The 72089-nt window shown below is 38.3% G+C and overlaps 5 protein-coding genes across 6 annotated transcripts in view; 2 read left to right on the top strand and 3 right to left on the bottom strand.

Annotated features, from left to right (window-relative positions):
- The window catches only part of LOC129778902 (uncharacterized), an 88889-nt gene extending 72300 nt beyond the window's left edge, over positions 1 to 16589 (bottom strand). For both annotated transcript variants that reach the window (XM_055786080.1, XM_055786081.1), the window contains exon 1: positions 15746 to 16589. In XM_055786080.1, the coding sequence (XP_055642055.1) occupies positions 15746 to 15771 (26 nt within the window). In that variant the 5' untranslated portion in view covers positions 15772 to 16589. The remainder of the gene's footprint in view (positions 1 to 15745) is intronic.
- A 19480-nt stretch (positions 16590 to 36069) lies between these two features.
- On the top strand, positions 36070 to 37326 carry LOC129777038 (survival motor neuron protein). The gene is made up of 2 exons (XM_055783087.1): positions 36070 to 36227; positions 36311 to 37326. The coding sequence occupies exons 1-2, from the start codon at positions 36207 to 36209 to the stop codon at positions 37121 to 37123; spliced, it is 834 nt and encodes a 277-aa protein (XP_055639062.1). The 5' UTR covers positions 36070 to 36206; the 3' UTR covers positions 37124 to 37326.
- Positions 37214 to 40334, bottom strand: LOC129774254 (katanin p60 ATPase-containing subunit A-like 2). The gene is made up of 5 exons (XM_055777973.1): positions 40121 to 40334; positions 38940 to 39214; positions 38309 to 38877; positions 37526 to 38253; positions 37214 to 37469 (listed from the first exon to the last, which is right to left on the bottom strand). Exons 1-5 carry the CDS (start codon positions 40332 to 40334, stop codon positions 37330 to 37332), a joined length of 1926 nt encoding a protein of 641 aa, XP_055633948.1. The 3' UTR covers positions 37214 to 37329.
- Positions 40335 to 50537: 10203 nt separating this feature from the next.
- Positions 50538 to 52811, bottom strand: LOC129779313 (thymus-specific serine protease-like). The gene is made up of 4 exons (XM_055786719.1): positions 52762 to 52811; positions 51825 to 52259; positions 51293 to 51763; positions 50538 to 51227 (listed from the first exon to the last, which is right to left on the bottom strand). Exons 2-4 carry the CDS (start codon positions 52247 to 52249, stop codon positions 50594 to 50596), a joined length of 1530 nt encoding a protein of 509 aa, XP_055642694.1. The 5' UTR covers positions 52250 to 52259; positions 52762 to 52811; the 3' UTR covers positions 50538 to 50593.
- Positions 52812 to 63642: 10831 nt separating this feature from the next.
- Positions 63643 to 65327, top strand: LOC129778428 (putative serine protease K12H4.7). Its single transcript, XM_055785315.1, has 2 exons — positions 63643 to 64072; positions 64133 to 65327. Exons 1-2 carry the CDS (start codon positions 63666 to 63668, stop codon positions 65220 to 65222), a joined length of 1497 nt encoding a protein of 498 aa, XP_055641290.1. The 5' UTR covers positions 63643 to 63665; the 3' UTR covers positions 65223 to 65327.
- Positions 65328 to 72089: the final 6762 nt, after the last annotated feature.

The raw sequence follows: 72089 nt of genomic DNA, 5'->3' as shown, positions 1-72089 counted from the left end.
TTCCATTGAAGAACATGCATACTGATGGTGCTCCATTAATGGTTGGTCGTCATCGGGGTTTTACAACTCACTCAAAGTTACAACTGCGTACGGTACTGGCCATTCACTGCGTGATTCACAGACAGCATTTAGTAGCAAAAAATCTGAGCCCTAGATCGCATCAATCTTTACTATATGTTATGAGTGCTATCAAAAACCTTTGAAGCCTTCTTTGAACACTCGATTCGCTGACAGGCTCGCTCAGCTATATGAGAAAAACGACGAAATCTTTACTCGGTTACTTCTACACGCTGGAGTTCGCTGACTACCAAGAGTCTCTTGCATAGCAAGATTATCAGCTTTTTTGAATTTGTGTTTCAGCTGAAACAATATCAATAATGTCGGTCCTTCTGACAAAACCTTCAAAACAAAACTTAAACAGAAGAGAATATTCACAGTTTCAGCATTTGTCAAAATTATCACAAAAGCTTCAAGACCATGTTATATTATCATAAATCCGGATTTTTAGCGTTACGTAATTTGTGCACGACGCCAAAAGTGTAAAGTACTATGGACTCCTTCCTCATGATGATACCATCAATGCTGACAAATATTGCAATCAACTGGATCGATTGGAAGCCACCATAGCAGAAAAACGGCTAGAATTGGCGAACCAACAAGGCGTCATTTCCCATGACGACAACGCAAGACCTCATGTTGCGTTGGTCGTAAGTCAAACATCCTTACAGTTTGATCGGGACGTTCTACCTTATCCACCGTATTCCCTCGGCCTTGCTCTATTCGATTATTATTTGTTCCTCTCCTTGAAAAAATCTCTCCGTGATAAACTTTTAAAATCCATTGTCGAAATAAAAAAGGGCACCTAGATGAATATTTTGCAAATAAGGTTCAAAAATTTTGGAAATTTTTGTAGGCTTCCAGTGAGATGAAAAACAGAATATCATAAAAATAGAGCATAATCAATCCACCTTAAACAACAAATATCGTGTATCCATAGCAAAGCTTCAATCGTACAATCCGGATAAGGTATACGAAGAAAAAATCAAGAGAAGTTCTTTAGACAAGAAACCAGCGTCTTGACTAGATGCTTCTCTTATTTCTGCGCCTTAAGGGGGTAGTACACCATGGAAACTCGAAAAACATTAAAAAAATATTTCTGGCTTAAAATGTTCTCTGGGATATCTTCTTCACTGTGGTTTTTGTCCCAGATTTGCCCGATACAGGTCAATTAGTGGACCTAAGTCTTTGCGTAAGGAGCGCGGATTCAAAATTTAATGCACGTTTTTCTCGAAACTAAGTTTTGCAAACTGTACCAAACCGTACCTCCGGAACGGTCCATCCGATTTTGATGAAAAAGTTTTTCGCAGATTCTCCACTAAATTTTCTGTCATCATACTTAGCATTTTTTCGATATTTTGAAAAATAAAATTTTGGTGAATGTTTTTGTTTTGATTTTTGAGGCAAAAACGCCATTTTTATACAAACAAAACCTCGCTATTTCGTCAAAAATCAATATTTTGAAAAAAAATCTAAGTACAATGACAGGTAATATATTCAACATCACGTAAAAAAAACCTTGGTTGAAATCGGTTCACTAGATAAACTTGTAGAACTCCCACCAGTTTACAAGGTTTTGGCTGCAAGGATTCAACAAACCGGTTGCGGCTATTCAGGGGACAGTCCAATTGACACCAATTTTTTTGTTTGTTAAGTAGTAACAGTTCGGCTGCCAAGTTTATAAAGTAACACAGTAAAACAATTTTTTCTTGCAAGATTCAATTTTACTATACAACGTAACTGCCTTCGAGGGCGACACAGCGATTATAGCGATCTTGCAACTTTTCGGTACCATTTTTATAGCACTCTTTCGGTTTTTCCTCAAAATAGGACTCAGTTTCGGTAATTTCGGTAATATTCCACAGTTGCAATAGCTGGAGCAGAGTCCGAATAACGTTTGTCAAGCCATGCTTTGGTTTGCACTGTATTTTTTCCATCATAAAGCACACGAAATTCGGATTTTTCAATTTTTTTCACAATAACAAAAGTTGCTTCACTCTCAATGCTGTAACTCACGAACCAATAGACCGATTACTGTCAAATTTTGACACGTATCCATTGATAGGTGGTGCTTTGTGATAGTCAAGTAAATTTTTGCAAGAGGCGCCTTATGCACTTTTCAACCGAACTGTTATATACCTAATAAAACTGTGATGTTTTTGTTGAAATATTGAGAATTTATTGCCCAAAAAAATGTATCCTCTTCTTGAAAGTATTGTCCGTCGTTAGCCATTTCCTTTTCTCATCTTTCTGGAAGCATAGGGATTCCGTCTCGTCTCGTCTCTCGTCCGAAAAAAACGCTGATCTTTCGAAACGATCCACGAATCTACCTATTTTGGTCCTTTCGTAGATATCTGTAGTTGTTTTCAGATAATATTTTACGACTTAAACAACATATGGCCGAGCGTTGTGGTGTAGCAAAACAACCTTATCGTGTCTTTATTCATAACCGCGGTAACCTCACGATGCTTATGCTTTGAATTATCGTCAATAGATCAGTATCAACCCGATGCAAGAACCCCTCTCGTTTCAGACGCACAGCTCTTTGCACATCAATTCTTCAATTCGTACGGAACCAAGTTCTAGTGCCTTTGGATCTTACTGCATGGCTTATCGAGTCACTTGAACTCTCATGAAGAAGTGCCTCTAATTCTGCATATTAAACCTTCCCGGGATGTCCTTTATCGTCGAAAGTAACGAAAGACACTTTCTTGGCACGGATGCCTCAATTTTTTCGCCTAAAATACAGCTGACACTGATAAATGCTCTCAATGTAATGATGATGAATTGTTTACAAATACCCAACCTCACATTGTGACGTTTTTGATACGATTGAATCGAAATTACTACTGGAACCATCTAATCAAAAACGGTGGATTTCTATTAGCACACCTGATATTTCATTTTAAAATTCTATTCAGCTTAGAGGACCAACCTGTATATTTATTAATTTTTCAATGATTGATTTTGTTGCACAGGAGGGAATAGTTTCAGAGCCTGTATGTCAATATTTCAAGGACCTGCGTCTGAAAAAAACTGTTGATTTTTTGTTTCAACATCGTCACTTGACAAAAGTTACTCCTGATGAGCCAATTATCCACCCCCTTCATTAAAGCACACACCCAAACAGCCTCGTTAAAATTCAGTCAACAATTGTTTCGCGTCGCTAACCAGCATATACCGCTCTATACGTTGGTAAGCCACAAAAAGAATACCTTGCGGCTAGAACAGTAACCAACTGCCGAAGGTGAAGAAAATTCATTCCAATCGTCCAGCGGCAACAGTGGCTGCGGTTCCGGTGATGAGTCCGACCTTTTCACAATTGCCAGGAGAACGGTGGTTTGTTTGGCTTGAAAGTGTAGTCTTCCGTGGTACATCAATTCTCGGTGGTGTGCATTATCATCGTAAATCTTGTACTCGTTGAAGAAGCCACAAACCTATGGGAGGAACCACGGTCCAAAGCAACTAATCAACAATGCCCATATTGTAGCTTATCTGCAGAAGAGCAAAACCGCAAAATCTTCGGTAATAAACAGGCGAATCTTTTTTTTTGCGGAGCGCCAGAAAACAAACTACCGTTCTGAATCATATTTCGGACACTTTGTTCTAATATCTTGAAATGCTTAATGCACTCATGATATAACTATCAAATTAATATCACGATTGCTTCTTTAGAGTAATCCCTTGGTTTCACTATCATTTCGCATATTAACTACATTTGAATTATAACATAATCGGCAGAAATCTTACAACACTGCTCATTATCGTTTGTGCTTGACGTTTCCTTAGCGTGAGCACGTAGAATTTACCCGTTCATAAATATTTTAAATTCTCCCGTGTTTCATCAGTTCTCATCATCGTTAACAGTTTACTGTGATAGCTTGGTAAGTGTTTCGCAGTTGACTATCAAATATAATCAAGTGTAATGTAATTTTCGTCCAAAAAATTACAAAATAAAGTGTCCGAAATTTGAATTCAATCTGTCCGAAATTTGATTCTAATTCGCTTGATTTCAAAAGCATTTTATTCGATGATTTTTTTATGTTTTCAATCAAATAGGTACCAAAGTAGAAAGCTTAAAAGCATATTGAACAAATTTATTAAAAAAATATCAACCTAATAATACCTGTGCATAAAGTTTAGATCTGTTTTCTGCATCATATGCCTTAAGCGTCCGAAATATGATTCAGAACGGTATACCTGGTTGAAATTACTGCTTAGTGCCTCCTTTATTAGCACCTTGAAAAATGTTAGGTTGCCTCCCGTGGGATGTCAGCAGTCATTAGAATAAACACCTCCGCAAGGTTGAGAGACATTTTGTCGAGAAAATCATGATTACTGATTACCCTACAATCTTGATAAAAGTTGCAATTCGAAACCTTGAACCGAAGAAAAGCGTTCGACCGCTGGCAAGTTTGCGATGGAATATGGCGCGAAGGTTATTGCTTGCTCATATAGGTGAGCACTCATGCGTAACACTTCCACAGGGAATCTCTAGAGCGCAGACGATAGAATCGCTCTAACGGATACAGGTGGCAATAGAACCCGCTACGCCCGGCTCGGTTCTGTACTGAGACTGCATTCGATTGTGCATTATGATGGGAATAATGACACTCGCGCCACGCGGTTAGCCGGTGGGGGAAATGACCCACCTAATGTCTGACTGACAACAAAGGCCTCTGGCGGGCCGATTAATCTGTTAGATATAGAACTAACATGGTTGGCTGCTGCACGCCTGTGTATTCGCAACTATCATTTCCGAGGAATGCTGTTTCGTTCTCCTAGCTCATTCGTTTGGTCTCTCGTAACAGTATAAAATTCAATATAGAACAACACGGCGGCGCTACTTGAACAGCTTGATAACAATGGAGATGAATTTTTCGCCGGTCCGGCACAATATGGGGGGCAATAGTGGCAACATTACATTGTCATGTGTGGAAAACTCGGCCGGGTCAGACGAACAGAGAGAGAGGAAAAGAAACACGGCGTAACAGGAGGATATGTAGCAGAAATTCAAATTTGGTGCAACACATGGAAGAACCGTTTGCATGGTACAGTCCATGGGAAATAGCATTGAATTGACGGGTTGATGATGTCATGCATTTGATGGTAAAACTTGAAAACTGGACCATTCGTTCGATTTGTAGTGTGTGTATATTTCAAATGCAAATTTTGATTGATTCGTAAACTATCCATCGTATATCTGTTGAAATTTTATGTTTCTATAGCTGCGCGCTTTGCAACGGGTCCAATAAAAATTACATTCAAATAAAACTCGGTATAACAATACTTCATTTATTTTGATTCAAATTAATTACTTCATGGGCTGAAAAGTACCGGAATTTTTCAACAGATGACGCCATTAAAAATGAACAAGTTTCATTTCGAGGGGTTCATCTGTCACTAGCTTATGTGTGAAGATTCTTGGCATTTCGTTTATTTGTTCACAAACTAGAGTTGTTTAACACTCCTATACTCGCGCATAGATCTGAGAGACCGAGAAATCAATAATTCGTTCTTTTCTCAGAAAATATCAACACTACGAATTTGTGACTCTCTCTAGCTTTGTTATTTGTCGTTCGTCATCGTTTAGCTTATCGCATATGTTGGTAAGAAGGGGACGTGTGTCACTTTTTTAACACTTTCGGTCTGAGACACCGACGCGAGTATAGGAGTAACTTTTTTAGACAAGTAACTTTTTCATATTCTAGAATATTGTTGAATGAAATGTATAAATTAATGTTAGTGGCGTGGAATATTTATTGAATATAATGCATAAGATCATTACCGGACTATTCTTGTTTGATTTCAGTCCTTTTTGTCAACGGATCGAACGGATTCATATATTAGCTATTCGATATATTCGTCGTTAGATTCATACGTGCAAAAGCAAAATTCAAAGGTTTCACTCTCGTATCGTATCGTTATTCGCAAAATACAATGGTCACGCATATACACACTTGCGAAAGAATTGCATATGTGGAAGAATTGTAAGCAATAAATTAATAACTAATCTGTGGCTTATGGTTATTTTTTACAGTTACAGTTTCGGGGATATTTTTTTATGATAAACAATATGGACAAGAAAACAAGAAAAAGAAATGAAAGTTCCTAGAAATCCTTTTTCTGTCATCTTTTTATGTTTCATCTAAAAAAAAAGCCGTTCATTCTCAGTTTACCAAGAATACAGAGACAAAGAATTTTATAAATATGCAAACTTTATATTCCAGAACCTTTATAATCTGGTAATTATCTAGAAGGTCGTTATACATTCTTTTCTTCGATAAAGACCCGAAAAACATGCTACAACTGCATAAAATGTAAAAAATATGTTTGTCTTGAGCATGCAGTTATGGTATGTTCTAATTCTTACACCAATGAAACGACAATCGATAAATACGTTTTTATGCCATTTTATAGCTCTTGATACATTCATGAATTATATTCAGTTGCTTTTTTTCAATTGATAACAAAAAAAAGTTGAATTTCAGTTTTTGTGTTGGTGTATCAAAAATTACTCTGTTTTGAGAAGGCTGAATTAGATGACTCAAAAATGCAGACGGAGAAATATATTTTCTGGAGCTTTTTTCATTCTACACCTTCTTCTTCAAATAAATACCAATAAAGCTTAAAAAAATACACAATAGCAATATTACAGAGAAGCTCAACATTCGGTCTGTGACATCGTGCGCGAGTATAAGAATTATGATTTGGCACGCGAGTACAGGAGGGTTAAGTGTCACTACCTGAGCATTCGTATAGAAAACGGAAAAAGAGCAATATCGTATTTTGGTCAACTATTGTTTTTTTATGGGAAAAACTCCTGAACATCCAATGCAGTGATTGACGAACAATTATCGCGCTTCTGCTCCTCCGAAAATTTATCGGTGGTTTAGTGAATTTAAAATGGGCCGTACAAGCAGATGCACCTCGCTCTGGAAGACCAAAAAAAGCTACGAATCCAGAAATTGTAAAACAAGATGAGCATGGGATGTGCATGGCATAATCTGCGCGTTAATGGACAAACTGAACAACGAAATAAAGAAAAAACGGGCCCAAATGGCGAAAAAAAAGTTCTGTACCATCACAACAACGCACCGTCGCATACGTCCTTAAAAGGGATGGCCAAGTTGGACAAATTACTAATCCAATTGGTTGCTCACCCACCATATTCTCCAGACTTGGCCCCCAGCGACTGAGTTTTGTTCCCAAACCTCAAGCGGTGGCTCCAGGAAAAGAGATTCACATCGAATGAGGAAGTCATCGCTATTTCGAAGACTTAGACGTTTCGTACTATAGAAGAAGAATCGAAATGTTGGAAACTCGCTATACCAAGTGTATTGCTCTCGAAGGAAACTATGTTGAGGCATAAATACAGCTTTGTCAAAAAAAATGATTGAAAAATCCCGGGACTTATAAGCCTATGTAGTATGTCTTTTTGTTCCTTTCAACCACGAAAAGGGTAAAAAAATTAACACAATTTAAGGTATAATTTCCATCCGGGTACTTCATACACTATATATTTTGTTTTCCTTCCTGGTGTGTATATAGCATGTTAGATAACTGACCCGAAAGCTTTCAGGGGGTAATAGAGATATTTGATGAAAGAAAATCTTCTACTCATATTGTTTAATCCAAATTATGAGAGAGATATTGAATGTTTTGGGTACTGCCCTCAACTGGCTCTAATTGAAAAAGTACGCTACTAAGAAAGATACAAGTGCTAGCATTTTAACTAAAAAAACTACGATTTTCACTCCATTGTGTCTCCACAGCATACATAAATTCAACATTTCCGTACCAAACCGATAAAGTGGTTCTCAGACTTTCGTACAAAGTGGTATTCTAGTTCCTTTAGAAAAAAATTAGACCCGTATTTTTAATTTTTTCCTTAGGGTACTCATTTCCATTTTAGAATGGTCCGAAAAATCAATTCGAAAACGGAAAAAACATCTTTCTGATTTTTGGATATGTTATGTAAAAACTTCAGCTTTCAAGAAAAAATATAAAAAATATAGCGCTCTTGGTCTCGAGACCATGTAAACTATGAAAAACAAATGCAATTAATAATTAGGAATACAAATTCCAATTTTTTTCAAGTATCTTCTTAAGTGACACTAACGTTCCTAGAGGAACTTCGCCGTCTCAACGTAGTACTACTTGCTTCATTTTTATTAGTACTTTGTTGAGATTTCAATGCCAAATAACAAGCCTTGAATGCATTCTGAGTGACAAGCTCTAGTTTTTTTTTGACGTAGAACTACGTCTTCAGGAACGGTGCCAACTCAGAAAACAGGTCACGTTTTCATGAAATAAAGTTAACGTTAATAACTATTTTCACTGTTAACGAACTCTTTAATTCTCTATGATTTGTTTGATTTACTATACATTACAATTCGCTAATCTCTAAACCAGTGATTTTCAACTGGTGGGGAATTCCCCCCTAGTGGGGAATTTGATCATTAGAAGGGGGAAATTGTGCAAGGGAATATTGCACATTGACTTCGCTTTGAAGATGGCAATTATTAGCAAAAATTGCCACAAAAACTTTATTGGATACGCTAAAATTTACGATCCTTGGCAAACATTTCCAAATCTGAAACGTAATATTCAATTGAGCAACTTCGCAATGTTTGAAAGACTTTCGTCAGTGAATTATGATGAAACAGACGACGAACCGAAACCGAAACCGATTAATGGTAAAGGATGGCAATTCATCACACAAAATTCTTGTTTTTGGCGACTTCGGCAATGGAATGTATAGAATAACTCTGGCTACGTTTTATGAATCTACTCACTATTGCCCGGAAATGACATACACCACCATTTACATGTGCAATGGGTAACACGTTTTCAATGAAAATTCACTGCAAGTGATGAAGATCAACTTAACGTTCGTGATAATCACCTGAAATTATTGACAGTAACGAAAGTGCCTGAATGCAGGCTTTTCGAAATTCGTTCATGCTGTTTTCGATCAATATACCAGACAAAGTTCACGCGTCTCGACTCTTGTGTTATACTCATTATGCCAGATATGGAGTTGAGTTTTTTTTTTTTTATCTTCGTTTATTTTTCGTCGGCCTATTTCCGCCACTTTAGTGCCAATCACCGACATCAGGGAGGCGACTCCACCTGTTCCTACCTATCAGACTCAACAACTCATGAGCCGGGCCAACTTCTTTTACTTCCGCTCCGAAGGAAGACGTAACCAGAGATTTTTCGCCTCAGAAAATCCCAACGACGCCAGCTGGGATTGAACCCAGGCCGATCGGATTGTGAGGCTGTTACGCTAACCATACAACCACTGGCGCCGTCTGAGTTGAGTTTTAACAGAAGAGAATTCACCCGATACTGGGAAAAATCTAATTCCTCCATTCGTGAATAAATTTTGATAATTTATGGCACTGGTTAGGAATGCCTTCCGACTGGCAGTTACGAAAGTTTCGGAACAAACTCATCGATCTACAAATGATCGATTCTTATCCTGATATGCGGAATAAACGGTACGAGTCTTTTGCGTACAAGTTATGTGAATCTGGATTTCCTACAATGCTGCTGATGGGAACAAAACACCGTAACAGAGTGGATATCGAAGACATGTGTTTGTGTGCTTTTCGACAACATTTTCAAGAATTACGATTTTGGCGGAAATCGTTTGACTTGTCAAACTTCATATACCTTTTTGTGGTCAGATACAAGTATAAAATCGATTTCGTTGCGAATATAACTTGAAAACCGTTAGTATTCTTACATTACTTTACTGAAATGCTACATTGACTGATTGACTTTACTGATATGCTACATGATATGCAGATTTTCTTACAAAATACTGATAAGGCTGAAGCACTGGAATTAATTTTCGTTAAGGGGGGAATTGAACAAAAAAGATTGAATACCACTGCTCTAAACGGTTTAAATTCATGAAAACTGGAAGAACTTCCTTTTTTCCCATACATTTGTACTGCCGGTTTGTCTGCTAACCCTACCCGTATTTCGAATGCTTATAACTCGAACATTTCTTAACAGATCGGAAAGATGTTTGCATCAATTGATAGCAAATATTTCTACACGTCTATCACAATTAATAAAATGTTATTTTTCATGAGATGAACAATTGAATAACTGTAAAATGTCAAGCGTTATTCCAAGTTTTGATTGGCCCGATTTACGGTTTCCCCAACACAGACTTCAAAATCGATGTACCTGTGGACATCCGCTTTGCAAATATACATGCAAGTTGGGGGTATTTTTGTTCCCATCGAGCTGTGTTTCCCTAACACGGACATCAAAATCAATGTGCCTGGGGAAATCCGCTTTGTCAAAACTCCACTCAAGTATGCCTAACACGTTTACGTAATGGGCATACCTTTTTAACGCATAAATTTATTATGCTTCGCTTGGAACCCACACTATGTGAGTCGTGCAATGTTATACTCACGGTGGCACACACTTTAATTACTTGCCCTAAATTTAATGTTTCGAGAATCAAGTTTTAGGTTGCAGACAACATAAGGACATCCCTAGCAGAAGACACTGTCGAGGAAAAAAGGACCATCGATTTTCTAAAGGATACAGGTTTATTTGACAAGACTAAATTTACTCATTCCTACATCTACCTATATTAATTAATTACCTTTCTTTCTTCTTTTATTTTCAGCAAAAGACGAGCAGGTTTTTACGCCCTTTTTAGAAGCGAGCTCCTCAAGCACACTAAAAAGGGCTTTTTTCCTGCTCCAAGTGTTTTGGTTTGTTTTTTTTTGGCCCAGAGCCGTGTAGGATGCGACCAATACGACAAACATCCATTGCGGTAACGAGCTCGAGCGAGAACGATGAAATTTGCATTAGTTTTTCTGTTCAATTTTCCGCCCTCAAAAGCAAGACGAATGAACTCTCAGAGTTGAAAGTATCTTTAATTTAAAACCTAACCTAACCTTGTCAAAACATGCAAGTCGGGGGTATTTTTTCAAGAGGTAGAAAAAAACTGTGTTCTACAAAACACTTGAAATAACTGGGGCTACAATATGGTCGAACTATGTTTACCACTATCAATAAAGTTAAAAAAGTTAGATTTTTATTTCATCGAAAATGTTGTTAACCCTATTTTTACAGCCATTCCATGCCAAACCGATGTAGTGGTTCTCAAATTTTCGTGTAAAGTGGTAATTTTGTTATTTATCGCAAAACTTCAAACCCGTATTTTTTTATTTTTTCATTTGGGTCACCATTTGCATTTTAGGGTGATCCAAAAAATAAAGGAACTCTGGATGCTAATTTCCACTAAAATGCACTTCTTGGGCCATTGTGCGTTGGCTTCAATTTGATATGTCGATCATGATCATGGTCTAGAAGTTCAAAAGTTATAAATTTTTGAAACAAATAATTTTTTTTGAAAGACGGGAAAAAAGTGGATTTTTCGGAAGACACACTATAAATGACGCGTTCGTTCTGGCCAACCCCTGTTTCTATTTTATTACCGTGTTGAACGGATGTGCGATTCTATTTGCTTTAGAGTGTATTCACAGAATATTCACAAAGCAAGCATAGTGCAGAACTTGCAATGACGCGAAGCAGAAGAGAAATATTCCAAATTTGGCATTTGTGGAGAACACATTTAGCCTAGCTTTAGCCAGCGAGCAGCCAACATCCACACACAGAGGATTTGCTCGACGCAAAATCTGAGATCGAAATCACTTTGGATGATCAATTAAAGGATGTACCGCAACGATTTTCATACCGTTAGATGGAGAGTGTTTGTGTATGATTGAATCAAACGTATGTATTGTTGATTTTATCCGTTGTAGATAATAGTGGTGGTGTAACAAATATACAAATATAGTAGGGGGTATCTACAATAAGATATGCAAGCTCAGTGAACTACGTTCATTGGCAATAATGACACCTCTAGACATATGACATTCTTGTGTTTTGTTCACGCGAGAACAAGGATGAATCATGAATCAACCATCTTCAGCTGCTTCTACATAACCACGCAAACCATCGGCAGGGCTACCAAAGTTTCAACTATTTTAAAAATCTTTCGTATTTTGTTGGGAGAAAGCCTGTGTGATATTGGGAATGTGTTTGGACGATCGATCATTTAATTTTTGTGAATTGTTTCCTGGTTAAGTGGCGTCAAAGTGCAGTGCATTTCCAGCCGAATGTGAAGAAAATATTTTCCAGCAGTAAGAGCTGTGTTCTTCGGTGGAACACTGAAGGTGAATTTTTCCCCCTGTTAGGGGTGAAACACAGCGTGCATTATTTTGTGGTATGCCCCATTTTTTCTACTACGCTTCAAGCTTATCTACTGCTTATTGATGGACTAGTAGACTGAAAGCTATAGTGAGATAGGTGCCAACCAGGAATAATGTGTTTGATAACATTTATAATCCTGATCAGCGACACAAACCATACTTCCTTGGGCTCCAGAATAGCCTTATCAAGGTGTTGAAGTCTGCGTCTTGTTAGAGCTCCGCAATTACAGAGAAAATGTTCCGGGGTTTCGTTTCCGGCATTTAACTAAATCTACTTTCCAAGATGGTATTTGCTCGGACAGTGTCCTTTTATAAGGCCAGTAAGTGTACTGCGGTCTTTTTTTATTAAGATTCAGCAATTGTTGAGTAATTTTAATATTAGGAGTGATAAATTTTTTTGACTGGTTAAGTTGTACAGCCATCCAATTGACCATCACTTCCCGGTCTTCCCATTTCTTCAGATCAATCTTCAACAAACAGTCAGACATTCCACAGAATGGTTGTGGACCAGTGAAGGATGAGCTTGAGCCACATATTGCAAGTTCATCTGCTTGTTCAGTTCCTTCCATATCGCAATGGCCAGGAATCCAGTACAGTTTTGCAGAACTTATCTAACTTAGCTGCTGTTCTGAGACAAACCAGCTCAGAAAGCTGAAAGTCTTAAAAATAAAGATCAAAAATAAATAAATAAATAAAATGACTTAACTGCCGTAAAAAGCAAATACTTTCCCAGACAATTTTAGAAGAGCACTTGAAAGCCTTAAGGGGTTTAAGTGCCGCTTGGCTGTCTGAGAATATGCAGATGTTAATATGTCTATATTTTCTTTTGAGGCATACATTTATACATTCTAATAGCTGACCCGGCAAACTTCGCCCCGCCCAAAATTTGTTTTTTTGTTATCAATATCTTCAAACATTCACGTTTTCTTACTATGAGCAATTTCATGGGTCCAATCGCAGAACTCTTCATTGATTGATCTTCTATTCGATCCCGTTGAATTTACCTTTTACTATAAAGTTCCTAGTATTTTTAACAAAACTCAACATTATACAGATTATTTTCAGACACAATTCTCGTTCAAGATTTTTCAACCACTTGCAAATAACATGTTCTCCGTTACATGGGATGAATGTTTTATACAGAAAATATGATAGAATAAAGACAGCCCTAAATCGGACAATTCCTTCCGTGAGTTGCTCTTATTAACACATCCGGCGATCCATTTTTTTGGTATAGATAGAAGAAGATATAGGAGTGCGATTCATCGCATTAAAATCCATTTACAGTTTCGAACAAAGATCAATTTCGCCAGCGTAAACATCAAATGGACTAACAGCACTTGTCACTATGTAATTGAAATTGAAAAGAACATATGGGAATTTAATTTTCCGAATTTTCCTTTTTTACTTCAGAGTTTTCCGAAAATGTTCAATTGTCATGTTTGGTTGGAATACTTTTGGTTGAAATATGTGCAATATTTTTATGGAACCCCCTCTCCATTCCAGAGGAGGGAGGGGTGTCATAATAGAAACATTTCTCATACCCGAAAACCTTCACATCCCAAATTGTGCTTTATTAGCTCTCGAGTTATGCAGAAGTTTGTGTTTCATTTGTATGACCGTCCACCCTTAGAGAGGGGGGTGGAGAGTCTAACCACCATAGAAACATGTATTGCACCCTTAAAGCTCAATGTGCCTAATTTGGTTTCATTTGCTTGATTAATTCCCGAGTAATGTAGATATTTGTGTAGATATTTGTATGGCAGCCCCCCCTTAGAGAGGGGAGAGGGGTCTCAAACTATCGCGAAAACATTTCCCGGTCCCAAAAACCGCTACATACCAATTTTCATGTTGATCGGTTCAGTAGTTTCCGAGTCCATAAGAATCAGAAAGACAGACAGAAATCCATTTATATATATATATATATATATATATATATATATATATATATATATATATATATATATATATAATTGGTGTTTTATTGGTGTTTTTGAGAGATTTATGCTCAGACCTTCTGTGATACACCATGATTGTGTAAGGTTTAAGGCAATCTGCATTCTGTTCGATATCACATCGTCAAACTTGCCACGTACCATTATGACTAGATCATCGGCAAAGTCCACGACCTCGAAACCTTCTTCCTCTAAGCTTCTCAGAAGGCCATAAACTTCTAGTGACAGTTCTGCGAAAGGTGGTGGATTTCAATTTGGCCACTCCATAACAATTTATTTCAATGATGAAAATTATATATTTTATGACACTCACAATCGAACAGTTGAAAAATATCAAGCATTATCTAAACGAAAATCGCGCGTTCTGATTGGTCGATTGACACAAGCATTCTGTTGTCTCCCAATTACTTGTCCAATACGAATACGGGTCTGTGCATACGCGTACGTCACACATATCACATGTTTCTGAAGGTCGAGAGTTTAGGTTAAGTTATTGTTTTTGTTGTTGCTGGAAACTCGGAAATAATTTGCTTATAGTTTAAGTTTTCATAATTTGCATTTTCGAGCCTCAATAATTCAAATAATAGCTACACGGGCGACGGGTAGACCGCAGGCTACACGTTGGTCATCCATGGTCTACATAAATATAAAAAATTGATGAGAAGGTCTCACATATTGGACAAACAAAAATAACTTGAACAAAAGTTGACCGTATAAAAATGAATAATGGCATATGGAGTAAGTTTCAAAACAAATGGATAGAATCCGGAAGAACCGATCTAGAATTTCTTTGGACATGTACCCTTAACACATTCTATGACTTTGTGTGAGGTTGTTGAAATTCATTACTTGCAATATTCCATGCATTTCCATTTTACACTTTAAGTAATAACAAAAAACAAAACAATTATCAATATCAAGTGCAATTCTTCATCCGATCGAGAATATTTCATGCATTTACATTTCACATTTTTAGTCATAAAAACAAGAAAGCAATTATCAATATCAAGTGCAATTCTTTATCCGATCGAGAAAAGTTTTCATTGGTGTGGTGTCAGCGTAAAAGTGCGACTTCAAGAACGATAGGCCAATTTATTGAAGATTATATTTCGTGGTTTTCCACGGCGAAATGTATAAACGGCATTATGATCGATATCGATCAATTTTCTTTGAGTGGTTTGAACTTGAATCGTTTGGCGGCGAACGGTTACCTAACAATCAGTCGCCGTGTTTTTTTTTCTCTTTCTGACGAGTATACCGTCCGTGGCCATAATTGACTTGCAATTAATAAGTTTTTGCAATTTATATGAGTGAAACATATAAATTCTAGGTCTTGTGAACGAGGTGAGCATTCCGGCCAATGCGATTAATTACAGTAGTTTTCAATTAGACTGATTTTGTGTCGATTAATTGAATTCGAAGCGCGGGCGAGACAATTATCATCTCTGATTCGTGAAAGCGAAACAAACTTTTACTCACTTCTTAATCCATCCAAATAGCCCCATGGTTGTTGAATTACTCGATTCCACTAGTTTTGGTCTCGAATCCAGGCGTCGATAATTGCTGAACAAACGATCCACCTGTTGCAGCTGCTTCTACTGGTTCGGTCCTTTAATTTCCCACTTCACTGGCGTCCGACAATGCCGGCTAAAAATTTGACGCACTCCACACTCACCACACAATCAATAAATCACCATAAAATTCAAATAATAGCAAATAAGCTGGCCGCTTACAACACGCAGCGATCGTTGCTTTCATGCTCAAACACTATTTCTTGTTCGGCACATACACAATCAGCACTTTTACCGCAGGAGATCAACATTTGCTCTCACGAATCACGGGTTCGACACAACCCAAAAGCCAAATCCCATTTGAAAGTGTCATAGAATTTGAATTGCCGTATCGAGAGCAATTTGGTGATTGATTATTATTGGATTATGACTGCACCGGTTATATGTGAACGCGATGAAATTGGGTAATCCGTGGTTTTACACTCACTTTTCTCCCAATCACAACCAACTAGCGGCGTCTGCACCTCCTGGATTTGGCTATTACACTAGTATTTGATTTTCTTACTGACCACATTTACTATCACAATCACACCAGCAAACAATAGTCCCGTCCTCTATTGTTCTCCAAACGAACACACATATAGCGCCTGTTTCCAACCACACCGAAAAATGTAATCAAAACACGATTGCCATTTGTTTATTTGCAGCGGCACCAACGCTACAACTGCCGCTGATGAAGCACATGTTCGTTTGATTTGCGTTGCTATAGCTGCGCGCGTTTCGTACGCAGCTTAACACACGTCCGTTCTCGTCAGCTGTCAAATCGCGATTGGTTCACTTCGTTTTGGGTGCCGAGCTCTACTTTGTGCAGTCCCATTGCCCATTGTTTGTTGTACCTGTGCTCGCGTGGTCGCCGTTCATTTTTTCTGCTCCGCTTCTGTCCTGCCATTCATCACCGTGTGGCTCTGGATCCATCCGTTCATCTTCCACACATTTCTTCCTTCGTAATTGAATCAAGTGAGTGCAGATGCGAGAGGAGAGAACAAGATATGTGAAGCTGAAATATTTCGGGAATTTGGAATGATTGTTGCGATTGTTTACGATGGTGCTTGTTTTTCTTACTCTCCTTTGGTTCACTATTTCCTCTTGTATCTTCACTTTTGCTTTGTTGGCGCGCGAGTGCATTATTTTTCTATCTTTCTAGGTTCCCACGCGAGGAAATATGGAAGAAAAGTGAACACATGGTAGCGCATAGCTAAGGCCGATGTATGTGACTGGGAACATATGTTGGCAAAAGCTGATATAGCAGGTGATAAATCGGGGGAAGTTTTACACATTTGTTTTCTTCAGACTGTTGCGATTCGGCTAATCATCAATCCATCTTTCAGTTGTGCAATTGGAAATTGGAATGTCGTTCCGAAGAACATTAGTTCTGTTACCGTGACATAAATATAAGGGTTAAAACAGGACTTTTGTTCTACGATATGTAACTACATTCTAGCCGAATTTCTCACTATATTCTTATTATACAGTAAATATAATTTAGAGCGGGGACTGATATTGTGCAAATGCTCTTGATGCGGGCAGAAGGCATAGTAAGAAAAATTCGGGGCTCAACCTGTTAAACATTGTACGGAAGGATCCTACCAAGAATTCTCTTTATATGTATTAAAAAAAGGAAAGTCATTTCAACTTTCTCTTCAAATAAAACCTTTAAAGAGTAACATCATTCCGGGCTTCACAAAATATTAGATTTTTCGCGTAACTTTTGAAAAGGACCTATCTCCATCAACATTCTTTTTCGTTATTAACTCAGCGGTAAAAGCATTTCCTGATGTGTTCGACGATCTGGAGTGTAAAAATGGCACAAAATCTGTCTGTAAGGCCGTGGTTATTGAAAGAGAAAGTCAATAGAGAGAATCGATCAAAGCAGATAGGTCCTTTTCAGAAGTAACGCGAAATTCATAGTTAAATGCTTTATATTTTAATACCACTTAAAAAAAATAACAGGTACATGAACTGGTTTATGGAATATAACATAAAACACAAACTCTTTACAATAGTATCTATAGTGCACTGTGAGATTTGTTCTGACTGGGTGAACGTTCGTAAGGTGAATATATGCTATTTCTTTTCACTGTATATGATCGAATCCTGTATATAATGGAGTCAAAAAAAATTTTTTTCATTTGTTTTTTTTGCATGTATTTTTCGTTTTTTGAAAATAATTCATCCCCATAAAGCCTTTTCATCCCACCTTTCTCACACGAAAAAAATAAATTTATCCATGTTCTCTCAGGAGGTGGAGGAGGTGATATTTGATGAAAAAAAATCCTCCTAGGCATATGTTCGAATTTCAACAATGACAGATCTATAGAACTTTTTTTTTTGTTTCTGACTCTGTTGCCTCAAATTGGCTGTACATTAAAAAGTACGCTACGGAAGACGATTCTGATGCTTTCATTTGAAAGATGAGAAAATTTAATACAGGATATAGTAGTAGAACAACTAAATTAGTGGATTTAATCAATATTTTGGAAGTGAAAAACTTCAAAGTTTCTAATTTTTAATGTGTTAATGTGTTTATTGTTGTTTAATGTGATAATTTAAAAAAAAAAATAAATAAAAAAAATTGTTCTTCTATCTTTCTTAATTTGGCTGCAATATCGATATAAACAATTCCTGGTGAAAATTCAAGCAAAATCTTCAAAAATCACGATTTTATCCCACTGTACATATAATAGCCACTAAAACTTCACCTTAACGTTGAAAGGTTACATTTCTTCTTGAAATAAGCCATATTTGAAATACAAAAAACAGGAAGTGGGTTATATCTATGGTATAACCGCAAGGGTGACGTAGGACTATCGTTGATTTAGAGATCATTTGTTTGAAGTTGAATCTAAATCCATTCTGAATGAATGAATAAATGAATATTTGGGGGACTTCGAAAACGAGAGCGTTAAGTTGGAGGCTCAAGGTTTTATGCATCCAATACAAAAAACCTTGTTCTGAAGAATAATCTTCAGAAGCTTTCCTGCTAACTGCACTTGATTGACAAATCACAAAACCAAATGTATGTGGTCGCAGTATTATATGGATAGAAAACATTAAAATAAACTCGCTTGAATGTAATTTTCAATTCCAAGGGGAACTGGCAGATTATTTTTCGGCAACGATCACTTCTTTCCAGGTTTCTTCTCGATAACCAGCAAACGAAAAGAGTTGCGCGCGTGTATGTGTGTGTGTGTGGCGGCTGCTTCGATGTCTTCCCGGGGAACCGTTTTTCGATGCTGATACTCTCTTGATCACTTTCACATCTCCTTCTGATCGATCGGCTTTTCTGCGCTCCCTCACAGCTAAAACAAACTGATTGCATTTCAGGATGTCCTCACGAAAAATGAATGCGTTTCACCACCAGAATATCGCATAAGTATTCTCTTAAGTATTTGTCCGTGATTGAAACGAGAGAAGGTGTGGTTTACGATGGCAATTTGGAAGGCAAACTAGAGGGGAATGAACTCTCTGAGTTTGAAACTTTCGGCGACTGAGCAATAATCGATTGAAAATTATATAATTTTCGTGATGGGAAACATTTTCCGTTGCGCGCGCAATACAATTTTGGATACAAAAATATACTGATGGGGAAGGATAAAGTTCAGAAACTTTCCTGCTAATTACACTTGATTGAAAAATTACAAAATCAAATGTATTTGATCGCTGTGTTATATGGTTAGAAAACATTAAAATAAACTCTTTCGCATGAATGTATTTTTCAATTCTCAGGGAACTGGCAGATTATTTTTCAGCAACGATTAGATCTTTCCGGAATTTTCTCGATGCTGTATGGCATCCAAACGAAAATACTCCTTTCAGTTTGGCCTGCAAAAAACTTTTCTGAACTCTAATCCATCAAATTTGGAGCCCTGAAAAGGGCCGTTCATTATATGCTAAGCTAATATCGCCCGCTCTCCTTCTTCTTCGAATAGGCCCCCTACAGCGTCATAATCGCAGAACTTTGGAGGCGCAAGTCGGTTTTGAAGTCCTGAGCAATTCCACGAACCAAATGCAGCAAAGGTAGCTTGCGGGTCAGCAATTCGGTCGACTTCTGATAGCGTCGAATTTCACACAAAGTTCCCGGTCGATAGTGATGTGGCTTCTTCACACTTCCTGCGGCTGGTGCGTCTATCCGAGCTGCTTTCGTGGTGCCTTACCACCGAAAGACTAACGAGCTGTCTGCTTGGTCCCAAACAAACGAGTCCTCACGGTGCGAGAGTAGAGTAAGAAATGAACGAAAGCAAAGGAAGCGTCATTTTATAAACCATGAAAGAATAGAATGTAGACCCCACTCACTTTATTATATAAACTTACTGTATACTCACTTCGATGTTATTCGTTTCTCTTTCAGGGTAAGCTACGAATATAATAAGGGTTACGAAATTATATATATATATATAATATATATATATATATATATATATATATATATATATATATATATATATATATATATATATATATATATATATATATATATATATATATATATATATATTGGATACGAAAATTTTCTACTGATGGGGAAAAATTATATTCAGAAGCCTTCCTGTTAATTTCGATAGATTGAAAAATCACAAAACCAATTGTATTTGGTTGCAGTGTTGTATGGATAGAAAACATTAAAATAAACTCTTTCGCATGAATGTATTTTTCAATTCCCAGGGGAACTGGTAGATTATTTTTCAGCAACGATGATAGCAACGAGGGTTCCGCGCGTGTATGTGTGTGTGGCGGCTGCTCCGATGTTTCAAGCGGAACCGTGGCATCACTCTCCTCCTGATGGATTCCCTTCTGGCCTAAGGTGCCCAAACAGGCTCTTGGTGACACCGTTCATCAGCGCTTTCAAGATAATCGAAGTTAGCTTCACCACAATAGCGACAACGTGCTCCAATCGCTGTTCAATCATAACTGAGTGGATTTCCGAGTGGCGCTCGCTTGTATACCGATTGGTGATTTCAATAGCCTGTTTTGAAAGCAATTTTAAGACTATTGAAACAAGTTTTTGGATGAAAAACAGGAAGTGGGTTATATCTATGGTATAACCGCAAGGGTGACGTAGGACTATCGTTGATTTAGAGATCATTTGTTTGAAGTTGAATCTAAATCCATTCTGAATGAATGAATAAATGAATATTTGGGTGACTTCAAAAACGAGAGTGTTACTTCGAAGACTCATGGTTTTATGCATCCAATATTGGATACAAAAAACCTTGTTCTGAAGAATAATCTTCAGAAGCTTTCCTGTTAACTGCACTTGATTGACAAATCACAAAACCAAATGTATGTGGTCGCAGTATTATATGGATAGAAAACATTAAAATAAACTCGCTTAAATGTAATTTTCAATTCCAAGGGGAACTGGCAGATTATTTTTCGGCAACGATCACTTCTTTCCAGGTTTCCTCTCGATAACCAGCAAACGAAAAGAGTTGCGCGCGTGTATGTGTGTGTGTGTGGCGGCTGCTTCGATGTCTTCCCGGGGAACCGTTTTTCGATGCTGATACTCTCTTGATCACTTTCACATCTCCTTCTGATCGATCGGCTTTTCTGCGCTCCCTCACAGCTAAAACAAACTGATTGCATTTCAGGATGTCCTCACGAAAAATGAATGCGTTTCACCACCAGAATATCGCTTAAGTATTCTCTTAAGTATTTGTCCGTGATTGAAACGAGAGAAGGTGTGGTTTACGATGGCAATTTGGAAGGCAAACTAGAGGGGAATGAACTCTCTGAGTTTGAAACTTTCGGCGACTGAGCAATAATCGATTGAAAATTATATAATTTTCGTGATGGGAAACATTTTCCGTTGCGCGCGCAATACAATTTTGGATACAAAAATATACTGATGGGGAAGGATAAAGTTCAGAAACTTTCCTGCTAATTACACTTGATTGAAAAATTACAAAATCAAATGTATTTGATCGCTGTGTTATATGGTTAGAAAACATTAAAATAAACTCTTTCGCATGAATGTATTTTTCAATTCTCAGGGAACTGGCAGATTATTTTTCAGCAACGATTAGATCTTTCCGGAATTTTCTCGATGCTGTATGGCATCCAAACGAAAATACTCCTTTCAGTTTGGCCTGCAAAAAACTTTTCTGAACTCTAATCCATCAAATTTGGAGCCCTGAAAAGGGCCGTTCATTATATGCTAAGCTAATATCGCCCGCTCTCCTTCTTCTTCGAATAGGCCCCCTACAGCGTCATAATCGCAGAACTTTGGAGGCGCAAGTCGGTTTTGAAGTCCTGAGCAATTCCACGAACCAAATGCAGCAAAGGTAGCTTGCGGGTCAGCAATTCGGTCGACTTCTGATAGCGTCGAATTTCACACAAAGTTCCCGGTCGATAGTGATGTGGCTTCTTCACACTTCCTGCGGCTGGTGCGTCTATCCGAGCTGCTTTCGTGGTGCCTTACCACCGAAAGACTAACGAGCTGTCTGCTTGGTCCCAAACAAACGAGTCCTCACGGTGCGAGAGTAGAGTAAGAAATGAACGAAAGCAAAGGAAGCGTCATTTTATAAACCATGAAAGAATAGAATGTAGACCCCACTCACTTTATTATATAAACTTACTGTATACTCACTTCGATGTTATTCGTTTCTCTTTCAGGGTAAGCTACGAATATAATAAGGGTTACGAAATTATATATATATATATATATAATATATATATATATATATATATATATATATATATATATATATATATATATATATATATATATATATATATATATATATATATATATATATATATATTGGATACGAAAATTTTCTACTGATGGGGAAAAATTATATTCAGAAGCCTTCCTGTTAATTTCGATAGATTGAAAAATCACAAAACCAATTGTATTTGGTTGCAGTGTTGTATGGATAGAAAACATTAAAATAAACTCTTTCGCATGAATGTATTTTTCAATTCCCAGGGGAACTGGTAGATTATTTTTCAGCAACGATGATAGCAACGAGGGTTCCGCGCGTGTATGTGTGTGTGGCGGCTGCTCCGATGTTTCAAGCGGAACCGTGGCATCACTCTCCTCCTGATGGATTCCCTTCTGGCCTAAGGTGCCCAAACAGGCTCTTGGTGACACCGTTCATCAGCGCTTTCAAGATAATCGAAGTTAGCTTCACCACAATAGCGACAACGTGCTCCAATCGCTGTTCAATCATAACTGAGTGGATTTCCGAGTGGCGCTCGCTTGTATACCGATTGGTGATTTCAATAGCCTGTTTTGAAAGCAATTTTAAGACTATTGAAACAAGTTTTTGGATGAAAAACAGGAAGTGGGTTATATCTATGGTATAACCGCAAGGGTGACGTAGGACTATCGTTGATTTAGAGATCATTTGTTTGAAGTTGAATCTAAATCCATTCTGAATGAATGAATAAATGAATATTTGGGTGACTTCAAAAACGAGAGTGTTACTTCGAAGACTCATGGTTTTATGCATCCAATATTGGATACAAAAAACCTTGTTCTGAAGAATAATCTTCAGAAGCTTTCCTGTTAACTGCACTTGATTGACAAATCACAAAACCAAATGTATGTGGTCGCAGTATTATATGGATAGAAAACATTAAAATAAACTCGCTTAAATGTAATTTTCAATTCCAAGGGGAACTGGCAGATTATTTTTCGGCAACGATCACTTCTTTCCAGGTTTCCTCTCGATAACCAGCAAACGAAAAGAGTTGCGCGCGTGTATGTGTGTGTGTGGCGGCTGCTTCTATGTCTTCCCGAGGAATCGTATTTCGATGCTGATACTCTCTTGGTCACCTTCTCTTCTCCTTCTGATCGATCGGCTTTTCTGCGCTCCCTCACAGTTAAAACAAACTGATTGCATTTCAGGTCAGGTCAAGCCAGGTAATGAATACCTCGATCCCTCGCCGTTCAGCTCGTTCAGTAACGATGTTGTCTTGTCGATGTCCGCAGGCGTCGTGCACAAATTACGTAACGCAAAAATCCGGATTTTGAACCTCCCCCCCCTTTCGTAACGCAATTTCCTATCTCTAATAAACAGAAAGTAACGCAACATCTAACCCCTCCCCCCTTATCGCGTTACGTAATTTGTGCACGACGCCTCACGAAAAATGAATGGGTTTCACCACCAGAATATCATTTCAGTATGCTTTTCGTGCGTGATTGAATCGAGAGAAGGTGTGGTTTACGATGGCAATTTGGAAGGCAAACTAGAGGAGAATGAACTCTCTGAGTATGAACATTTCGGCGACTGAGCAATAATCGATAAAAAATTATATAATTTTGGCGATACGAAACATTTTCCGTTTTTCATGTTATGCATCCATTATTGGATACGAAAATATCCTACTGATGGGAAAGAATAATCTTCAGAAGCTTTCCAGCTAATTACACTTGATTGAAAAATTACGAAATCAAATGTATTTGGTCGCTGTGTTCGCCATATAATTAGAAAACATTAAAATAAACTCTTTCGCATGGATGTTTTCTTCAATTCCCAGGGAACTGGCAGATTATTTTTCAGCAACGATTAGATCTTTCCGGAATTTTCTCGATGCTGTATGGCATCCAAACGAAAATTCTCGTTTCAGTTTGGCCTGCAAAAAACTTTTCTGAACTCTAATCCATCAAATTTGGAGCCCTGAAAAGGGCCGTTGATTATATGCTAAGCTAATATAGTACCCTCTCCTTGGATTCGACGGGCCAGCTGATTGTCTTTGGGCATGATGTCACGCGTTTTACGTGGATAGCACACAAATTTGTATCTTCGAATAAGCCTTCTGCAGCGTCATAACCGCGGAACTTTGGAAGCGCAAGTCGGTTTTGAAGTCCTGAGCAATTCCACGAACCAAATGCTGCAAAGGTAGCATGCGGATCAGCAATTCGGTCGACTTCTGATAGCGACGAATTTCATGCGAAGTTCCCGGTCGATAGCGATGTGGCTTCTTCACGCTTCTTGCGGCTGGTGCGCTTATCCGAGCTGCTTAGTTATTCTGACTTCGTGTGCCTTAGCTCGTTAGTCATTCGGTGGTAAGGCACACGAAGTCAGCTCGGATAAGCGCACCAGTAGCAGGATAGGTGGAGAAGCCACATCGCTATCGACCGGGAACTTTGCGTGAAATTCATCGCTATCAGAAGTCGACCGAATTGCTGATCCGCAGCTACCTTTGCAGCATTTGGATCGTGGAATTGCTCAGGACTTCAAAACCGACTTGCGCTTCCAAAGTTCCGCGGTTATGACGCTGCAGGAGGCTTATTAGAAGATACCAATTTGTGTGCTATCCATGCAAAACGCGTCACATCATGCCCAAGGACATCCAGCTGGCCCATCGTATCCGAGGAGAGCGTGCTATATTAGCTTAGCATATAATCAACGGCCCTTTTCAGGGCTCCAAATTTGATGGATTAGAGTACAGAAAAGTTTTTTACAGGCCGAACTGAAAGGAGCATTTAGCGAAAATCGTGGTTTCGATAATAATTCGTTACCGATAGGTGCCATGGATATGGATTTCTTAATGAAGAATATGAAATACATGACATGATGTAGTGAATATATCCGAAGAAATCACTTTGGTGAAACTGCATTATAAAATTATTTGTGTACGAATGCCGCAATCGATTGTCGACTCTAATTTGCGCTGGGTAATTTCCTCGGAGGACTCGATTCCTCCTTTGAACATTAATAATCTCTTTCTGGCAAAACGATGTGGTATGAATCACATTATTTGAATGATAGAATGAAGAACCTCCAAACGTATCATTCTCCCGTTTGTCGTTTTCGCGTTCGCTAATACTTTCTCACAACACCCATTTCTCGTTTGAGAAATTGTTGAGTAAACATTGTTTGCCAGTGCGCGTAGAGCGGGAATTCCTAAAGATTCATTGCACCTCTAATAAATTGCCGAAAGACGTGGTCTTACGTTGATCGCACTTGGTTGAAAAAATCCAAAACGAAATGTATTTGGTCGCAGCATTATATGAGTAGAAAGCAAATAATCGCTCGAAAATGACTTGATTTTCGCGATGTGAAACATTTTCCATTTTCCATGTTATGCATCCAATATTGGATACGAAAATTTCCACTGATGGGGAAAAAAATATTCAGAAGCTTTCCTGTTAATTGCGATTGATTGAAAAATAACAAAACCAAATGTATTTGGTTGCAGTGTTATATGGATAGAAAACATTAAAATAAACTCTTTCGCATGAATGTATTTTTCAATTCCCAGGGGAACTGGCAGATTATTTTTCAGCAACGATGATAGCAACGAGAATTCCGCGCGTGTATGTGTGTGTGTGTGTGGCGGCTGCTCCGATGTTTCAAGCGGAACCGTGGCATCACTCTCCTCCTGATGGATTCCCTTTTGGCCTTAGGTGCACAAATAGGCTCTTGGTGACACCATTCATCAGCGTTTTCATGATAAACGAAATTAGCTTCACAACAACAGCGACAACATGCTCCAATCGCTGTTCAATCATAACTGAGTGGGTTTACGAGCGGCGCTCGCTTATATACTGATTGGTGATTTCAATAGCCTGTTTTGAAAGCAATTTTAAGACTATTGAAACAAGATTTTGGATGAAAAAGTAACAAGTATATGACGCGTAGACATTTTATCTTTCAAATGAAGTGTTTATCATACCATTTCGTTCAGTTGTTTAAGAGCTATTAACGCTCAAAATCTCGGTCTCCAGCGTAACGCTTTCGTTCTCGAAACTTTGGTTTTACACCCCGGTATAGAAATGAAAGACGTAGTCCTACGTCAAAAGTAACAAATATATAACGCGTAGACATTTTATCTTTCGAATGAAGTGTTCATCATACCATTTTGTTCAGTTGTTTAAGAGCTATTAACGCTCAAAATCTCGGTGTCCGGCGTAACGCTTTCGTTTTCGAAACTTTGATTTTACACCCCGGTATAGAAATGAAAGACGTAGTCCTACGTCAAAAATATTTTTTTCCAAACTGTACATAATCGAGTCCAAAATTGTATATATTCGAATCACATATAATCGAGTCCGACCTGTATTTCGAATAACGGTAAGTATACATAAATAATGTATTAATTCAGCTCAGATTTAACATCTGCTTGATGGTTTATATCTCCGTTATTTTTCACATCATTCTCGATACTATGGTAGTGAATTAACGCAAAAGTTTGTATCTCTGAAAAACTCGAACTGGTACAATTTGGATCTTTTACGCCTAAAACGTGAAAGAGACAGATGGTACAACAAGTTTTGTAGAACAAATGATGGAAATCATTGGTATATGTACACGATCGCGCGCAATAGATATTCACAATCGATTAAGAAAACTCGTTGTGAATATATTCAGAGGAAGATTGATCAGCATCAAAGCAACAGCAAGGAGTTATGAAAAATTTTGAAATCTTTATTAAATCCTAGTAATAGCAAACCACGGTACATAACTTTTAATGGCACACTTGAACAGTCTGAACAGGCTATAGTATCTAAGTTTGGTGACCGGAATAAATCGCCACAGTAAACAACTGCAACAGAAACAACCGCTTAGAAAAAGTGTAGTAGGCTAGAAATATTTGGCGCGGGAAAAACATCATGTGCCTCACATTTCTATTATAAATTTATTCTCTTGTTCTCGTTTTTCGAAATTTATTCTGAGGACAATGTAATGGGGACGAAGTCCCCATTTGGCGAGGATAAGGAATCGAGGCGGCCCATGCCGCCAAGATGACGCAATCCGAGTCCACCGCCGACCCGCCGTCGGAAGCGGCGGTGTCTCGCACGCAAACCTGGGATCCACTGATTGCCCGGTTAGTTTGAAACATAGGATACGATCCTTTAGCAATGTCCGACCGAGCTCTAGCGAGCGTCGGACGGTATACGTCTGCCCGGGGCGTTACGTTTGCCTGGGGCGATACGTTTGCCCGGTTAATTCTTGTTTTGAAATACAATACCGCGCCACAATATTTATAGCCTACTACACATTTTATAAGCGGTGGTTTCTGTTGCAGTCGTTTTCTGTGGCGATTTATTCCGGGAACCCTAAGTTTAACGATTATTTTGTCAATAGTGTTTCATTGATCAATCAGTCCATTGAATTGGTCGATGAACCTGATGAAATAAAACAGCCGGTTAGTAATAACTGTAGATATGAAAGTTGTCACCCAATTATGTTAAACGAACTTAGGACTATTTGCTTTTCTTTAGGAAAAGGGCTTTAGGGCTGGAGTGGATAATGTAAATGCTAGAGCTCTACAAGATTGCTTTCAAGTCATCGATCACATCTTGCTGCACCTTATCAATAAATCTTTACTCACTGGGCATGTGCCTCAGGTGTGGAAGGAATCTTTAATAGTTCCAATTCAAAAGGTTACTGGAACGATTAAAGCCGAAGAGTTTCGTCCCATCAATATGTTGCACACGCTTGAGAAAATATTAGAATTAGTCGTTAAAGGCCAGCTACTGGAATATTTAAATTGCAATGCTTTGACAATACCAGAAGAATCGGGATATCGGGAAGGTCATTCCTGTGAAACCGCATTTAACTTGATATTAGAGTGCAAAGAGAATATCATTGCTGTTTTCTTGGATCTAAAACGCGCTTTCGAAACAATTTCTAGGCCCTTGTTGTTGAACACGATTAGGCGCTTTGGAATTACGAGTACTGCATATAAATGGTTTGAAAGCTATTTGAATGGCAGAACTCAACGGACTATTTTTAATGATTCAATTACCAATCCCGTAGGGAATAATCTTGGAGTACCTCAGGGAAGTGTATTAGGGCCCCTTTTATTCATTGTGTATATCAATGACATGCGACGAGTTTTACGATTTTGTGATATCAATCTCTTTGCAGATGATACTGTGATATTCATTGCAGCTAATGAGTTGGATCAGGTCGTTTTACATTTGAATAGAGATTTATATTATTTGAGTAGATGGTTGAAGTATAAGCAATTGAAATTGAACATAAGTAAAACTAAATATTAGGCTGTCAAAAAAGTCCTGCGGTATTTCCTCGAGGTGTCGTTGTAAGCGCGTAGTTCTAGTTGTATTCATTGTATCGAGTCATATTATAGCTTGTTGGAAAGGTACTAATAATATAGTCGCGCTATAATATAGTCCTTGACAGTGTTTTGTTTGGTTACGTCGTTCGTGAGTTATAGTGTCGCAAATATGGTGCAAAATAAAGAGAAAATCCGACATATTTTACAGTACTACTATGACAAAGGCAAAAATGCATCTCAAGCTGCCAATAAAATTTGTGCAGTTTATGGACCCGATACAGTTTCCATTTCCACCGCACAACGATGTTTTCAACGTTTTCGTTCTGGTGTAGAGGTCGTCGAAGATGCGCCACGCTCCGGAAGGCCTGTCGTCGAAAATTGCGACAAAATCGCTGGATTAGCCTAGAAAGACCGGCATAGTAGCAGCCGTAGCATCGGCCAAGAGCTGGGGATAAGTCATCAAACCGTTATTAACCATTTGAAGAAGCTTGGATTCACAAAGAAGCTCGATGTATGGGTGCCACACACGTTGACGCAAAAAAACATCTTTGACCGTATCGACGCATGTGAATCGCTGCTGAATCGCAACAAAATCGACCCGTTTCTGAAGCGGATGGTGACTGGCGATGAAAAGTGGGTCACTTACGACAACGTGAAGCACAAACGGTCGTGGTCGAAGCCCGCTGAAGCGGCTCAGACGGTGGCCAAGCCCTCATTAACGGCCAGGAAGGTTCTGCTGTGTGTTTGGTGGGATTGTCAAGGAATAATCTGTTATGAGCTGCTTCCCTATGGCCAAACGCTCAATTCGGACCTGTACTGCCAACAACTGGACCGCTTGAAGGTAGCACTCATGAAGAAGAGGCCATCTTTGATAAACAGAGACCGCATTGTCTTCCATCAGGACAACGCCAGGCCACACACTTCTTTGGTGACGCGCCAGAAGCTCCGGGAGCTTGGATGGGAGGTTCTTTTACATCCGCCGTATAGTCCGGACCTTGCACCATGTGACTACCACCTGTTTTTGTCCATGGCGAACGAGCTAGGTAGTCAGAAGTTAGCCACAAAAGAGGCCTGTGAAAATTGGCCATCCGAGTTTTTTGCCAATAAGGAAGCGAGCTTCTATAACAGGGGTATTATGAAGTTGGCATGATTGTAACTAATTTCATGAACAAATGAAAATTCAAAAAAAATACCGCAGGACTTTTTTGACAGCCTAATATTTTAAAGAAATAAATGTGTTCAACTCGATGCCAAGACATATTAAATGCGCAACAACACTTACAGAATTTAAGAGGTATGTATTTCACACGTAAAAGCTGTGTTTTATTAACAGCGGAACGATTTTTTTTAAATTTTTATAGCGAAGATTCTCACTGACGAAGTTTTATACGAACGGATAATTTTATGTGAACAATTTTTTTGCAGTTTGTTTTCAATGTTTTCAATGAACCTGACGAAGTTTATTCTGAACGGATTATATTATGTAGATATTAAATTTTTTAAATCATCTTTTTTTTTAATTTGTATTGATCCCTATTATGTCTGTCATGATCTTGGTGATGATGGACTATTTTTATTTTTATTTTGCCGTTTGAACGTCGCGCGTGACACAGATATAAAGGATATTAAATTGAATGTTTTTTTTTACGTACTGGTCTACAAATTTTTGGTAAAGGAAATTTTCTCGATTTCTCTGAATGAGGATATTCATCCAATCCAAACCAAAGCTGGCGGTTAGACTTGTGCTCTGGTGGAACACTTGGCTGCAACAGCCTCGTCGAGACCATATCGGCTCTGTGGCGGACATGACTGAGTATTGGTTTGTGTTTTGAAATTGCAATTTTTTAAACTTATGTCTGTAAATAAAATCAGTTCGTTTCTTTGTGTTTGCTAAACTGATTTCAATGTTGAGAATAAAAATTATCGTTTAGATAACTCGTTTGCTCAAACCTCTATAGGGGAAGGAGGCGGGACCATCATCATCATCATCACAAGGCATGCGCTTGGGAATCTACAACATTAACCCGGAAGTAGCTATTTTCCGCACGTAATATTCACCCGAAAATTACACAATTCAAATATACGACACTGCGTTTCATAACTATAGAACCACTTCATTTTTCTGAGTTTCCAGAGATATGTAAGAATTCGGTTGAATTGAAGTATATACAGGGTCTTTCAGATTGAACGCTCACACAAAAAAATCTAATAGCTCCTCATTCGATGGTAACACTGCATTCCCCACTTCGGGACGAAACTATTCGGCTACTCATTCAGTCTGATCGGATGGTTTTTAGTGTCAAGATGTACAATTTACAAGAACGTATATTTTTAGTGAAATTATATTGCTCGAGCAACCGAAGCCTTAATGAAACTTTGTCCTCTTATAGTAAGAATTTCAACATTTCTCGTCGTCGATTACTTCCTCTGGGGGTACGTGAAGGACCGTTGCTATTTTAATAAGTCACAAAATTTGGAGGAACTCAAAGAAGAAATAACTTGGATTTTCAACAGCATCGAAGTCGTAATGTAAGAGTTGTGCATGAAGAATTTTGTTCACCTTTTAAAACGCGTTATCGAAAAAAGGGGTGGTCACATCGAAAATGTCCTGAAATAAGTTTTATTTTCGTTTTCTAAAAATAAAAATTGGTTCACTTTTGTAGAAGCTATTAAAGATTGTTGCATGAGCGTTTAATCTAGAAGAGTGTAGAAGTACAGTGCTGATATTAACAACCCCAAGCGTCATACCAACATCTGGTCGAGTTGGCGCGAAATCCGTCTATATTGAGTTGTACGGCTACTGTTAAAAGTAAAATCAATGTATGATAGGTGCGGTAGTTAGCATTGGCACCATTCTCATAAGTACAATGTTATCAGTTTTGACACTAATCCATTTATACTCTGCCAAAACTGATGCATGCCAAAAGTGAAACATTTTCTAACTAACTATACAACACTACCACACTCTACTCATTCACGTAGCTTCTGCATTACTCCAGACCATTTGGCTTCAATACTTTGGTTAGTTTTATCCTAATTTATATGTGGGTTTTTCTTTGGAACTCACCTTTTGTGCCAAAACACTGCCAAACAAGATTCACAAATTCGCATTGTATCATCCAACGGATGGGTATATCGCGGTAAACGTATTTTCTCTATTACTGTTGACGTTAACCGACGTAATTTATTACGGTTACTCTTGTGGCTGTTAATGCCAGCAGTGCATTTGTAATCTTTGCAAATCCTGGAGATCACGGCTAGACTCATGTTGCTAAATAATGTCACACTTTTGTTTGTTGAATTCTGATGATTACGCAGTAGCAAAATAATGCTATTTCTTTTCCGCCACTTTACATTTGCTGTTGGTCACGACTGGTAAAATACAAACAACTGCGGAGCCATTTTTTTCATCCTTTAAGTATCTATACAAACCATTTATTATTATCATATCTACAGTGACTTACAGTGACTCTTAACAGATACCTGAATCTACAACAACTATTCGATTCCAGACCGACTTATCAAGAGATTTTTGGCAGATGGCTATTGTTTGAGAGCTGCTGTTGCTCTCTGAATTGAAACATATTGTATTTGACTACAAAAACATGTTGAAACTGTACTTTAGCATCCAAGGGTCACCATAAGTCCATTTCTACCTGTTATTGATTTTTTCTATAACTGTGCACCCAAAAAAAAGAATAGAAAATTTTCGAAAAAAAACTTGAAAAAGTTGTTGTTAGAAAAACTTTTTTGCCTTAAATACACTGCGTTTCACAACTATAGAACCACTCTTTTTTTTGAGTTTCCAGAGATATGTAAGAAATCTGTTGAATTGAAGTATATAGTGGAGGACATAACAACTATCTTCATTTAAAAGACTGGACATTTGAACTTTATTGTTGTGTTCAGGCGCGAAACATTCAAAAAACGAAAATTTCAGTGTTTCATAACTATAGAACCAGTTGGAAAAACTCTCACTCTCAAACTTCTCAATCAGTTCAAATAACCCATTCGGAGTGGTTTTGACCAAGCTGCGCCATGTTGTAGTTTATTTCTCGTTCAATACAGAGGATACTGTTCGTTGAAGCTCTTCAAATCACTCATACTACTCATACTGTTGCATCTACTATTCGTACGATCACTCCTCATAAGTTCTTGATAGGATTTTGATCTGGTAAACAAGTTGAACAGTTCAGAATCTGAAGCCCCTGTTCAATAAACCATGTCTTGACTTTCCGGATATTACAAATGGATGCCAAATTACCCAATTATCACGGTGTTTTTGATCCAAAAACAGAAGTAAACGATTGTGAAGAACCTAATTGCACTTCTGACTGTACATTGGTGTTGACGAAAAGCTATCTGAACCAGGCCTTCGGTTCGAATAACTCGAGAATTAATCAGGCAAATTGAACCAAAATTTGCATATGGAGGTTTTAGGAAGCAATAAATGTTTCTATGATGGTATGACACTCCTCCCTCCTCTGGAATGGAGAGGGGGTCCCATAAAAATAATACACATATTTCAACCAAACATGAAAATTGAAAATTTTCGGAAAACTCTGAAGGAAAATGGGAAAATTCGGAAAATTCTATTCACTGATGTTTTACAATTACATATTGACAAGCGTTTTTAGCCCATTTGATGTTTACGCTAACGAAATTAATTTTCGTTCGAAAATGGAAATGGATTTTAATGTGATAAAACGCACTCTTATATCGTCTTCTATCTATATAAATAAAAATGGATCGCCGAATGTGTTGATAAGAGCAAAACTCGAGAGAGGAATTGTCCGATTTAGGCTGTCTTTATTCTATCATATTTTCTGTATAAAACATTTATTCCATGTAACGGAGAAACATGTTATTTGCAAGTGGTTGAAAAATCTTGAACGAGAATTGTGTCTGAAAATAATCTGATATTATAATGACGAGTTTTGGTAGAAGTACTAGGAATTTATAGTAAAAGGTAATTTTAAAGGGTAGATTAGAAGATGAATCAATGAACAATTCTGCGATTCGACTCATGAACAGCGCTTAGTAAGAAAACGTGGATGTGATAACGAAAAATAAATTTTGGGTGGGACGAAGTTTGCCGGGTCAGCTAGTATATTATAAAAAAAATCCCCGAAACTGTAACTTTTAAAAAATAACCATAAGCCACATTCTTCCTAAAGTGCATTTCTCCCACAAGTGTGTATATGTATGATCATTGTATTTAGCGAAACACTATATCTAAGTCAAACATTTGTATTTTTCTTTTGCACGTATGAATATAACAACGAATAATATATGAATCCGTTCAATTTGGTGACTAAAAGGACTAAAATCAAATAAGAATAGTCCAGTAATGGTCTTATACATTATATTCAATAAATATTTCACGCCACTAACATTAATTCAGACATTTCATTGAACAATATCCTAAAATAGGAAAAGGTCACTTGTCCAAAAAAGTTACTCCTATACTCGCGTTGGAGTCTCAGACTAAAAATGTTAAAAAAGCAACACACGTCCTCTTCGTACCAACACATTCATTGATGATTACGGGGTACGCAGGGTTCTCGGAAAGTTTGAAAAATGTTCAAAATGTAGAACGAATTTCATCCATTTTTAATTAAAGAATGTATTGGTCTTTAATATTTATTCAACGTATCCACGTGGACCCCATTTTTTTAGTCTCATCAATGCCCTAGATTAATAAGAAAGGAGTGAGATAACTGTTAACTGCTACTTGCCTAATTATTTTTTAGCTTTTAGTACATTGTCTGTATTACTATTATGTTCAATCACAATGAGACTGTTTAGGTTAAAAAGTTTATTTACTTGTTTTATTTTCTAGTTTTTGGGACATTATCTGTATCATAAGTATATTTGTCTACAATAAAACCACTCAACATTTTTTTTAATTTTTATTTCTTACATTTTTTCGAAATGTTTTCATGATGTACTGTATTCTATTACTCAAATCATTTCATTTAATTCATAATGAGCGTATTACAAAAAAAAAAAAAATACATAGACGACCAGTTTGTGGCCGCGACCATTTTGGATTTATGCTGTTCATAATGTAGTGTGTTCTCTAAGTCAAGTCCGTTCGTTTGTTTCATATATTCCAATTAACTTTTTTTTAGATGTGTTTCATATTTCAGATCAATCAGTCAACAGGAAGGGAGTCAAATTTCTATTATTGTGGGACAGCGCTACAGACAAACATGTTACAGGTAAAGCTAAATAAAACCGTTTGAAAATTATGATCCTCTAATGAACCGGTTCGATTTCTCCTAAAAAATGTGAATAAAAATTTTACAAAGCAATCAAATGCAAAGCCGTAATATCATAAAGAAATTGGAGAAAGAAGCATTGCACATGTAGAAAACAAATTAATGCCATTTACGTTAGGTTTGCAATATCAGTGTAGACCACCCTTAATTTGGTCAAATGCCGTTTACATTGAAACCTGTGAACGTACCCCTTTGTTTTGTTCAAGGCGCCTAGAAGTATATCCTAAGGTGAGGCCGTTTGTTTGTTAGGGGAGCGGTATATGAAAACAGTACGGAAGAAAGCAGAAGGAGAATTATTTGCTTGTAGCGTGAAAGAGACAGACTGATCACGAGCGAGCTTGGGCACAAGCGTTTTGTGTTTTGTTTAGAAACAAAACACAGTAGACTTACAATATGGCTGAAGAGTGGTTTTAGCAAGTTGGCCCACCTTAGGATATACTTCTAGGCGCCTTGGTTTTGTTCAAGACTGGTCTATGGTACCAGGTGGGGTCGTTTGGTCAGTCCGTAGGTTAGGGGGGCAGTTTATGAAAACAGTACAGAAGAAAGCGGAAGGGGATTGTTTACCTGAAGTGTGAAAGAGAGAGGTTGATGGCGGATGCGATCTGGCGTAGTGGTAACATCCATAACTCTCACGCAAAGGTAACGAGTTCAATTCTCACTCCCGACATTCTTCCAAAACTGGAAGTAAGAAGTGACAAACCAGCCAAAATGTGTTGAGTCACTATAATAGGGAAGAAAAAAAAAGAAAGGTTGATCACAAGCGTCTGAAACTCTGCATTCTCCCAATGAATTCGGTGCTATCCAACTGATACCAGTACTTTATTCGAAGATAAACGTTTTGCGAACAGAAAAGACGAAACGTTTGCAACGTAAAATGTCGGTTTGAACAGAGTTCACAAACCAAGCGTATTATAATTTCAAGATGGCTGCAGAGTAGTTTTGACAAATTGGCCCACCTTAGAGATATACTTGTAAGCGCCTTGGTTTTGTTTTCATCTGCCGCTTTCCTATTTTTGCAGACAGCAAGCTTGATCTTGTTAAACGTTCTTTTGTTTTGTCGCAGCTCCTCTCGCAATAACTTTTCGTCGATATTACCAAAACTGCCTTCTGATGAATCCTCTGCGCGGAACGGTATGAATGTTTTCTTATTATTCAAAATTATATGAAAATCTCCAGCGGGTTTTTTTTAACATTTCTTATTTTCTTCTATTCAGAGTTCCAGCGGCTCGGAGTGTGAACAATCGACGGACGACATTTGGGACGACACACTCATCATCCGCAACTACGACGAGTCGCTCGCACTGGTCAAGGAGGAAGTTGCCAAGCGTTTGGCCATGAAGACTAACAAGAAAATGCTAGCGAAGGTTAAAGCCGAGCAGAATTCACTGGAACAGGTTACCCCGAACGAAGAAAGTGAAGTCAAACGTGAGGAGGCAGAATCCTCCGGAGTGGAAGGTTCGTCGGCCGAGAAGGGGGCCTATGAGTCGGCAGATAAAACTCTCAAGGTGGGAGATTACTGTCGTGCCACATACGATGATGGTGTGGACTACGAGGCAAAGGTTCTGGCAATTGATAAGAATAACGCACTGATTCGCTACGTCGGATACAACAACGAACAAACGGTATCCTTAGAAGATTTGATTCCGTCCTGGGGGAGGAAGGCACGCCGCAAGCAGCGTGAGGAAGCAGCCGAGCTGGCAGCAGCGGAAGATTCCAACCGGATGGAGATAAGCGATGACGAGGAAAAGCTCACCAAAAAGGCCAGCAAAATAAGAATCAACCTTGACCCGAACTTCCACATGCCGAAACCGAGAGCAAACTCGTCGGTGGCGGCCGGTTTTGGGGCAGGGATGGGCGCATCCTTCATGGTCCCGCCGCCACCTCCGATGCCACCGATGCTGGCAGACGATGATGATCTGGAGTCGGAGAATCTCTCGGCGATGCTGATGTCGTGGTATATGAGCGGTTACTATACCGGTCTCTACCACGGACAGAAGATGTCCCAGAAGCGGTCGCGACCATCCTAATCGGGATGAACTGTTTTGTTTTCCTCCCGAATTATATCTATTAATATTTGATAACTGTGACTTAGCTACGTAAGTAAGTTCCCTAATTTAGTTCTCAAATCAGTTGGATTCAATGAATTTTATGTTTGAACAAATGATTCCTTCTAAGCAATGTTTGCTTTTCAAAAGTTAAATAAAAATAAACGCAGCGGAAATGCTCAAAAGGGTCATTGATTGCCATACTTTCGGTTCCATTCGCGATGTTTCTCAATGAGTGGTAGTGATGCTGGTTGCATCAGGCTGAGGGCACTTTTCAGGTGTTCGATTTGCACTTTGCTTGGTGGCGATTTCTCGGGCGGCGTTGAGTCTAAAAGTGAAATTCTGACACTCCTCCTTTTAAAAATGTTATGAGCACCATCTTACCACTGCTGTGATTTATCTTATTCCTGATCACCATCATTGATGCCTCTTTGCACGCTATCCTAAGCTCATCGCCGGTAAAATTTGTCGTCATTTCAATTAACTCATCGATCTGCTTTTGAGTCCACTCGAGCGAAACTGGCAGTAAATCGTTCATTATTGCTTTTCTTCCGACGCGATCCGGTACATCAATCAAAACCTTCTTCTCAAACCGCCTGAGGAAAGCCGGGTCAATTTCCCATGGAATGTTGGTGCTACCCAGAAGGAACACCCTCTCGTCATCTGATCCACTGTCGAGACCATCGATCAGAGCCAGAAATTCATTTTTAAATCTCTTGGAAGCCTCGTGTTCACCGATGGAATCACGCCGGGACGCTAGGCCATCAAACTCGTCAATGAAGATGATCGAGGGGGCATAGAACCGCGCCAAGTCGTACAGCACACGGATAAGCTTCTCCGATTCGCCACGCCATTTGGATATCAGCGAGCTGGCGGTGGCGTTGAAAAATGTGCTTGATTCTCGTGTTTCCGAGCAGAGGGCACGCGCGAGCATTGTTTTCCCCGTTCCAGGTGGACCGTGCAGCAGAATACAGCGCCAAGGCTTGGTAAGTCCCACAAACAACTCTGGAAACTTGAGTGGCGTTATAACGCTTTCTTGCAGGAGCTTGATGGCCACATCTAGTCCCTTGACCTGGTTCAACTGTTGGTGAAGATTCTTTCTAATAAGGTCTCTAGAAAAAAAAACATCATCGGATGGCAAACATTCAAATGCTTCATCGTGCAAACCTGCAAACAATATCCGCCAGTTCCTTCCATTCGCTGGAATAATTCTCGTGCAAATGGATAAGCGGCCTCATACTAGGGTTGCTCAAAGAAGCAACTTCTCGCCGTTTTGTCGTGTCTTCGCTGACTTCCTTCCCTGGATTGGCTGCCGTTGCTTGATTCGGATCAATCAGCTGTGTAACCATTAGATTAGCTCCCAAACTACTGGCGTCATTATCGGTTTCGGGTTCCCCACGTGGTGATAGTGTTGGCGGTTTAGCTACTGTTGAGTTTGAGGTTCGCTTTTTGCAACCCGATTGCTTACGCTGCGGTAAAACCGGAGTCGATTGCACGGTAAAGTTGTCGTTTTTCTTCACCACTTTTGGTTGTTTGCCAAATTTCAGGAAATAGTAGCTGCAAAATTCCTGATAAATTGTATCCAGATCGATATTATCGCAGACTTCAAATTCCTCGGTTAGATGTGCTTCATCCAGGAGGGCTTGACGCGATTGGCGGAGTCCCATTAAGGAAAAATAATGCGAGATTAGATATAGAACATTTCGACGGCGCTCGTAAAGGGACCGCTTGTCTTGCTGGAAAATGGCACAGGAATTTCGATTGTAAGAAACAGTTAAATCAATCAATCGATCATTACCTCGAAGGACATTTTAAAAAGGCACACGCAACACAACCTTCGGAAATAAATACAACTGGTCCACGCTCGAATCCACTGCTGTTGACTGCCGAAATTGAAATCATCAATCGTCATAAATAAAAGAATAAAATTGTTTGCTTGAAATGATATCGAAGGAGGCTTCGCGGTTTCTTCGCCGAAAACACGTGCTCGCCACGTAGACATGGTAACGGCGTGTAGCAACGGCTTACATTGTTTCGTTGCTTCCGATTTCGGTGTAGGGTGGCTGTCGTATCCTCGAATTATATCGTGGTATGTATTATATTGCACATATCTATTAAACTTTTGCGACTCTTATTCTTCTTCTTATTTTTGGCTTTAGGAGGGTTTAAACTTTTCAGTTTATTTGCCTCTAGAAAAGAATTTTTGCAACCCTGTATCTGCTCTAAGCCACCAAACCGTTTTTACCGTTCCCGTGTTATGTTTTTTGACGTAGGACTACGTTTTTCGTTTTTATATAGAGGGGTAACTCTACGAAAAATGTAACGAAAAATTAAGAGACTTGAAAAGCATATTACGTTAAATCGTTATTGCGATATATGGTCGGGGTTCTTCCAGAATGAACCAGGCACCAAAAACATTATTTTGGAATATTTTAATTTGAAGTTTGGGCTCCCGCTAATTGAGCGTGGCTGATCAAATCTATTATTTTATCGCTCACGTGTTACAAGCAGGATGTCTTTAAAGCACTGATACTATGAACGTCTGTAAAATAACACATAAATATTGAAAAACCGACTTTTAGTTTTGGTATGCATGCACTCAGTTCACTTTGGCAGAATAAAAATTAAAGAATATTGTTTTCAGTTGGATGTAATCTGAATGGTTACTAAAATAATTCGTCGCTGATCAGGTGGTAATCATTATCAACATTGTTTTGATAATCGTGAACCAGCTTCATTAAGAATTCATGGTTTACAGAAGGCACATATTTCATCAGATGTTGAATGTCGTTGTACTTCGCACGAAAAATGCTGTGCCCATTTAGATGTAAATGTTCCATTTTGGTTTGACTAAAATAGGTGACGGGCCTCCTAATTTCTTCCTCAAGTCTAACTCAAAAAATGGATCATCTGGGCCGTGACTATACTGAAACATAAGTATTCCGGGTTTCGATTTCACCACAAGAATGACTTTCATACTCAGCCAGTTCACATTGTCTTTGTTCTTATCCTTTTTTCTATTAGTAATTAATTTTTGCAACGCTTCAGTGGAGTAAAAATCGTCGCTTGTTATTTTAGTGCCAACAAACTTTTCCTTTCTTTGCTCATAAGATGATACAACTTCTTCCACTGATCTGGATCGGAAACCCTCCTCCGTTGAACTATTGAAGCACGAGTTGATTTGGCAATACATGTTGTTTGTGTTTCCCACGATGTTTTTTTCCGTAAAACTGTTTGAAATGTGACAAACGTTCCTCAAAAGACATATTGTTATAACAATTTTTTGGACAACCACAGACGTAATCGGCTTGAATCTTCTTATCCGCAACTACCGCTCCTCGTAACAGTTCGGCCGAAAAGTTTATAAGGTAACACATTCAAACTTTTTTTTTTGCAAAATTAAATTTTATTATACAACATAATTGTCTCCGAGGGCGATACAACGATTATAGCGATCTTGCAACCTTTCGATACCTTTTTTATAGCACTCTTACGGTTTTTCCTCAAAATAGGTCTCAGTTTGGGTAATCACTTCATCATCGGTCTTAAATTTCTTGCCAGCGAGCGTTCTCTTCAGGTCTGCGAACAGAAAATAGTCGCTGGGGGCCAGATCTGGAGAATACGGTGGATGCGGATGTAATTCGAAACCAAGTCATGCAATTTTGCCATCGATACACGAAATTCGGATTTTTCAATTTTTTTCACAATAACAAAAGTTGCTTCACTCTCATTGCTGTAACTCACGAACCAATTGACCGATTGCCGTCAAATTTTGACACGTATCCATTGAAAGATGGTGCTTTGTGATAGTCAAGTAGATTTTTGCAACTGTTATGTTGATGTATGATTTGCCTGCATTTCTATTACGCCTACGTGTTTTTTTCTTACAAAATTGAGGCTCAGCATGCTTATGTTTTTTGAGACACGGCGGCGCATCTACGTTCTCCTGATGAAAATTCGAGATTTGTTCATTTGTTTCATTTCTTTCCTGTTCTTAAATGTTACGATCGAAGATAATTAAAACAAAATATTCAGCCAGAGTGAACCAAGTCAAAAAATGTCACCTAGAGTATAATTGCCTCTTAAATTTCTGTCCTCCATAACCAACTCTTTCTCAATAACATCCTCCTTTTCATGATGTGAGCCCACATCTTTGTTAATTTCGGATTCAAAAACATTAATAAAGTGAAAAACAAAATTTTGTAGCTGCTAGGCACGCAGAACTTCATTATATTTGCAGCCAGAGCGAACCAAGTACATGCTAACTATTACAGGTCAGACTCAATTATCCGGAGCTAGGTAGTGCGGACTGAATCAAAACGGCTGTCAAAAAAGATCCAATTGAAATGTCAAAAGAGATCCAACGATCAGCAGTGTTATTTTTCTTATGATAATCAACACTATAAAAGAGGTATTGATGTCAAGGGCAAAAACAATTAAAATTATAAAATGAACGAGCTACATTTTTCCGTCAATTGTTTAATTAACCATTGCATCTCTGAAAGAGCATCTCAGCCTTTCACTGAGCAACGCATTTTTAATGTCCCCTCTCTTTATAATAAAAACAAATAAAAACAAACGAAGTCAGAGTCACGTAAATGTTTACTCCTGCGATTTGAAAATATTCGATAAAATGTGGAAGGAAGAGATGCCAGATGATTTTAGAAAAAAAAAGTCTGTAAAAACATGTGAATGTCTGTTAAAAATGTGGAAAAGTCTGTAAAAGTGTGCAGATCTATAGAAATGTCTTTTAACGTTAATTTTCACATATTCATTAATACTTTGTACATCGCGATGCACGTAAGATTGTATTTTGTATATATATACAGCCATGCCAAACCAATATAGCGGTTCTCAGATCTTCGTCAAAAGTGGTAATTTTGTTCTTTATCGCAAAACATTAAACTCGTATTTTTTTATTTTTTCATTAGGGTGCCCATTTCCATTTTATGGTGATCCAAAAAATCATTTTTTTCCACTTTTTCCCAAAATGACTTTTTTTTTTTAAATTATAACTTTCGAACCACTTAACCGATTTAGATGATCGACATATCAAATTCAAGCCAATGAGCTTTAATTGAGAAATATTGAACTTGCAGATAATATAGATCCTATTTTCGCAATTATTGATTGTAGTCGTTTTTTAATGTATTCATGGCTTTGGGGGCGCTTTTTTTCTATATTTTTTCTTGAAAGCTGAAAATTTTTACATAAAATATCTCGATATCGAAGATGCTATTTTTTTCGTTTTTGAAATATGATTTTTCAAAACTAATCGATGGTTCGAAAACTATTTTTCCCCATTTTTCCCACTACAAAAAGTCATAACTTTTGAACTATTGGACCGATTCCTATCATCGACATATCAAATTGAAGCTTACGAGTTATTTTTCTATGAAAAAAAATTACTTTTGCGAAAAAAAATAATTTTTTATTTTTGTAATTATTGATTCAGTTAGTTTTTCATAGTTTTCTCGGTTAAAGATAGGAGCGCTATATTTTTTTTATATTTTTCATGGAAAGCTGAGGATTATTTACCTAACATATCTAGATATCAGAGATGCTATAATTATCGTTTTTAAGTTATAACTTTGTAAATTTAACATGTTTTAAGTCTTCGATCAATATTCATATGTGACTAAACTAGACCTATGCTACTAGAATCCAAACTTCCCGCAAGTGTGATATTTTTTCCAATTTTGCTTATTGGCTTCCATTTAATATATCGATCATCTAAATCGGTTCAGTAGTTAAATTGTTATGATTTTTTGAAGAATGTGATTTTTGGACAAAGGGGGAAAAATGATTTTTCGAACCACCGGTTAACTTTGAAAAATCATATCTAAAAAACGAAAAAAATTGCATCTCTGATATCGATATATGTTATGTAAAAAATCCTCAGCTTTCAAGAAAAAATATAAAAAAATATAGTGCCCTCTAGTCCAAAGTCATAAAAAAAATAAAAATACGACTACAATCAATAATTACAAAAATATAATTATTTTTTTCGCAAGTTAAATATTTTTTAATAAAAGGCTAGGTCATTACCCAGCAAACATTAAGTCGTATGAATAGCTATGATTGGAGGCGATATACATACAACCAAGACACATTTGTATGATATATGATGCACATAACTAGCATATACACGCAAAAGTGGAGGCGATATACGTATATGCCATATTTTGTACGCATATAAAGCCGTACATAACGATATGCGATGCTTTTTGGACTGATATGTGATTTGATCCAACAATGTTACCACTCAATCCATCGATGACATGGAAAATCGTGTTTTTGTATTTTATGCGAGTTTAGATATACATGATCGATATTTTGATTGATATTTTATGCGATTGTGATTTGATACGAATTTATATGTAACTTATCATGTGCAAAGTTATACGATTTAATGTTTGCTGGGTAGTTTCAATTTTATATGTCGATCATCTAAATCAGTTCAATGATTCAAAAGTTATTAATTTTCATTTGTCATTTTTGGGAATAAGTGGAAAAAGAAAGATTTTTCGGACCACTTAATAACTTATGTGTTGTAAGTGTGTTTAAATGTTTCAACGATCTACACATACATACGCGTTGTTAATTTTTATAAAAATCAGTATTTCTTCGTTGATATATTGGATATCCACCGAGGCTTGCGGTCTTGTCGTTGATGAAATTTATAAGAAAATGCAGTGTATATTTTCCATCCGCCATGCAAGGCTATACAAGTTTTAGATCACCACACGGCCATGAACCATGTCTGTGGTAACAATATCGAACAGTAACCCATATTTCGTCATAAGCAGACCCGAGAGCGAATGTAAGTTGTTGAAAATAGAATGAAAATTTTTATTCGATGTTGTTTAAATACTTAGAAGACATAGTCCTGACCCTAACTTAACAATTTTTCAATAAATCTCCTTGCATTTCAGCAAAACAATCTTATCTAGAACAGAAAATAATTATCAGAGACAATTTTCGTTCAAGATTTTTCCTTACCTGCAGAGAATGCAATTTTTCATTAATTGTGAATAACCGTATCCTCTCTCTCGTCTGCAATGATGTCAGGGCAAAAGTACAGGTTCCAAACTTCATACACACCAGATGGGCCAACCAGAAAGACTGCCGGGCCGCAGGTTGAGTATCGCTGGTCTAACGTCATGTGTATTGATATAAACTAAATATTATAACTTTTCTGTATTAAAACTATGGAAAAATGTCATATGGTGAGTCGAATATCTTTGATGTATGAATATTTTTCAAAAACCTGTGAAATATTGTTATATCCAAAAAGTCTACAACAAAAATAAAAAGTGTTTTACACATATGTCTGTTAATTTGCAAACATATTTGTAAATCTGGCATCACTGGTGGTCTGAGAATTTATTGCAAGAAATCGCTTGAAAACATGCATGAATTTGCTTGAAAATGAAGTGGATTGTGTCCGCACCACTTAGATCCGGAGGCTCGATAATCCGGGATTCGATTATCCGGAGTATTTTATTTTTGATTTTCGGAAATTTTGAATAATTTGTATAATAATTCTATATTGAATAACTAATATGGGTATCAAAAGAAAGGGCTTCACTAGTAGAATGCAGTTATTTATGAAAAATGCAAATCCAAGATGGCGGCCACTACAAAATGGCGGATTGCTTATTTTTTCAGAACTTCATCAATATAGGTATCAAATAAAAAGGCTTGACTAGTAGAACACAGTTATTTATGGAAAATGCCCAAAAATGTATCAAAAGAAAGTTCTCGACTAGTGGAACATAGCAGATAATGAAAAATCCAATTTCAATATACCCACAGTCCTCAAACAACTAATTACTTTTTGAATGGTTTCATTCAGCTTGTCCTGTTTCTATGTATGTTTGAATGTTTGTTGGGTTGTCCCACTTTAATAGAAAATTTATCTCGTTCCTGTTGAATGATTGATCTGAAATTTGGAACATACATTTAATTCTACTGTCATTATAAAACTGCGTATTCCATGATCTTGAAAAATTCAATTTGGCCGCCGCAAAAAATAGACTATGAACAACATAAATTCGAAAAGTTCGCCGCCACAAAATGGTCGACTATATATTTTTTGCAATTCTATCAATATTGGTATCAAATGAAATGATTTGACTAATAGAATACAGTACAGGTCGGACTCGATTATATACAGACTCGATTATATGTGATTCGATTATATACAATTTATTATATTATTATTATTCAGTTTGGAATTTTTTTTATATTTAAAATATGACTTAATTCATGAAGAAATGTAACCTATCAACGTTAAGGTGAAGTTCAAGTGGCTATTACATGTACAGTGGGGTAAAAATCGTGATTTTTGAAGATTTTGCTTGAATTTTCTCCAGGAATTGTCTATATCGATATTGCCGCCAAATTAAGAAAGATAGAAGTTGTGCGTCAAAGAACAAATTGTGGAGTGGTTAAAGAACTTCATTTTAATTGATCGAAACAATCTAGTTTAATATAAATTTTTAGGATAAAATTAATAATAACACATTAAAAATTATTAACTTTTAAGCGTTTCACTTCCAAAATGTTATTGAAATTCACTAATTTAGTTTTTCCACTACTGTAATTTTCTCATCTTTTAAATGAAAGCACCGGAATCGTCTTCCGTAGCGTACTTTGTAATGTAGAGCCAGTATGAAGCAACAGAGTCCGAAACAAAAAAAAAGTTCTATAACTCTGTCATTGTTGAAATTCGAGCATATGCGTAGGAGGATTAGGTAGGAGGATCAAATATGATCGTCTATCACCTCCTGAGAGAATCTGGATAAATTAATTTTTTTCATGTGAGAAAGATGTTTTCTGACTTTAAGGGGATGAATCAAAATCAAATTCCTCTTTTATGTTCAAAAAACGAAATATACATGCAAAAAAAAACAAATAAAGAAAAAAAATTGTTTTGACTCGAATATCCGGAGTGAAAAAAAATCAATACTCCGGATAATCGAGTCCGACCTGTAATATAGTTTTATCACACAACGTAATAGTATTTTGTAACGGCTCTTGAGTAATTTAATAAATAGTATATACATATATTGACTTACTTTTGCTGTTTTTGGCAAAATAATATCTTAACCCTCCTATACTCGCGTGCAAAATCATAACACGTATACTCGCGCACGGTGTCACAGACCAAAAGTTGAGCTTCTCTTTAATATTACTATTGTGTATTTTTTAGGCTTCATTGGTATTTATTTGAAGAATAGGGTGTAATTAAATGAAAAAAACTCCAGAAAATATGTTCTCTTGGTTTGCATTCACTTTTAATAGTCATCTAGTTCAGCCTCCTCAAAACAGAGTAATTTTCGATACTCCAACACAAATAATGAAATTCTACCTTTTTCCTGTTATTGATTGAAAGAAAGCAACTGAATATAATTCTCGAAAGTATAAAGAGCAATAAAATAACATAAAAACGTCTTAATCGATTGTGGTTTCATTGGTGTAAGAATCAGAACATACCATAACTGCATGCTCGAGAAAAACATATTTGTACATTTCATGCAGTTGTAGCTTGTTTTCGGATCTTTTATGGAAGAGAAGAATGTATAACGACCTTCTAGACAATTACCAGATGGTAAAGGTTTTGGAATATAAAGTTTGTTTATTTATAATATTTTTTGTCTCTGTATTCTTGGTAAACTAAGAATTAACGCATTTTTTTAGATGGGACATAAAAAGATGATATAAAGGATTTCTTGAAACTTTCTTGTTTCTTGTTTTCGGATCTTTTATGGAAGAGAAGAATGTATAACGACCTTCTAGACAATTACCAGATGGTAAAGGTTTTGGAATATAAAGTTTGTTTATTTATAATATTTTTTGTCTCTGTATTCTTGGTAAACTAAGAATTAACGCATTTTTTTAGATGGGACATAAAAAGATGATATAAAGGATTTCTTGAAACTTTCTTTTCTTTTTCTTGTTACCTTTTCGATATTGTTCATTATAAAAAAAATATCCCCGAAACAGTAACTGTAAAAAATAACCATAAGCCATCGATTAGTTTATAGTTTACTGTTTACAATTCTTACACAAGTGCAATTCTTTCACACGTGTGTGTATGTGTGACCATTGTATTTAGCGAAAACTATATGAAAATCAAACATTTCTATTTAGCTTTTGCACGTATGAATCTAACGACGAAAAGTTATAACTGAATCCACGAGTATAGGAGTGTTAATAAATGGAATTTATTTTTAAATTAAATTAAATTTAAAATGTTAATGCTTAGTTCATTATGGCTGAACGCAATTTTGAAAAATGCGGATCAGCCCTCTTAACAAGATTTTACACTTCAGGGTAGCAATCTGACTATCTTACTTACCAGATCTCGACGACATCTGTTTCCAAGAGCTTTCCGAAACAAGAACATCTGACAAAGATTCGGATAAATAGGAAAACTGCCTTTTTGAAGAAAGCGATCACTATAGTCCGATGCCATGTTGTTGGTTTATGGTTCGCTCTGGTTGATTGCAATTTCGTCTTTTTCGCATCCTGCTATACAGAACTTTCGTTTTGGAGCCGTTGTCAACTGTCCGAAGGACATGGTTATCGCGTTGAGTGCCACGCTGTTTTGTGGCGACTTTCCCGTCAGGCCGCGCGCGCCGGTATCGTGTAGGGGAGATGGGGGTAAGACGGACATGTTAAGGAAAACTTCAATTGTATCTTTGGAAACTAATGTTTTCAAAAATTTAAAAGTTCAATATATTGGTTTTGAAATAACTGGCCTAATGTTTTATAAAAATGTGTTTTCCATGTTTTTTCCCGAAATTAAAACAAGCCGAAAAGTACAACATTTTTATCGGTGCGGGTATAATGGACATGTAGTGGGGGGGATATGGACAGGTTCATAATATACGAAGCGTAGAGGTTTATCGCTCGCGAGAGGAATGATTTCACTCTCTCCCAGTGTTTGTGCGCTCAGTAACAGAAATAAAACAAAAAGAGAAAGCAATATAAAAAAGAGTTCAATCCCTTCTTCCCTTCACTTTCCATCATGCATTGGATGTGATTATGGATATGACTGTCCATTTCATCCCCCTAACGATCCCCCCCCCACCCCCAGTGCAATTATTTCAATAATTTAAATTTACCACTTACGAATGAATTTACTTTTCCGTACATACCTAATATCGCTTCTCTGTCAACTCACAAACCGAAATATAACCATCAGCGAATTCAATTTTGCAATTAAACCACTCAAAATGCTTAATACCGAAGCCGCAAGTGTTACATCCACACGCGGAATCATGTTCGATTTTCGGTTTTTGTTCCTCTATTCCACTTTTGATCAGTATTCATTGTCATAGGATGGTTTAAATATTATAGAATAGCATGTAGAAGGGTTTCCCATCAACAGAAATTTGAAATTCATAATGCAACTATACAAATCAACCACCTGTCCATCATATCTCCACTGTCCGTCTTACTCGCGGCTCCCCTACAGCAAATGCGAAGCGCAATATTGGCAAACTATAATTACTATAATTGACTCAATCAAAATGTTTATTTAACACGTTGATTGCCATGTCAGTCACGACCAGAACGGAAAGCTCGATGTCAGTCACCGATGACTGACATAGTACTCAATGTGTTAATAAAAATAATTAAAGTTTTTGGAAAAAAAATCAATTTTTACCTTTATTATCATATTTTATACTGTCAGTCACCGGTGATTGACACGACCTGAACGGAAAGTTCGGTGTCAGTCACGATCTGAACGGAAATCTCGGCGTCAGTTATGGCACTCAACGTGTTAATAAAAATCATTAAAGTTTTCTGGAAAAAAATTATATTTTTACCTTTATTATAATATTTTATACTGTCAGTCACCGGTGACTGACACGGCCTGAACGGAAAGCTCGGTCCGATGACACCGATGACTGACATGGCACTCAACGTGTTAATTTATTGTCGTTTGTCGATTGTCGAGTGGTGTAAGTAACTCAATTTAAAGGTACTTAATTCTTAATTCTATGGTTAGTAAGGTAGAAATCCGATTACTCGCGGTTGACTCGAGTTTAGAAGGGTAATATTTTTAATAAGGAGATTGTAACAATGTTGATGCGTTCTACTGTCTTTTTATCAATCTTGAGCGCGAGCTGTCATTCAATTTGGTTACAGCGTCAATAAGGTGGCTGGATTAAAAGAAAAAAAGAAAAAATATTTTCTGGAGTTTCTTCACTCAATAATATATTTTTCTTTGAATAAATACCAATGACGCCTGAAAATACACAATAGCAATATCACAGAGACGCGCACAGTCCAGAGTACACAAATTACGATTTTTCACGCTAGTAAAGGAGTGTTAAGAACAAGTTATTTTTTATAGACGTTTTTTGATATGGATAATTCTATTTGTCAAAGATAGTGTTGTACGGCAAACAAAATTTCTTGTGCCGAAATGTTGCAAAAATACATTTGGTGACTCAACTATGTCGCAAACATAGGTACATGAATGCTATAAGACATTCAAAGACGGCCGAGAAGAGATGAACAATTTGCTACATCGAGGACGACCATCCACCTCTTCAACTGATGGAAACATCGACAAAACAAAAGGAATGGTGCTCGGAAATTGTCATTTAAGTACTTGAATCAAATATCTCTTACGAGACATATTTTAGTTGAAGTTTTGGACATGAGAAAAATTGCTGCGCGACTAGTGGCAAAAGAGCTCAATTTTCTTCAAAACCGCAATCAAGTGCCTTAAGACATGCTTGAACTATCTGATTATGATCCCACGTTCATCCAAAGCATAATTACTGGCGACGAGACATGGGTGTACGAGTTTGACATGCAAACGAGTCAACAATCATCAGATTGGACCGCTGCAAATGAGTTGGAACCGAAAACACAACGTCAAAGTCGATCAAAAGTGAAGGTAGGGCTGATTGTTATCTTGGTGTTATTATTCATGGTGTTGTCCATTCGGAATTTCTTCCGGAGAGTCAACGGTCACTGATCTTGGCGTTATGAGGCGCTTGAGAGAGAAAATTCGTCACAAACGATCAGATTCGTGGAAGGATAACAATTGGATTTTGCACTACGGTAATGCACCAGCTCATTGATCAAACATTGTGAACGAATTATGACCAAAATTGACACGAATGCGCTTGAACAAGTACCGCACTCTCCATATATCGCCCGGTGTGACTTTTTTCTATTTCCGAAACCCGGACCCGTTGTTTTAGGATTGAACCACTAAAAACGAATTCACTGTGTAAACTGAAGGCAATTCCTGAATACAGTTATAAAAAGTCTTTCGATGACTGGATTGTTGGTTGGAAAAATTATAGCTTCAGATATATATTTAGAAAGGATTGTGATATGACTTTGCAAATGGATAGAAATATGATATAAAATACTATGTTATTGAGTTAAACAAACATTTCTGAAAGACACGTCAGCTTACGCATCCTCAACCGAAACTCTCGGGCTAACAGGGAACAGATATTTGCTTACCAGTAGCTTCATGTGTTCCTTGGTCGCTCTCAGTTCCTCGGAATCGCTATCTGAAGTTGCCCTCAGATCAGAAGCGTGGATCGCCCCTGGAATTGCGTCAGCCAAAGCCATCGGGTTCAGATCGTGGGTGATGCTGATCGGACGGGTAGGGTCCTCTGCACCAAAGGTGAAGTGAGCTTGCTGTATGGCTGGCAATTTTCCTCCGAATCGGTTGTTTGCACGCTGCGTGGAATATTCGAGCGAGTCGTGAGTGATCCAGTCCCCAAACACCCGACGGCACGTTTCCGTGTAGAGATCCAAGCTGATACGATTGCCGAATGGCTGGTGGTCCGAGTCCGTAGTTGTTGGGAACCATCCAAATTCGGTACATTCCTGATACAATGTTTGCCGAATGCCGTACTGATTGAGGGTGGCGTTCCACTCCACTTCTCTGAGTGCATCAATTGTTAAGTCTATATCTAAATTGATACATTCCTCTCCCATGGAGACTTTGCTAGTAAACCATTGGGCGAGAGCATCCAGCGTGCTTGAAGCCTGGCTGTTGGTGATCTCGTCACATACCACGGCGAAATCGGAAACACTGGATATAGAAGAAAAAATATCTGTGTACCTCATTCTTTTCGAATAGGTGCAACCGAAACATACTTTCCATTGACGAGAGTAAAGAGTTCAACCGTCGACATAAGCCCAGCTAAGAAGTATTGCACCTGTAGACTGTCTTCCACATCGATCGGTGTGCAGAGGTTGAATCTCTCCGAGACCACATCAGCAAGTCCCATATCGAGCAAATTTTCGATCACATGGAACGCCACGAAGATATCGTTGTAGCATCTCTGACCGCCGAAATCGATCAACGTTTGTCCCCAGGCCTCAGCAAACTGCTGGAAATTAGGAACGGCATGATGGAATCCACTGGAAGACCACGCCGCATCGGCTAAATGTGGATAGCGCACACGGAACCAGGTGGCTAGCGCACCACCGTATCCCGAACCAGCGACCAAAACATGGGCGTGTTCGTTTCGCAGAACGGCTCCCTTCAAGTACTGAACGAACTCGGCCAAGTCCGCCAGAATTTGGTCGCTATTCAGTAGGTGCAGATTCTCAGTGCTCACGTCACTGCAATCGGAACAGATTAGATTAGAGGATATTACATAATTTCTATTCGTCAAAACCCTACTTGGTCACCCAACTCTGACCGAAGAATCGAGATTCGAAGGCATAAACGGCACCATGCAGTTCCCTGCCCAATTCGTACATTAGCGAGGAATCGTCCACCATGTCGGTACGAATGGGAAGGTTACCACTCAAGAAAATGAGAATCGGACCACCCTCGCGGTAATTATCCGGGGCCGAGTAGTACTGGAGGGTCCATTCGTCCGTGTTTTGTGCGTTGAAGTGGTCCACACGTGTGGTGAAGAAATTCTCCACCACCAACCGTCCACTTGGGTTGGATTTGCCGGATGCTGGCGGTGCTATCGGGCGCTTCGTCAGTATCTGCTGTACGAGCAATGGGTTGATTTCCCCATGCCGCTTGGCTTTGTGAACATTGGCAGCCGCTGCCACGGCCACTAGTGCCAATGTGATGATGATAGCCGATCTCATAGCTTGGTTTCTGGAATAAGGATACGTTGGGTGAGTGTTGTCGAAAATTTGATATGGTTTCCAGCGTCACAATCGTCGTGGATTATAGTAATCATATTTTATCTATTTCAATCAGATAGCGTTGATAACTCTCAGTAATTCTTCCTTCCTCTTGTTTTATTGTTGCGTTTACCTCAGTGAAAATCATGTAATAATTAATATAGACATATATTCGGTCGACCACAAGCACGTAAATAAACCTCAAACTCTCGATAACACTTCGTGCAAAACTTAACCGTTGCCCATTTTCTCTCTGATTGAATCAGCAAACATTCAATATTTCAATATAGAACTATCTTATATGCAAATCGAAGTCTCTGGAATAAAGGCTTAAGTTCAACAATCCATTCAAGAACTACACTACACTGTTTCAAGTAGGAAAATCATTTTAATCGCACACTCCAGGACTCTGGTTTATTCAGATTAGCGGTTGTTTCCAAATTCCAATCGCACTATTAGGAACAAATTCTTACCTGCTTCCAGTCTACCGATTCGAATTGTCGATGACCACGATTCGAAAAAGCCAACTCTTCTATCTACTATCGAATATCGTCTTATATATGGTTGGACATTATTTGCTTATCTATCCGGATGATTAACGCGGATAGCTTTGGTCAAATTTGGTGTGCGGTATTGGCTTATCAGTAGTAGATATTAACGATTAAACGGGTTGCGAAAATAAATTGTAAAAGCTGCAGGATCATCATAAAAGCATAAAGCTTATCGGGATGAATTTTGTTTTCGGAATGCTCATGCTGGGAAATAGAATTACCGGTCACCGTTAGCGTAGTGTTTGTTTTATTGTCTAAATGTATTTCCGTTTTGTTTCTAACAATTTTTATTGCTTTGTTTTTGCCAGTGGTACACCATAGAACAGGAATTCTCAAACTATTTTGAGCATGAGACCCATTTTCCAGAATAAGACTGTAAGGACGTTGCCGACAATTCCTTAGGCCCCTATAGCCAGATTTCTTTAAAAATTCTATCTATTAGTTTTTTTCTTCTTATTCATACAAAATTTAATACTATTTAAAAACTTTGCGGTTGGTTAAATGAGTAAACTTGACATTATTTTTCATCCAAATTCAACACAATAAATAGGTATTCAGTAAATATCAAGTGTAATTTAAAAGGTAAGCACATGAAAGCATTAAGTCTGCGAAGATGCAAATGTTAGCATGTCTACGAGGGCAGTCCGATAAGTACTTAGCCTACAAAAAAAACAAAAATTTTGGAAAAGTGGCGATTTATTTTTCGACATAGTCTCCTTTTAGCTCGATACACTTAACTCGATGCGATGCTCCATCAATCTGAAAAATACGTTTTCTCGAGGTCTGCAAAGCAGGCCTCCGTGGCGGCGATGACCTCCTCATTCGATCAAATTTCTGCACGGCGAGTGATTTTTTGAAGTTTGGAAACAAAAAAGTTGCACGGAGCCAAATCTGGAGAATACGGTGGGTGGGCAGCAGTTCGTAGTGCAATTCGACCAATCTGGCCGTCGGCGGAATTTCGGCATTTTTTCCATTTTTCTAAAATCCGTGGTCACGCCCGCTTCCACACACGTTCGAAACAAAACTACGAGTCCGATTCGGCATTGTCAGTAGCCGTTTACGAGAATCTACTACACGATAAGTAATCTCTCTCGCGATACTGACACCATCGGGCGATGAGGCTAAGTACTTATCGGACCGCCCTCGTATAATATTTTTTGAGGTACACATTTATACATTCTATAATTGCAATTATTTCTGCCGGAAAAACCGTTTACCAGCTTCCCATAGCTACATAATTTTTTCTCTGGCTTCCAATCACGTGTCCGAGGATGGTCCAACGGGTAAGAGATTCAGGATGCTCAAGTGGCCAGTTTGGCTCCGTCTAATATTTTGTTTCACCTTTTAATCTTCAGAGCGTTTTTCTTAATTTCCAACCGAACATGTTGGTTTAAAGGCAACAAGTGAACGATAGCCTCTAATGCCTTTGAGGGTGTGCTCCGCATCAAGGCGCCTAGAAGTATATACTAAGGTGGGCCAACTTGCTAAAACCACTCTCCAGCCATCTTGGAAGTCTACTGTGTTTTGTTTGTAAACAAAACACAATTCGCTATTGCCGAAGCTCGCTCGTGATCAGTCTGTCTCTTTCACGTTACAAGCAAATAATTCCCCTTCTACTTTCTTCCGTGCTGTTTTCATATACCGCTCCCCTAACCAACTTAGTGACGAAACGGCCTCACCTAGTACCATAGACCCGTCTTGCTCCGCATTGCTCCAGTAATAACAACGCATGTTGGAGTTTGTTTAGATTTTTAGCAGCTATGGTCTTTGGCCAGCATACCAATGAGACATGGGCTATCCTAGACCGCAGAGTGGCCTAAACATTCCGGACTAGCTGACCAGCGTACTTTGTCCCGCCCAAAACCATTTTTTATATGAATTATTTCAAACATTCACGTTTTCTTAAGACGCGTCCACATTACGCCGAGCGGCCTTGGCCGCCCGGTAAAGCCGACCAAATGTGGACGTACCGCCCGGGCTTGCCGACGTGCCGAAAACCGACTCGAAACAAACCGAACCCAACCCGAAACAAGTGGGTCCTATTCGAGAAAGTCGAACCAAAACAAAACGAAGTAAATTAGCGTTGACGACATGGTGCTTCGTTTGTTCGTGACGGCTTCGTACATACGATGGGACTTCGGCTTCGTGCACCCGATGTGGCGTCCACATTACATAACGAACCGAATATGCCGCCTGGTACTGGCCGATCGGCATCATTCGGCAAAATGTGGACGCGCTTTTACTAAACGAGCGTTCGTGGCTGATGGACAGTACATATTGAGCCGAAACTATTGCGCAAGAGCAGTATGTGATGGTTACCAGAAATGTCGACCGTTTACAACACTGGTCCAAAAGCTCTCAAATCGGGGGGAAATTAATAGCTCATTTGAGATGCTTTCTAGAAGCATGGTGTCTTCAACAAAGCTGATCTTAGGATTCCTGGCCATCATGGGGAGACAATGGTTTATTTCATAACATCACCGCTAGGGCACGCAGTGGTTAGAAAAAACTCATAACGGGGAAAAAATAACAACTCCTCTGGAATGTTCTCTAGAAACATGTTGTCTTCAACAAAGTTGATCATATGATCCCAGTCTAATGGCGATCTAACGCAAAACGTAAACGATCGGTGAGACATCTGGATTTTGTTTTTGAACTAAGAAAATGATGCTAATGTAACCTAAAACTCAAAAAACAAATCACGTATATTTTAATTCCGGGCTCTCCAAGGTACATGCAGGAATCTTGCATTTTTCTACTTGTGTTTGATTGTGCTCTCGAATTTCCTTCTTTAATTCAACCATTGTCAACATTTTTATAGTTTTCACTACTGAAAGAGGTAAATAAATAACATGTTATATATAAAATTGCGCAGAATTAAATTTCTTACAAACTCATCGCAATCAAATATTCTTTTATGATTATAACATTGTAATTTATGGAAAGAACTACAAACCTTCCATAAGCTCACATGGCTAAATTTAAAACCATCATCACTTTCACCGCAGCGCCGCCTAGGTGTAGATTTGTACGTTTGATCGCCAATAATACCATGGACAGACATACAACTGTACTAGCGCTGTACGTGTACAGCGTTGTACAGGTACCACGATAGCATGACACACATACTTTGGTTGTACATTGTACCGCATGTCAGACTGACAATCAGAAGTTTGAATTTATTGCATTGTATTTTCACCAATATTTCAATGAAAAAGGTTTATTTAGCGTCTAAACTATCGAACACAACAAATATGTTTCCAATCTGAGTTATTAACTCAAGAGAAAGTCAATGAAAAGATTGTATACCAAATGTTTTGATTCGTTTTGTTCATGCTACCCACCACTAACCGTCTATGGCGCTGCGCACAGTACAACTGTAGCCATGTACAGCGGTAAAACATATCGGTACAGGTACAGCGATTGTACCGAGTTGCTTGCATGGTTCTAGCGCTGTACATGGTGACAGACATACAATTTTCGAAGTACAACGCAAGTACAGCTGTATGTCTGTCATAAGTATAACGTAATGACAATGCTTTAGTTCATGATATCACCGCTAGGACGCACTGTGGTCAGGAAAAATCACAACGAAAAAAAACTTAACTTCTCAGTAATGTTTTTAGAGACATTAGGCCGTATGAATAAAAACAAACTTCATCTTTACTTTACTTCATTCGAGCAGTCGAGCAGTGAGATTAAGTTTTTACTACGTTTGGTATGAAAAAAAGAAACAACAAAGTATTTACTTTTCGAAAATGAATGTTCAGCTGATTTCGTATGAATAAAACAGCATTCATCAAGTATTTACTTTATAATTATCAAGTATGCTCATGAGCATACTTTGGATCTGAAAACACTTTCATTCGTTTTGATGTCATATCTAATTTATGTTTAATGCTGCTATCTTGCGCTTGAAGTTAAACAAGTTAACGATTCGCATTGATGGCATTGAGCTTCATTTACTAGTTTAGGGGAACGTGAAAAAATTGATTGATTTTCAGGCGGAACGAACACGTTTATAAAATTTAAATTATGAATGAAAAATAACCTTTCCGTACCAATTTGGCATTCTGTTTAAATGAAAAACACTTTTGTTTGCAGGTGGTGAAAAAATCTTGTACGAAAATTGTTTTTGAAGACAACTTTATATTATAATGAAAAGTTTCAGTAATAATGTTGGAAATGTATAAACAAAGGGTTAAATAAAAGTCGAAAAAAAATGTTTTAAGTGATTAAATAACATGATGTGAACATTTTCATTCAAATTTTAACATTCGAAAACTGGCTTCGTGTCTTCTAATATGATAGGTATTACACTAACGAGATAGGGACCCAAACTTGGTCCCTAATTGAAATTCGCCACCAGACGTCGACATTATTCCTTTTTCATCGCGAATTCACGCTTTGTTAAAAAAAAAACGTTTTGAAACGAAACCTAAACAATCAGTTGACAGATGTTTGACAAAGTAAAAACTATGTTCGAATTCGAAAATGAAATTAGTAAAGTAAACTTTTATTCATACGGATTCAAGTAAATACTGGGAAACTTTACTTTACTTGGAAACGGGCAGAATAAGTAAATACTTTTTTTTATTCATACGACCTATTGTGTCTTATCCAAAGTTGATCCTATGATCCCTGATCATACTGGGATGACAATAGTTTAATTCTCAATTTTACCGCTAGGGTAAACAGTGGTAAAAAAATTAAATCGAGGTAAAATTGATAATACACAATGGTCCAGGAGATGCATTTAAGTGGAAATTAGCATCTAGTGCTCGATAGTGATTTTCTAGACGAAAACTGTTACATATGATAAAGCGCTCATTTTGATGTTGTCTTAAATAGGGTTACCAAAATTTTCGATGAAATAAAAAATATAACTTTCTTATCTTTATAGATAGAGGTAAATATGGTTTCACAATGTTTTAGCCTAGGTTATTTTAAGCAAATTTGTAGAACAAAGTTTTATTCTATCTCTTGAAATAACCGATATAGCGGTTATTTTCAAAGTTGCGTTAGGCTTACCATAACAAAACGGTTTTTTGCTCTAACTTTTATATTAAAAATTTTACATGCAAACTGTCTTCAGAATACTTTAAGATCTTACTAAGACAGACATTTTGTGATGTAGAACTTGTCAATATCGTAACTCTACTCAAAGTTATTGATATTTCTTCCCAAAGAAATACGTTCTCTTCATCCTATCTTCATCTTCATCCTATTTCTCAAATGCACTTCCTGGACCATTGTGCATTGGGATGGAATGCTCAGGAATCTTAGGAATGCTTTTTAGAAACATTGTATATTCTACAAAGTTGATCTTATGATCCCTGGCCATAAAGGGTTGACAATAGCTTAGTTCAAAAAATCACCTTAAGAGGAGCGCTGATGTACATGTGTTGGAAAACCTAAGAAAAAAAAATGAGAAATTTGCGCGAAATATTTTTTATACAGTTCAAAATACGTCATTTGGGTCAACTTCTTTACACTTAAACTGTGTTAAAGAAAAGGAAATTAAAGAAAATCAACAAAAGATTACTTCAAAAGCCTCTAAACCACCACATTAACGTTGGAATATCACTTTTTTCTTAAAAAAAAGTCATATTTGAAATATATATTTTTTTTTGCAACTGCATATAATCGAGTCCAACATTGTATATAATCGAATCATATATGATCGAGTTCAACCTGTAATACAGCTGTTTGACTTGAGTCTGGCGCCTCGGCGCGCGCGCGATGCTCTGACAGGATGTAAAAATAAATGACCGATGCGGTTGCGCGTCATAGTATTTTTTTTTGCTTTTTTATTGTGTCATCGAATTTGGGCAGAATTTTCTTCCGATCCTCTCAATATAAATACCAAGGAACATATTGAACGTTGTTAGAGCACGGGAATCGGCGGGCATAGTATTTTAATCTTCTATAAAAAATAAAACGTCAGCTTAAAGGGCGAACACGAAATTATTGCGACACAGAAAATGTCATGCCAATTTTCTTATAATGTTTAGAATCAAATCAAAATTTTAGGGTAGTTTTATACATATATTTACTTCAAAAATAAAAAAAAAAGTTAATCGATGGAGCCTTGAGTGTAAAGTTGAACGCATTTTCGCTTGATGCCCTCCATTAAAGTCTTTACAGTGTCATCCGGTACCAGTTTCTCCGTTTTTTCCATTTTCTTAACATGTCCTTCTCGTCTTTGACTGTCTTCTTGCTTTTCCGAAGTTCCCGCTTCATTATTGCCCAGTACTGCTTCACCGGGCGCAGCTCCGGACAGTTTGGCGGGTTCATGTCCTTTGGAACAAAATGGACAGAATTGGCCTCATTCCACTACAGGACACTTTTAGAATAGTGGCATGATGCCAAATCTGGCCAAAATAGCGGAGCTTCGTCGTGCTGCTGCAAGAACGGCAAAATGCGCTTCTCGAGGCACTCAGATTTGTAGATCTCGCCATTTACTGTGCCCTTTGTCACGAAAGGCTCACTCCTCAGTCCGCAAGAGCAGATGGCCTGCCAAACGAGATATTTGGAGGCGAACTTCGACATTTTCTTCTTCTTAAATTTGTCGTCCACATCGAACTTGCTCTTGCCGGTGAAAAACTCCAACCCCGGAATTTGCTTAAAATCGGCTTTTGTATACGTTTCGTCGTCCATCACACAGCAGCCATATTTGGTCAGCATCTTCTCGTAGAGCTTCCGTGCCCGAGGTTTAGCCGTCGATTGTTGCCGGTCATCGTGGTTTGGGAAGTTATGTACCTTGTATGTATGTAGTCCAGCTCTCTTCTTTGCATTCTGGACATGCCGATCTTTTAGCCAAATCACGGCTTGAGACATTGGGATTTGCTTTAATCATTCGCTTAACCTTTCCCTCTGTCTTTTTGTTCTCCGGTCCCGGTTTTCTTCCAGCTCCTTTGCCGTGGTCCAACGTCAACCGCTTTAACACTCTGGAGACGGTTGAATGGTGAATTTTCAACATTTTTCCCAACTGCCGGTGCGACAGGTCAGGAAATTGCAGGTGTTTGGAAAGAATTTGTTCTCTCGACTCGCGTTGGTTCACCTCCATTTTCGTTGAGTCGAAAAACACGACATCGAGTTAGACAGCATGTAGACAATACACATCAATGAGAAAGTGTGCAAAATTTGGTTGATTTTTACCCAATGGTAAAAAAGTTATGCCCTGTTGAATGTGTCGCAATAATTTCGTGTTCGCCTTTTATTTAACATAATGCCTTTCACCCCTCCCTATTTGAATATATTTAACCCCAAATCTGTAATTAAGCAATAATAGTGGTAAAGTACATCTATTCGAATAGTTGGACTAACAACGATGTCATTGTAGAACATATGGGATTTTTTTTCGAACTGTCTATCAAAACTTTCCAAAAAATTCAATTTTTTTTCTCACCATAACATTGATCAGGACAGAAACGAATACAACAAAATAAAGACGGCTGTAACTGGACGAGTTAGGAAGATAGATATAGATAGAGGATATAGGAGTGCAATATTTCACCTGAAAATCCATTTCCACTTTCGAATAAAGATCGATTTTGTTAGCACAAATAGATGAGAATTCAATTTGCTGAATTTTCCGAAATGTTTCCGTTTTTTTTTCTCAGGATAACATTGATCTACTGACAGAGACGAATACAACAAAACAAAGACAGCTGAAATGATACGATTCCTTTCTCGGGTTTTGCGCTTACCAACACATTTGGGCTTTCATTTTAATTTACATAGATTTGAGACCCCATGTTTGCCTATCATTTTAGAACATGAATATATTGACCAGTATATTTTAGAACATAGCATCATTGACCTTAATAATGGATGAATTTAAGTGTGCATTCAACAAAAAGGTCCTGGTCGTCGTCGTCATGACTAGATGTCACTATTGTAGCCAGGATTAGTATCAGAATGAACAGATATAGATCTCGGGAAGTGAGTCTTCATGAGTGAGTCTAATACTTATTTTTGTTAACGGCTCGTTGTTCTTTTTAAGGGAGCCTATCGCGTTCGAGTGTCCTTTTGCCACTTTTTCTTATTGAGCCTTGCAACGGTTGGAGTATTTCGGATGCTTTCGCAATTAAAGGGTGACACTACCAAAAAGTGCTATGACAAAATAACGTCTAGAGTATGTTTATTCATAATTTAAAAATTCGTGTTTTTTTTTCTTTTTGAAGTTTTTGAATACATTACATTATCTAAAAAAATCACAGATGGGTTATGTCCGAGACACGACCGCATAGTTGACGTAGGATTCCGCTAGGCTATCTGTTGATTTCGGATATATTTGAAGAATTATATCGTTAAACTCTTTGATAATGATTTGGTTTTAATGTCTCTGTTAGGGAACACATTTCGGTAGGAACAAAAGCTCCCCCTACTTTCATATATTTGCAATGCCGATTTCCCCCAGGCAGCGTGGTTTTGATGTCTCTGTTAGGGACCTGCCACGTGTGTCGTCAATTTCGACCAGTCAGAAGTGGGTATTTCCGTTAGGATAGGGGTTGAGATTTTTCAATTGTTCGACAGTTAGTTTCATGACATATATTATTTTCTTCAATATAAAAAATTGTTATGGAGTGCAGAAACCGATTGACGCAAAAAATTCATCAATCCATCATGAAATGACTGAGCAATAAGCGTTTGAAATTGGACCATTTTCACGATGTGCTCGATTTTCGATTTTCAATTTGTACCCCAATATGTTTCCGAAAGACGTAATCCTACGTCAAAAATATTTGGTTAGTTCTTCTGCGGCGGAAAATCGAATGCTCTGGCCTTCTATTTTCACATGCTGCATCAGATTTTGTAAAGTCGATTTGTCGACCTTCTCAGCTGCTCCACACCAGTTCGCCTTAAATTTCTGCTCACTCCCGACGACTTTTTTTTTTGTCTTCCGTAAGTTCCGCTTTACGTTGACTCAGTATTGTTCGTTCGGGCGAAGCTCTGGGGTGGTGTTGGGCGGCTTCTTATTTTTAGGCACGAATTGGACGTTGTTGGCCGCGTACCATTCCAGGGCCTTTTTGTCGTAGTGACATGAGGCCAAAACAGCACGGAACCCGTGTGCTGTTGCAGGAACGGCAGGAGTCATTTTTGGAGGCACTCTTCGACGTAAACTTTCTGGTTGATGGTGCCGGTTGTTACAAAAATGCTGCTCTTCCCTCCACACGAGCATATCGCTTGCCAAACCAGATATTTCTTTGCGAATTTCGACAATTTAATGTTTTAAATATCTCTGACAACTTGCCCCGTTCCTCCGCCGTGTAGAATTATTGTCCTGGAAGCTGGTTAAAGTCAGTTTTGACGTATGTCTCGCGGTTTGGGGTCTTTACCTTTTTGTACGTTGACAGCCCAGCTCTTTTCTTGGCGCGTTGCATTCTGGTGTGGGACACTCCGAGTTCATCTGCCACATCTCGGATCAATAACTTTGGATTCCTCGTGTATGTCATCTTCACCGCTTTGGTTGTCTGTTCGGCCGTCGGGATGCGATTTCCTCCACTTCCAGGCTTCCGAGTTGTGGTCAACCTCTCTCCAAACACTCTAATCACTTTAGACACCGTCGCTTGAGGCAAATTGAGTTTTTTCGCTAACTGATTATGCGACAAAAGCGAAAATTCTTGGTGCGCCTGCAAAATTTTTAAACGCCGTTCCTCTTGGTATCCTTTTTTATTTTCAAAGTATCGATTATGGGATTAATGCTAGGTTGAAGTTAAGCACTTTTTGGTCGTTCCATAGTTCTCTGTTGTATTCGGTTAGGGCTTTCCTATATTGAGACCAGTCCGAAGTAACTTGTTCCACCAAGGAACGTTCCTTGTCAAAGAAACACTTCCCTTGGTCGACGAGTCGAGATGAGTTGGCATGAAATTCGTCATATACAAGAGAAGAGTGAGAAGATTATCAAGATATTGTATAGTTTCATTTATAAAAAATCGGAGCTTAATACTGCCAATAAATTATTATTATATGAAGTAGTTTCTGGCCAGTAATGACCATATGCTTGCTCCTCACGAAAAGGTTGTGCAAAAAAACACATACCACAACTAACAATACAAATTATTACATCAATTAAAATTGAACAAATTACAAATAATTCGGAAAAAATGTTAGAATTTAATATACGATAATATACGATCTAGCTTATTGGTTTTCTTCATGAATTATCATAAATTAGAATAGATACATGGAGATACTATTTGGAGAAACTTTTAACTCAATTTTTTTTATTTTCATTTTACTTACATTTATTTCACTATTTGCTCAATGATTTAAAGTTTTTAAAGATTATTTTTTTGTTAAAAGATTATACATTTTATCCAATAAGTTGATTAGGTTCCAACGATCATAAAATCGTTTTTACTGTTCCAACCACAGGTTAAAAATAGTGGTTAATCTAGAAGAAATATTATTTAATCGAGACACCTGTAGGGGAAATTCTCAACGTTTTCGGATCCAATCAAGATAAGAATTATTTTATTCATTCCAACGTAATTCTAATCTTATCAGAAACACTGGTCGAACTCAAGAATTGATAAATTTTGTATGATATAATAAACGGAAATCTATCCTGTTATCGACTTCGCTATAGCGAAAGTACACAAACAGAAGGGATAAGAAATCGAATTGCTCGTTGCTTAATCGGACCACGGAAACTGCAATGTTTATTATTCGGGTGTATAGCTATCAGTGCGCCATAAACCAAGTCCTCTAATCTAACTGCTCGCTAAAATTGATAAGAACAATTCGGCAGCACTTCCTTTATCATCTGAACATTCCTTTCTTCAGAGAGCCAGTTTTCACTAAGCGATCAGGGAAATATGGTCAACAAACTCACTCTAGTCGGCCTGTTGGCCTTGTTTATTGTGGCAGCTGCTGATCAGAAGCAACCTGAGATCGCTCCCATCTTGCAGCACTTACTGGATACACAATCTATCCCAAAGCCACCACAGGGATACGTTCCGACGGAGCAACGTTCAACGGCACACACTTTTCGGACACGGGTAGATCATTTCAACCCCCAGAATCGCGAAACTTTCAACTTCGGGTATTATTCCAATGATGAATACTACCAACCCGGCGGGCCGATCTTCATTTACGTCGGCGGGAACTGGCCTGTGAGCAACTTCTTTATCGAACACGGGCACTTCCACGACTTGGCAGCTCGCCAGCATGCCTGGCTGTTCGCCAATGAGCACCGTTACTACGGTCAGAGCATCCCAACGCCGTAAGTTTGTACGATAAATTCCTGTTTCCTGAGTATGAAATCCACAGATATTTTTTGTAGAAATTTATCGGTTCAAAATCTTCGCTTCTTGACCGTTGAGCAGAGCTTGGTTGATCTGGCCGAGTGGATTAACCATTTGCGCCGCAACGTTGTCCGTGATGATAATGCGCGTGTCGTTCTGCTGGGAACTGGTTATGCCGGTGCAATTGCCACCTGGGCGCGCCAGCGCTACCCCCATCTAGTGGATGGAGTTTGGGTTTCCAGTGGGCAGCTCGACGCCCGACTGAACTACAAAGAATATGCCGTCCGGGTTGGAGAACTCATTCGCCAGCATGGATCGAATGAATGTTATGGTCGCATCTGGCGCGCATTTCGCACCGCTGAAAATTTGATTGACGCAGGACTTTCGAGTACGGTCACCGAGTTGTTTAAAACATGCCATCCATTGAATCCAGAATCGATGCTCGATGCGGAAACTCTCTTCTTCAATGTTAAGGAAATTGTACAGGAGGCGATTCTGTATCTCAATGCAAACGTATCGACACCGATTTTCTGCGAACAGCTGAACAACAATACCGAGGCTACCGACCTGCAAACCTTAGCGAAGTGGATTGAAAATAAGTACTATTATCTGCAATGCCTGACGTTTGATTTCAACTCTACCGTTGAAGTGTTGCTGGAACTAGAGAATCACTATCCAGAGAACAGCATCTTCGGGCTTCGCCAACGAACCTATCAGCTTTGCACGGAATTCGGCTGGTTCCGTACGGCTTACGCGGATGATCAACCTTTTGGCTACCGGGTCACCATGTACTTCTTCCAGAATATTTGCAAGGCGGTGTTCGGGGAGTGGCTCACGAGTGAGGTCGTTGTCGATGGAGTTCATTTGACCAACATGCACTTCGGTGGGAAGAATCCTCGCATCACCAACGCCCTGTTTACTAGTGGAGGACAGGAACCAGCAAGGGATATCATGATTACCGACTATCACCAGCAGGGCTCGCGTGCCCTCGTTATTCCCGGTTACATGGCAAGTTCTGATCTTGGCTCGGTCAGTGGATACGATTCTCCCGAACTGCTCGAAGCAAAGCACCAGATAGAGTTGTATGTTGATAGCTGGTTGTACGAATCAATAATGCCTCTCAAGTAAGATGTTTAGAGGGAATGTAGGAAAAAATATTGAAGTCATTCTTTATATTTGCTGCTTGTTGAAAATTGATATCATCGCTTATTTTATAAAGATGTTCAAATAAAATCTGAGGTGTGTATGTCTATTACTCTATTTGTCTCATTCACTATTGTCCTACAGCTGATATAGAGATAACCATGACACCATCTACTCCCGAAATTGAGCCTCCCGTGGAGAATTTGACGGACATAAAACGAAGACAGGGGCCAAAAGACCAACCGTTCAATATGCATCTAAGCCCCAGGAGATTATCTCCGCTACTCAAAAAGAGTTAAAATACGGAATATACTCCTCCGGGCTAAAACGACGATGAATATACATTAGGGTGCCAATGAATGCATGGAAAAAATCGACCCTGAAATTTCAAAAAGTTACCCAATACTAAATGTTCAGAACCGGTAGTCCGCGGTCTACCGGTCGCCTGCGTAGGTATTCCTAGGCGCCCGCCAGTTGGTTTAGGATAGTGTCACCTCCAAACGCAATGTATTAAATATTCTGCAGTGATAAGGTGTTTTTGCTAACCTCAATGAAACATATTAGTTGAAAGAGTAGATATTGCTTCGTTAAAAATTCGTTTTAATATTTTCATTCAGATTGTCATTCGGAAACAAACACAATTTGTTTTTATAATGTTTTTATAATTGGTGGAACCTTATAATTAATATGAGCTAAATTTTCTTCACTTCCGCTTGGACATTTGAAGACATGTGGGTTAATACAAAACCTAGCGATAATGTTTTTCAACGTAACTCCTAAACATATATTTTCACCATAATTATGTATTTGGAAAAGTATTTGAAACGACAAACATATTAATAGACCCTATTTACTATAAATAAAACCGTTTAAAAAGACAATAAATTAGAAATATTTGTTTAAATATCTCGAGAATGGCTGCATTTAGATGGAGATTGATAAAGAGCTTTTTTGCTTTAAATCACATTAGGATTCATAATTTGTGGTTAAAAATTATTGTTAATATACAAAAATTCGAGGTTTCGAAAATTCATAAAAATTCGATGTTCCACAAAGTTCGTCAGAAATAGTATTACATTCTTGGACTCATTTGTTAAATTTTCTACATGACTTCTATTTTATATGAAAAAATTTAAAAAAAATACATATATGAATATAAAAAAAAATAAAATTGAAAAAAACAATAAATTAGAAATGTTTTTTCAAATATCTCGAGAAACGCTGCATTTAGAAGGAGATTGATAACGAGCTTTTTATTTTGAATCACATCAGAATTCTTAATTTGTGGCTAAAAATGATTATTAACATACGAAAATTCGAAGTTTCGAAAATTCATAAAAATTTGATGTTCCACAAAGTTTGTCAAAAATAGTTTTACCATCTTGTACCCATTTTTCAAATTTTCTACATGACTTATATTTTATATGAAAAAAATTAAAAAATATATAAAAAATATGTATTTTAGATATTGGAAATATTTTAACTTAACTTATTAAACTTTTTCTGAGACCCGAAATAGAGACTCATAGTTTTTGAAATATAAATTATCAAAGATTTCTCTTACTAAAATCGATGCGCCCTATTCAAAAGTTACACTTGAGCCAAAAAATTCCCAAATGCTGTGGAAAACTCATATTTCCTCCAACCCAAACGATCTGAGACGAACCAGCCCAGGAGGCTGAAAGTCTCAAAAATAAAGGAAAAAAAAAATCCAACCCAAACGGAATACAAACTTTCATTCGAATCAAAAACACTCATTGATTCGTTCGAGAACTCGCGAGCTGATCGGACCAGTTTGAGAATCGATCCGATAACGGTGTTTTTTTTTTCACGCAGATCTATATTGTGCTTTTTTTCATCAGTGCTTGCGAGTGAAGCGAGCTCAATAAAAAGTGGTGCACGATCGAGACGCTGAGGATCCAGTTCAGATCAACACACATTCATCACACGCTACACAGCAGCGGCAAGTAGAAGTTTGTTTTTCTATTGTTCCATATATCATTCCTTCAACCTCCTGTGTACGATTTACACCATTGTCCAACATTGTATTTACCAAATCGGCAAGCGTTGGCATTAGGGGTGTACATCTTTCTTACATTACCGTTGAACTTTTGTTGAAACTTTTTTTCATTTTTGAATTTTATACAATAAAAAATTGAAATAAATATAATTTATATATACCTTGAATACAAATATAATTTATTTACTCATTTATTTTTTTCTATTTTTTATTATTATTCTACACTGTTCACATCGAACAGGTGACTAATTCATTATTATGGCTGAGGGTGGGGAGGATCCCCCATCCACGTCATTGAATGTTTCTGATGCTGACCCACCTCCTGAAGAGCAGGAGGATGAAGCAGACGTTGAGGAGGAAAATTCTGTGTATGAAGTAGAAAGTTCTGAAGATGAGGAAATTGATGAAAAACATGATTTTCGTCTAAAGGAATACCCGGAGGGATTCAAAGGTCCATTCATTGTATACTTTAGACGAAAATCAAAACCTCTTAATGTCATTCGCATCTCAAAAGAACTAACGCAGAAATTTTCCAAAGTTACTGAAATTACTCGGATGGGGCCAGACAAATTACGAGTTGTCGTCTCTTGCAGGACCCAAGCGAATGCAATAACGCGCTGTGATCTCCTTGCGATTGAGTATCGCGTATACGTACCCTGTTGCAACGTTGAAATAGACGGTGTAATAAACGAAAAGGGTTTGACTCGAAAAGAGATACTCGATGGTGTCGGTCGCTTCAAGAATTCCTCACTTAAAAGTGTGAAGATTCTTGAATGCGATCGACTGAAGTCTGTGTCACTTAAAAATGACAAACGAGTTCTCAATCGGACAAACTCTTTTCGAGTGACATTTGAGGGTTCCGCTCTTCCAAACTACGTTGAAATAGGTGCTCTTCCTTTACCTGTTCGGTTGTTTGTACCCCGGGTAATGAAATGCAACAAATGTATGCAACTCGGTCACACGGCCGCCTATTGTTGCAATAAACAACGTTGCGCAGATTGTGGAGAGAGTCATGATGTGACTTCTTGCGCAGAAGAGCGCAAGTGTCTTCATTGCGACGAGGCTCCACATGATCTTTCTCAATGCCCGGTGTACATACAACGAGGGGAAAAACTCAAGCGTTCCTTAAAGGAACGTTCCAAGCGGACTTATGCAGAAATGCTTAAGAGTTCCGTCTCAACGACTCAGGACAATCCCTACTCCATTCTGCAGAACGACGAGCCTGTTGCAGACGCTCCCAATGCAGGAAGTTCCGGTACATCGCAGGGTGCCATTAGGAAAAGAAAAATTACTTCTTTTCCATCACTCCCCAGAAAGAAGACCGAAACTTCCCAAGTTGGAATGAAACCTCGTATCGAACGTGCTGAGAATAGACCGAAGCAAGTACCTCCTGGTTTAAGCGGTTCTTCTACGCACCAGGGGTCCTCAGCACTTCCCGTAGCAGAGCCCAACACGTCTGTTCCTTTTTCGCGGTCGAGGCAACAGCCACAATCTGGCTTGCTTGCGCTTTCTGACCTGGTGGACAATATTTTAAATGCTTTAAATATAAATGACCCTCTTAAAAGCATAGTATTATGTTTGCTTCCGATTGTGAGAACATTTTTGAAAGAAAAATGTGGTTTTTTAGCAGCGTTCATTTCCCTCGATGCCTGATTCAGTGCAAGAGGTCAAGGATTTGACCACTGTAATACAGTGGAATTGCAGAAGCATCATCCCTAAACTAGATCAATTTAAATTTTTAATTCATAGTTCTAACTGTGATGTATTTTCCCTCTGTGAAACATGGCTTTCTTCAGCCGACGAACTGAATTTCCACGATTTCAACATTATTCGCCTCGATCGAAATGACTCGTTTGGTGGCGTACTATTGGGGATCAAAAAATGCCACTCCTTCTATAGAGTCACTCTCCCATCGATGACAGGCATTGAAGTTGTCGCTTGCCAGACACAAATCAATGGCAAAGACCTCTGCATTGCCTCGATTTATATTCCTCCAAGAACTATGGTTGGCCGCCATCAGTTTTTTGATATCATCGAGGCACTGCCGGAGCCGCGGCTAATCTTAGGTGACCTCAACTCCCATGGAACAGCGTGGGGTTCACTCTACGATGACAACCGTGCCACTTTGATTTATGATCTGTGTGACAACTTCAAATTGACAGTTTTGAATACTGGGGAAGCAACTAGAATAGCCAACCCTCCTGCACGGGCAAGCATGCTAGACATATCACTTTGCTCTTCTTCGTTATCCCTGGATTGCACGTGGAAGGTGATCCAAGATCCCCACGGTAGTGACCACCTGCCAATAATTTTATCGATCGCCAATGAATCAGGTTCTCGTGAGTCAGTCGATATTGCGTATGACCTCACGAAAAATATTGACTGGAGAAAATTTGCAGAAATAATATCTGAAGCACTTGTTTCAATGCATGAACTTCCTCCACTCGGAGAGTATAATTTTATATCTAGTTTGATTTACGAAAGCGCACTTCAAGCTCAAAAGAAACGTGTTCCTGCTACCACTTTACGACGTCGTCCTCCATCACTTTGGTGGGACAAGGAGTGTTCAAAGGTCTACCTTGAAAAATCATCCGCTTTCAAAAAATTCCGGAAAACTGGACTAGTGGAATGGTTTCGAAAGCACCAAGCTCTAGAAGCCAAACTAAAAGGTCTGATTAAAGCAAAAAAGCGTGGATATTGGCGAAAGTTCGTCAATGGTTTGTCAAGGGAGACCGCTATGAGCACTCTTTGGAATACGGCTAGGAGAATGAGTGGCTGGAACCATACAAATGAAAGTGAGGAATACTCTGACCGTTGGATTTTCAAATTTGCAAGAAAGGTTTGTCCCGATTCCGTTCCTGCACAAAGCGTCGTACGCGACATTCTGCTCCAATGCGACTATGAGAATTTTTCGATGGTGGAATTCTCAATTGCCCTCCTCTCATGTAACAATTCAGCTCCGGGGTCGGACAAGATTAAATTCAACTTGTTGAAGAATCTTCCCGACTTGGCAAAACAGCGTTTGCTGAACTTGTTCAACAAGTTTCTGGAGCTGAATATTGTCCCGCATGACTGGAGACAAGTGAGAGTGATAGCCATACGGAAACCCAACAAGCCGGCTTGCGATCACAACTCGTATAGGCCGATTGCAATGTTATCCTGTATTCGTAAATTGTTAGAGAAAATGATTCTACTTCGTTTGGACAAGTGGGTTGAAGCGAACAATTTGCTGTCAAATACGCAGTTTGGCTTCCGCCGAGGTAAAGGGACAAATGATTGTCTCGCGCTGCTATCTTCTGAAATCCAAATCGCATTTGCTCGCAAAGAACAAATGGCTTCCGTTTTTCTCGATATCAAAGGGGCATTTGATTCAGTTTCCATGGAAATTCTCTCAGAGAAACTTCATAATCGTGGACTTTCACCAATTCTGAATAATTTCCTGTACAATTTACTGTCAGAAAAGCACATGTTTTTCAATCATGGCAGCTTGAAATCTTCTCGATACAGTTTTATGGGCCTACCACAAGGCTCCTGCCTAAGCCCCCTCTTGTACAGTTTTTACGTCAATGATATAGATGATTGTCTAACTAGAGACTGCAAGCTGAGACAACTTGCAGACGATGGAGTTATTTCCATCACGGGTACTAATCCCGCCGTTCTGCAAAAATCCTTGCAAGATACCCTGAACAATCTGTTCACGTGGGCTCTCAAGCTGGGTATCGAATTCTCTACGGAGAAAACCGAAATGGTCGTTTTTTCTAGGAAGCACGAACCCGCCCAATTCCAGCTTCACCTATCCGGCAAAACGATCAAGCACTCGATGTTTTTCAAATACCTTGGAGTATATTTTGACTCTAAATGTACCTGGGGAATACACATTGCGTATTTGAAACAGAAATGCCAGCAAAGAATCAATTTTCTCCAAACAATAACCGGAACATGGTGGGGTGCCCATCCAGGAGACCTCATTCAGTTATACAAAACAACGATATTATCAGTGTTAGAATATGGCAGTTTTTGCTTCCGATCAGCTGCCAGGATTCATATTCTCAAGCTGGAGAGAATACAATATCGTTGCTTGCGTATAGCCATGGGGTGTTTGCATTCGACACATACGATGAGTCTCGAAGTTTTGGCAGGAGTACCCCCGCTTACTCTTCGGTTCACAGAATTATCCTACAGATTTCTCATCCGTTGCAAGATCATGAATCCATTGGTGATTGATAACTTCGAAAATCTACTCCAACTGACTCCTCAGTCAAGTTTTATGTCTCTATACCATGAGTACCTTACCCATGAAGTGCACCCTTCACCGGGCATCTCCAACCAAGTTTGCTTCCCATACTTTTGCAATTCCTCTGTCAATTTTGATCTGTCCATGCGACAAAAGATCCATGGAATCCCAGATCATCTACGCTCCGATTACATTCCGGAGATATTTTCGGCAGAATATGGGAAAGTTAGATCTGATAAAATGTTCTTTACTGACGGTTCATGCATAAACGGGTCCACTGGCTTCGGCATCTTCAAAGAAAATTCCAGTGCCTCTTTCAAACTCAAAGATCCTTGTTCCGTGTATGTCGCTGAACTGGGTGCGATATATTACGCATTAGGGATCATTGAAACATTGCCCATCGACCACTATTTTATTTTTTCAGACAGTCTCAGCTCATTAGAGGCAATCCGCTCAATGAAAGTTGATAAACGCTCATCTTATTTCCTAACAAGAACAAGACAACTATTGAGTGTTTTGGTCGAAAAATTATTCAAGATTACCTTAGCATGGGTTCCCTCTCATTGCTCGATTCCGGGGAATGAGAAAGCGGACTCGC

Source organism: Toxorhynchites rutilus, chromosome 3, assembly GCF_029784135.1.
Source record: "Toxorhynchites rutilus septentrionalis strain SRP chromosome 3, ASM2978413v1, whole genome shotgun sequence".
Lineage (NCBI taxonomy): Eukaryota > Metazoa > Arthropoda > Insecta > Diptera > Culicidae > Toxorhynchites > Toxorhynchites rutilus.
Note: the sequence above shows the minus strand (reverse complement) of the source record. Positions and strands in the feature narration are given on the sequence as shown.

Bases quoted from the DNA above. Each gene is read 5' to 3' on its own strand.
- LOC129779313 (XM_055786719.1), bottom strand. From the start codon at position 52,249: ATGAGATCGGCTATCATCATCACATTGGCACTAGTGGCCGTGGCAGCG. The intron at 51,764-51,824 runs GTAGGGTTTTGA...TTCCGATTGCAG, and splicing joins GGTCAGAGTTGGGTGACCAA to TGACGTGAGCACTGAGAATC. The intron at 51,228-51,292 runs GTATGTTTCGGT...TTCTATATCCAG, and splicing joins TTTACTCTCGTCAATGGAAA to TGTTTCCGATTTCGCCGTGG.
- LOC129778428 (XM_055785315.1), top strand. From the start codon at position 63,666: ATGGTCAACAAACTCACTCTAGTCGGCCTGTTGGCCTTGTTTATTGTG. The intron at 64,073-64,132 runs GTAAGTTTGTAC...TATTTTTTGTAG, and splicing joins GGTCAGAGCATCCCAACGCC to AAATTTATCGGTTCAAAATC.
- LOC129777038 (XM_055783087.1), top strand. From the start codon at position 36,207: ATGAATCCTCTGCGCGGAACG. The intron at 36,228-36,310 runs GTATGAATGTTT...TCTTCTATTCAG, and splicing joins TGAATCCTCTGCGCGGAACG to AGTTCCAGCGGCTCGGAGTG.
- LOC129774254 (XM_055777973.1), bottom strand. From the start codon at position 40,334: ATGTATTGCCAAATCAACTCGTGCTTCAATAGTTCAACGGAGGAGGGT. The intron at 38,878-38,939 runs GTAATGATCGAT...GCCATTTTCCAG, and splicing joins TTTTTAAAATGTCCTTCGAG to CAAGACAAGCGGTCCCTTTA. The intron at 38,254-38,308 runs GTTTGCACGATG...TTTTTTTTCTAG, and splicing joins CTGGCGGATATTGTTTGCAG to AGACCTTATTAGAAAGAATC.